Source organism: Caretta caretta, chromosome 4, assembly GCF_965140235.1.
Source record: "Caretta caretta isolate rCarCar2 chromosome 4, rCarCar1.hap1, whole genome shotgun sequence".
Taxonomy (NCBI): Eukaryota; Metazoa; Chordata; order Testudines; family Cheloniidae; genus Caretta; species Caretta caretta.
In genome coordinates, this window is record NC_134209.1 from 126,754,380 (window position 1) to 126,826,468 (window position 72,089).

The window sequence follows — 72,089 nt, forward strand, 5'->3', positions numbered from 1 at the left end:
GCGACTTCCTCCCTAAACAGTGTTTCCATCCATCTCACATTCTTATATGACCCTCATTATAGTATCTTTTAATGAATTTATCCTCACAGCATCCCTGTGTGGTAGGAAGTTCTATTCCCCCCATTTTTTACAGATGGGGAACTGAGGCACAGAGAGACGAGCTAAATTCACAAAGGGATTTAGGTGGTGTGAAGCTGAGCATTGCAATGGCTAACTTTTAGGCTCCTAGAAAGTCACAGAAACAATCCTAGTTCATGAATTGCTCTGGGGCTTAGGTTGAAAATAGGAATCTAAACACCTAGAGTGATGTATGCACAGAGGAAGAAAAATAGGTGCCATGGAAACTTTTACCCTAAAATTAGGTGCACAGTGAATGTAGGCATCAGAGGACCCAACCACATCAGCCACACCATCAGAGGCTCATTCACCTGCATGTCTACTAATGTTATATGTGCCATCATGTGCCAGCAATGCCCCTCTGCCATGTACACTGGCCAAACCGGACAGTAAAAGAATAAATGGACACAAATTGGACATCAGGAACGGTAACATACAAAAGCCAGTGGGAGAACACTTCAATCTTCCTGGACATTCTATAACAGATTTGAAAGTAGTTATACTTGAACAAAAAAATTTCAGAAACACACTTCAAAGAGAAACAGCAGAACTAAAATTCGTTTGCAAATTTAACCCCATTAGTTTGGACTTGAATAGGGACTGGGAGTGGCTGGCTCATTACAGAAGCAGCTTTGCCTCTCCTGGAATTGACACCTCCTCATCTGTTGTTGGGAGTGGACTATATCCACCTTAATCGAATTGGTCCTGTCAACACTCGTTCTCCACTTGTGAGGTAACTCCCTTCTCTCATGTGTCAGTATATTTATGTCTGCATCTGTAACTTTCACTCCATGCATGTGAAAAAGAGAGGTTTTTACCCACAAAAGCTTATGCTGAAATAAATTGGTTAGTCTTTAAGGTGCCACCGGACTCCTTGTTGTTTTAGTATATTTTAACTGTTTCAAGCCATGTATAAATAATAAACATAGCATATATGGTGAAAAATACATTTAAAAATCAATATTTAGTAATCTAAGATGTAATATCACTTTGTAAAAATGGCCAGGACTATGCCAAGAACCCCAGGTTTCAAACTCTGTGCATCCTGCCTGCGATCCTTCTCAGTCAGTGATGACCATCAATGCTGCCTCTACTGCTTGGGAGAAGCTCACACTGCAACTAGGTGCTGTATTTCCCAGCCAAATCCAAGAAGGCTGAGTTCTTCATCTCCGCAAGAATCTCATGGAGAGGGCCATGAGACCACACTCAGATCCAGGTCAGGGAACCTCTCCTGTACATTGGTCTGATTCAGCGAGGAACATGCCTCCCACTACTATGTCTGACTCTGGTGCAACCACTCCACTGACCTCATGGTGGGGCCTAGTTGGGAAGTTTGGAAGCACTCCCAAAAGCATGGGGCTAATTATTCCTCTAAATCCAAGAAAATGGGCCCTTCCTCCATTAGCTCAGCCTAAGGGGACAGAGCACATTCCAAGTACAACAGACAAGAGAAGAAGACCCAGAAACTATGGGATCCAAGTGTCCTGGGCACTGAACCACTGGTACTGCCTTCACTGGCACCCCACAACTGCTCATACCAGGGAAGTTCTCAGTGCAGTGCCGATGGAGGAAAGAATGCCCCTCATAGCAGGAAGATCCAGATCAGTAGCTGAATCTCAAGAGGTCTTTGCCTTACCAGACTCAGAGATCTCACTTCCCTGGTCTCCCCTCACTGTCTTCCTCATGTCAAGCCCTGCCTCGGACCAAAAAGTATTTTTGGCAAGAGCTTGAGAGCCAACAACCATAGAGCCTAAGACCTCGCGACCCCTCCACTCCCTTTAGGGGTTGCTTAGCACCAAATGCAATAACAGACAAATGGGTGCTGAATATCATCCACCACAGCTATACGATCAAGTTTGTCATGCTACCTCCTCCCCCCCACCATCTGCCTTCAGGGACCACTCTCACAACAACTATCCTCACCTACCAAATGAACTCCTTATTGCATCGGGGAGCAATAGAACACATTCTTCTAGAATATCAAGGAACAGGGTTCTACTCAATTTACGTCCTGATCTCCAAGAAAAAAGGTAGTTGGAGACCAATTCTTGACCTCCGCCACCTCAATCACTTCATACATAAACTAAAGTTTTGCATGGTCATGTTGGCAGCGATAATTCCATCCCTAGAAAAAGACATGTTGTTAATGGCTCTCGATATGAAGGATGTTTACTTCCAAGTCAACATTCATCCTGTCCACAGACTTTTTCTCAGATTTACGGTGAATGCTGACCATTTCCAAAACCAGGTACTGTTAAGGAAAAGTTAGCACATGTGACTCCATTTTGGTTTGGGGCCCACCATTGTTTAAATGCCAACACATCATACACCAGGAGGAGTGATCCTTAGATACTGAATCCCTGTGAAAATCCTCCTCCTTGTCTCCAGCCTGCCTTGACTCCCAGTATCTGGTTTTTGTCAGTCTCTAACTCCCTGTCTCTTGGTCTTGATGTGAGGCTTCCCATTCTGATAATAAAAGTTACTGATGCATGGCTTTAGGACCACGCTGTGTAATTAACATACTGGCATAGCACGAGGAATGCACCAAGCAGGGATAGGTGGTAGATAAGACAAGGATTTGTTTATTGGCTAAGGTTTCCAATGCACGAGGGCAACATGCTTTGCTAAAAAGTATATAACCTTTGTATAATCTGTATTCAGGGTCCCCCCCTGGCTAGCAGGGGGGCACCACGCTCGAGCGTAATAAACTTAGTGTCTTTTGGGAACTCTGCAGTTGTGGACTTTGTTTCTGTGCCTCAGCCTAGATTTGAACTGTGCGTGACCTATCAGGTATAATTCGCAGCATTGGTGTGCGTGTCCTATCAGGTGTAATTCGTAGCATTGGTGTGAGTGTCCTATCAGGTGTAATTCGTAGCATTGGTGTGCGTGTCCTATCAGGTGTAATTCGTAGCACTGGTGTGCATGTCCTATCAGGTATAATTTGCAGCATTTGTGTGCGTGTCCTACCAGGTGTAATTCGTAGCATTTGTGTGCGTGTCCTACAAGGTATAATTCGCAGCAGTTGTATGCGTGTCCTACCAGGTGTAATTCGTAACAGTACTTCCTTCAGAATAGCTACCACTCCCAGAGACTTCGAAGTATTTTCTGTAGTAGCAGCTCATATCAAGCATTATGGTCTACTTGTTTTTCTGTACCTTGACAACTGACTCCTGACAGCCAAGCCTGCCAAGAGGCCCTCGCATTGACCTCCACGTTACTCAAGTCCTCGCTCCACTAAGAGACAGCATCAACATCAAGAAATCAATCCTCAACCCCACACAGTTGCTAGACTTCATTGGGGCTATCATAAACTCTATCACATCAGACAGACAGACTTCAGGCAATGAACGCTATCATAGCTCACATAATGAACCATCCACATGTACCAATCATGACTTCCCTGTCTCTTCTGGGCCACATGGCTTTGTGCACCTCTGTGACCACTTTTGCAATACTTAACCTTCACTGCCTTCAGACATGGCTCTGAGCTGTCACTCTATGATCCTCAGGTGGACAGTCCTGACCAAGGTACTGTTGTCTTTTCTAAGGTGGACAGACCCACATCACACATGCATAGGAATTCCCTTTCTTCCCTCCTCTCCAAGCAAATTTATCATCACTGATGTGTCCCTGGTAGGCTGGGAAACCATATGGATGACTATATGGCACAAAGCAGCTGGACACTTTGAGAATTCAAGATGCATATCAATATCCTGGAACTTTGAGCAGATTAAAAGATGTGCGAATCCTTTCTCCCACTCATTTGATCTCATCATGTCCTGATCATGTCAGACAACACCACCACAGTTTTCTATATCAACAAACAAGGAGGATGCTAGATCTGCACAGAAGTGGTCAATCTCTGGAACTGGTGCATCAAACATCAAATCGCCTTACCCACAACCTATATTCCAGGGATGCAGAATGTTCTTGCAGACTCGCTCAGCAGACATTTTGTGACTGACCACGAGTGGGAGCTTCATGATACAATGCTATGCAACATTTTTGAACAATGGGAGACCCCAATCAGAGACCTATTCACTTCTCAGACCAACAGCAAATTGTACTTCTCCAGAGGAGCCCTCGATTATCATTCCCGGGGCAATGCTCTCCCGTTTTCATGGTCAGACCAACTCAACTATGCTTTCCTCCACTGCTGCTCCTATCTCAAGCACTCCACAAAATCTGACATGACAGGGTGATGGTCATCCTCATCACCCCTTTCTGGATCAGACAATTCTGGTTCTCCAGCCTCCTCCACATGTCGTTCCATCCTCTGATTCCCATCCTGAACTTCCCTTATCTCCTAAACCAGCACGGTGGCAGAATCAAACACCCCACTCCATATCTGCTCCATCTCAGGTGATAGTTGGATGGGCATCCATCTAGAATGGGCATGCTCCTCGACTGTACAAGACATTCTCTCTAACAGCAGGAAAGACTCCACTAGACAATGGTACTCGGCTAAATGGAGGTGCCTTTCTTCTTGGTCCCAATGTAAAGGGGTTCTACCTCAAGACTGGGATGAAGGATCTTCCCACTTTCCTGGGTGAGGAGATGAGGAGTGTCCTGGAAATTGATTGGTGAGCAAACAGCCAGCTTTATCAGGTAAAGAAACCATATTTGTTGGGGCCAGGTTGGAACTATTAGAATGATTCTGGCTTTGTCCTTTTTTATTTTGAGTAAACTGTGACTATTACAGGAGTCAGTGAGAACACGTACAGTAGATCTGACAACCAATGAAGGTGAAAGGCATCCCCCAGAGATTAGTGACTCACCCTGCCTCTGGAGCAAAAGTGGGCACGTTTTTTGTTTATTGCTATGGCGAACAAGTCTATCTGGTACTCCTGAGGGAATTCTGCGCCAAAAAATATAAAATTCTGCACCAAAGAATTAAAAATTATGAGCACAATATTTTAAAATTTTGCTAATTTTGTCAATAAATAAATGCGGCTCCTGCATGACAGTGGGGAGCACAGGCCACTGGCTGCATTGATGTGGGAGATCACCCTGAAGCCCCCACCTCCCCTGGTACAGGGACTTGGCAGTGAGGCTGCACCTGACCCAGACACAGTACAAGAGCGGGGCCTGTCCCAGAAACACCCAGTTCCCTGCCCCTCTGCGCCAGGTGCACCAGGTGTCAGTGGGTAGGCTCAGCCCAGCAGAATCCAAGTGTGGAGGGACTTAGTGTGGGGGGATTCAGGTGTGGGGTGAGAGGTTTCTGTGTGGGGCAATCTGGGTGCGGGTGGCTCAGTGGGAGATCTGGATGCACAGGGGCTCATGGGGGGTTCTGGGTGCAGGGGAAATGGGTCTCTGCAGGGGCTCCAGGTGAAGGTGGTTGGGGCTCAGTCTGGGGAGGGGTCTGGGTGTGGGGAGATGGGGCTTGGTGTGGGGAAGTGGGGATTCAGTGGGGGGGGGAGGTGCTGGGGGAGCGGGGCTTGATGTGGTGGTCCAGGTGCAGCTGATTGGGGATCAGTGGGATGGGAGTTTGGGTGTGGGAGGCTCGTCAGAGGGGTCCAGGTGTAGGGTTTGTCAGGGTGAAGGTTCAATGGGCCTGCTTAATGGGCGAGTCCCAGCTGCTGTGGAGGGGATGCTGCAGGCTGAGCTCCCGCTTCCTCTTTTCTTCTCCATCCCCCTACCCTCACTCCCGTATTCCCCTGCCCTATTCCACTCCCCCTTCATTCCCCACTGCCTCTTTCTCCCACCCCCTCACCCTCCTTCCCTCATTTCCCCCACTGTGAGCAGATATTTTGCCTCAGTTGCCTGAAATGCCTTACAATACTTTAAATTGGAAATTTGCAAAAAAACCTGGAGAAAGGGTTTAAAATTAGAAAAAAATATAATTGGCTTAATCAGACATAAAATGAGTGGTGATAGTATTAAGACCCTTTAGAATGCTCAGAACAGTAATTAGTTTTAGGAATAAACGTGTAATTAAATAAAAATTAAGAATAGTTTAAATTAGAAAATCTAGTAATGGCAGCTATAGGGTGATGTAATATAGTGGGAGATCCCATTTCTAGGGTACTTAGGGAGCTATTGTATATGATGTAATAACTTCACTTCCTATGATGCAATGGTATATTCCACTTCCTGTGGGGAATGACTCAGCAAAATCCCATAGCGATACATTGTAGCCCATAGGAATACATGGGACTTTCAAACAGACAGTAGCTAGGGGTCATCCAAAAGTCAGTTGACAAGCTCCATAGGAATACATTAATCCCATAGAAGTCTATGGGAGGAGGCCAAGCTACTAGTACATATGACTAATTAGTATACAATTAGCATATGCTAATATATCGAGGCTGATTGGCTGAGCTTGTGTGTCACATCAGTGCCTGTGACATAAATGAGCATATGCAAATACTGGACAGCTGATTAGCTATCATTTATTATCATAATTCAGCCAATGAGCTGAAAATTGTAGATAAAGGGGACAGCCAGCAGGCTAAAACCTTCGAGAGGACAGGGACCTGAAGGCGAGTGGGAAGCTGCCGGACAGCTGGAAGGAAGAAAACGCTCACAGAGCTGCGGCACTGGAACCCTGCGGGGTAAGGCAGCTATTTCCCGACCGCAGCAGAGTAGTAGCCACTCGCCATCACAACGCGTCGACGGCGCTTGGGAGCCCCAGACAACGCTCACTAGCAGCCATCGCTCACAAAGCAGCTACTGCCGCAGCAGCACCACAAGCCATAGCAACGGCTTCTGTAAGTAGCTAACGGCCTTTCCGTCCCAGCCACAGGGCACAGTAGCCCTGCAACCCCCGCTCACTAGCATCCTTCTCAAGCGGCTCTTGCAGCAGTAACAGCAGTCCACCCAGGGTTCCGAGGTTGCCCCTGGCAACGGCTATTTCCGCCCCCCAGGCAGCAGGAGGCCACCTCAGCAGCAGCCAAGCAGGCTTCCCTATCTGCTCTCTGAGGAGGAGCGTCGCCTTTGCTGCTCCCCGCCAGCACCCACCAGCCACGCTCCCGAGCATCCAGACAGAGCAGAAGGACCAAAGGCCATCTCAGAGGGATTAGAGAGAAGTTTCCTGTAAGCCTAATCTTTCTGTTTACCTGTGTGTGTTCCTGACATGTGTGGGCTTCCAAGCGTCAATAAAGCTGGATGCTTGTGGTCTGAGTGAAATCTCTTCCTACCCATTTAGTAACTGCCAGGCCAGCGCTTACTAGATGCTTAGTTTTAAATATTTAATATTGAATGTTTAATATATTGTTACATGTTTGATTGTTATAAGGTATATGGAGTATTAAGTGAATGATTCCACTGTTAGATTGTCATATGCCACAGAGTTAAACTGAAATTGTTATTGTAGTGCTGTCTTTATTTGCCACCCTCCTTCATTCCCCTTTTAACTGTAACCCGATTCTATCTATCTCTACTCTTTTACTGTAACCACTTACTTGCAATTAAATATTATTTTTGTTTTCAAAGTATTTACTGCTTGCTTCCCTATTTTTGATAAGAGGGCTGTAGCCACGTCCTTTCAAGGGAACGTTAGCTAGCTGCAGCTTTCCCTGGAAACTCCTTTAGGGCAGGCAACAACCTTGATTACCGAATTAGATAAGTTAGTAGAATTGATTCCAAATCTTCCGGTAACACCCCCGCCCCTGCTGCACCTCACTCAGCCCCACCGAGGGCACTCAATTGTACAGAAAACAGGGAAGCTCCCAGCACACACAAGCGGAGCTTGACTGGCACTAGGACCCAGGAGGTGATGCTCAGCTGCAGAGTCAGCAGAGCCCAGCAGCAGTCTCCTTCAGCTGGGCAGCTCTGTGCTTAGAGAAATGAGGGGGAGGGGATGAGTGGCACGTAACCCATGTGCCCCCTCATGTCTCACCTCTGTTTGGAGGAGGACAAAGCCCTCCAAAAAAACTGTGCCCATGGTTCCCCCCTCTCCCTGTGCAGCTTCCTTGCCATTTTCTGCAGGGAAGCATAGGCATTCTGCAGGGAGACAGTTTTCTGCAGACATGCAGAATCCCCCCAAGAGTAGTTGAGGGGGTGCCCCATTGCTGGAATATGTAGTGTAGCTATGTTCACATTTTGAACCCCTCGAAGATAGGCTGCTGTGATGATGACCTGATTGCAATGCACCAATTCCAAAGCTTGACAACCTCAGTGCAGAGGTTGCTCCTCCTAGCTCAGTGATATAATACATGCAGAACATGTTATTCATCCTGATCTTTATGTACTTGCCCCTGATTAGTGGTAGAAACTGGAGACAGATGTATCTGATTGCTATGAGTTCAAAGAGATTGATGTATAGCATGGTCTCTTGCGACATCCATTTGCCCAGAGCTGTAGGAGCATTCTGATGTGCTCCCCACCCTAGTAGGAAGGCATCTATCATTCTGACAACCATGGGGGAAGGATGTGCACATGAGACTCCTGTGCAAAAATTCTGATGGTCTTTCCATCAACTGAAGGATTCCTTTAGGCAGGTGAGTATGGAAAGTAGTATATTTAAACTATTTGATGAATAAATGGTCCTAAGCCACCGCTGAAGGCACCACATTCAGACTCCTGAGTGGTCTGTGACAAAGGTACCAGCTGCCACGTGCCACAACCATTGAAGACAGTTCTTGACTGGGGTTTGGGGGCTGAGTTAGATGGTATTGGCTATGATGAAAAGGGCCACAAACCTATGCAGTGGAAGGTACTTTTTTCATTACTAAACTGAGATGCACTCCCCTGAATTCTGTTTTGCACAGGGGTAAAAGTAAATTTTTGAATGTTTAACTGTAGGCCTAATTTGAGGAACAGATGTAGGCTTCAAAGTTGCCGGTGAAGTTAGTTCTAGGGAGCAATTCTTCAGCAGTCAATCATCTAGCTAAGGAAGACTAAAATACCTTTAGTGTTAGTGCTGCTAACATGATCTTTAAAAAGGCCCTTTGGGAAGATGACAAGCCAAAAGGGAACACCCTGTATTGAAAGTGGTCCTGGCCAACAGTAAAATGTAGGAATTGTTTGAGAGATAGGTAGATCACATGGAAATATGAGCTCTGAAGGTCAAGGGTTGAAAACCAATCCCCTTGAGCTAGCGATAGAATAATCACCACTCGTGTCAACATTTTGAATTTCTGTGCCTTCATATAGTGTTGAGTAGCCTCAAATCTAGGATGGGTTTCCAACCTCCATTCTTTAGTACCAGGAAGTACCTTAAATAAAAGTACCTGCCTCTGTAGTGCATGGGAACTGGTTCTGTAGAATCAAACCATAGGAGAGTCCATTCCTTGATGAAGCAAGCTCTCATGAGAGAGGATGCCTGGGGTTGGTTGGTGGAAGAGTAGTAAAGATAGCATTCCCTATGAAGATGATCTCAAACCCATTTGTCTGGGGTGAGCAACTCCCAATCCCACCTCAAGTGGTAAAGGCAGCCACCAAAGGGAGGAAGGAGAGGGAAGTAGTGCATGGTAGAGCTATATTACTACTTTCTTTAAAATTGGAGGTAGAAAGAGACTGTTGTAAGAGATTTAGTTTAATTTAATGAAGCAAGGGGATATTTTCAACATTACAACAGTGAAAGGAGGAGCATGATTTCTCTCCCCCCCATGAGTAGGGCTATTTCCAAGATTCTTTTAACTAAGGGCAGATCTACACTACAGTGGGGATTGGTGCTCTGAGATCAATCCCCCAGTGGTTGACGTAGGGGGAATCTAGTAAAGACCTGCCAAATCAACTGCAGATCGCTCTCCAGTCGACCCCTATACCTTAACTCTTCTTGTCAGGGGTAGAAGTCGTCAACAGGAGATTTTCTTCTGTTGACCCCCTGTGGTGCAGACCCCATGGTAACTCGACCTAAGGGATGTTATTCACGTCTTAATCTGGCAGTGTAGACATAGCCTAAGACTGACAACTTTTAACAGACAGAAGGGATCTTCACACCCTAAGTGTTCAAAAAGTGTTGTTGTACAAGCCTGAAAATTAAATTTAGATCCCATCTTCAAAATAGTGAGATGAAAATCAGGATTTATAGGTTAGATTTAGCAAACTTCCTCCTTGAGACATGAGGAAAGTTTTCAACCCTAAGTACACAACTATATTTAGGATTACACCTTAACAGACAGGGCATAATGTTCAAGGGTGTTGAGCACTTGCACCACTCATTGATCTCACTGAATTTTTTTAATCCTTTCCAATTATCCATATCAAGGTATAAATTCTATTTTAAAATCAAATTCTTGCCCTCATGATTTGTGAAAATCTATTACAAGCACAGTAAGACTCTCAATGAAATTGAAAGTATGAAGAGTAAAAAGGCCTGATTTTACCTTTCTATTCTAATTCACTATTTTGTATGCCTCTCTCATGACCTCTTTCATTTGTCACTTTCTCTGAACTAAACAATCCAATCTTTTAAATGGCTTCTTGCATGAAAGTTACTCCATGCCTCTAGACCATTTTCATCACCCATCTCTGAAGCACTTCTGTCTTCATTGCAAGATGATTAAGATGCAACTCGGATACAGATCTGAAGATTGTGTAAGTCTATTTAGTCAAAACAAAAGTAAAAAGACATTTGAAGAAATGGAACCCAGTATTCAGACAGTTCAATTTCATAGCTACAGCTTTAAATAAACTGAAATATTTATGTAGGTTTATGTATTTTAATTGGGGCACAAATAAAAAAACTGTACATTTACAGCTTCTCAGAGATCCTAAAACCCTAGGAGATAATCTTGTCAGCTGCCAATCCAATATGCTCCAGGCCAGTTTAAATGACTGCAAACAGTTTTCACCACTTCCCTTGCTATTCCATGGTACTAGTTATTTCTAGATAATGGGGGTATTATGTGACAGCCTGAAACTTGATTCTATTACTTCAAGTAATAGTCCCTAAACAAATTCCATTTTATCACCATCTCTAGATCCCTTACTACTTGGAAGTCACAGAAATATTTAACACCTTCCAGTTGAATAATGCACTAATTAAAATTGCAGGTAGTATTAATTATTCTAAAAGCACAAACAAGGATAGATAAAATTGGGGAAAATTTCCTCAATTTGATAAATTGGCATTATCAGTATTTATTGTCAAATTCCCAATTGAGGCAATAGCCCACACATTTAAAAAACAAAAACCACACGCTTTATTTGGCTTCTAACCAAATATTTATAGTAATGAAATATGAACAGCTTTAACTTTGTTTTTATAAAAAGGTATGTATTTTCATTTAGTGTTCATTAGGAAATTAAACAAAATGGATAATGACTTGACAGACAAATCTCAATTATTCCTTTTATGACAAAACAGGATGCTAAAATATTAGCACGTATGATCTGCAGTATATACCATTAGTTTTGGACCAAAACATTTTGCTTCTTACAACACAAAATATTTTCATTATGTGTTCTATTAATCCATCATCAAGTTTGCAGTTGTACTGCTTCCTGCAAAGGTGCAATACAACCTGGGTCTTAATAAAGAAAAGCACACCTGCATAAATTCAGTAACATGAAAGATTTTAATAGAATGGGCAGCAATTTTCCATTGTCTGTTAAAAGTTCTACCAAAAATATATTTTCTGTAAAAACAAAATTTCTGAAAACATATGCAACCATTCCCAAATTTTCAGTTGTACATATCAGTGTAGGGAAGAAAAGGAGTGGGGAATCCAGGAATAGAATTACAGCTAAATTATGCTGTGATACATACTCAGCATCTACTGAAGTCAGTGAAAGCTGCATTTGTGTACATGATAGGAGAATTTGGACAGTCTGCAATTGTAAAACTTGAGCATTATGAAAACACTCGTTTCCTATTTCATGAGTTTAACTTTTTCCTTTAAAACCTTGAATTTGGGATTATTGTTCACTTTCTTATTAAATATGACTAGAAGATCCTCTTGTGATTTATGATGTTCACCAACTACTGCATGATATTGGGCTAAAACCTACACAAAAAGGAAATAAAATAGTTCAAGTTAATAGGAATGATTTCCACCACTTTTTTTACTGAAACATTCCACACTAAAATGCACACACGTCTCAATTCAACAACATTGAATAATTAAAATCCAGCAAGAAATCTATTAATACCTACAACTCAAAGCTGAAATTGCAAACTTAAGTATGTCCTTAGATGGTGTTTTACTGGATTGGGGGTCTCCAATTTAAAAAAAGAAAAAAAAAAATCAGAGAATAAACTCCTTAAATCACACATTTTTGAATCTTTATATGATTTACTAATTAACCAGTTCATTCAATGGCATAGGACTATATGCTCAAACTCTTTGTTTATGTAGGATAGTTGTATATTTTCACATAGTTTTAAAAGAAAACTACCTATTTCACAAACTAAAAGGGGTTTTAAAAATGAAGACTACTATACCTTTTTTCTTAGTTTTTTTATTGAAATTTCATTGTTTGGGGCTTGCTTCAGAACAGCTTTGATAGTTCCCTTCCAGTTGAATTTACCTATAATATTGTTAAAAACATAATGGTATTACATATCTTCTATATTTCTAAGTCATCTTTTCATCACATGTTCTAGCTAAAACTAATCACAGAACGATTGTCCAGTTCCGTTATCCTTGCCTTATTATTGCACCTGCAGCACCACCACCACCCTGGCACAAGGATCAAGCAAGTTGTTCTTCAGGTTAGCTACTGTAATGGGGTGTACAGACCCCATGCTGGCCTGGCAACCAAGAAGTTAATGTAGCAGTCACCAGCCAGTGCTGATTGGCAGCCTCATAGCAGCTGAGGGAATAAAAGAGCTGAGAAGCAAGCAAGCTGGAGAAGGAAAGTCCTGCCTGAAAGCTGGTGTGAAGCCACACAGAGAAGGGATGATGTAGAAGCCTACAGAACCTAGGGAGGTAGGAAGCTCAGCACAGCAGGAGGAGTTGCCAGGGCCTGATTCCACCGCCTGGTTTAAAGATCCTGAGCTGGAATGCAGTGGAGTGGGTGGGCCTGGGTTCCCTTACCAGACCCTCAGAAACTTAACAGCCAAAAGTAGTTTCCAGATCTGCTGAGGACAGGGACCAGTGAACTCTGCCAAGGATAAAGGAGGAAACCCATAAACCCCAGCAGGACTGAAACTAACACCCTTCACAGCCCAGAATGGGCCTACCATACAGACTCAGGCCTTGTCTACACTTTAAATGCTACAGCAGCACAGATGCAGCACTTCAGCATAGCCATTACCTACGCCAATGGGAGGGGTTCTCCCATCAGCATAGGTATTCCACCTCCCCAAGAGGCAACAGCTAGGTTGACAGAAGAATTTTTGCATTGATCTAGTTCTGTCGACACTGGGGGTTAGGTTGGCTTAACTGTGTCTCTGGGTTGTGGATTTTTCACACCCTGAGCAATGTAGTTAAATCCACTTAATTTTCTAGAGCCAACCAGGCCTTAAGCAAGAGATGCTGACTGACTGCCCCGCCAGACTAAGTGGATTCTGTGCAATGCTTGGTCTGACCAAAGTGAGTGCTGTTGCATTAGCACACCAGCTGAGGAAGGAAGAACAAATGACAAGACGCCACCCTGGGAAAGGGAGAAACTGAGCCCTTAAAATTATTATTATATCGTGCTTTTCATCAGTAGATCTAATTTATCTCAGCTCCTTTGTTGGTTTTTTCCCTTCTTTTTCCAAAAACACAGGTGGCAAATTTAACACAATTACTAAATTTGAAAAAAACTGTATCCCCAAATTACATGGGCTCAATAAAAGATTCATTATACATATCCTGGGTGTCAAATACAACTAGTTAAAAATAGCAATAAAGGCCAATTTGTGACCCAGCTATCATGTCATGTGAAGGACTAAGCAGGTGCAAGACATGCCACCCTCTTACTCCTCTGCGCTGCTATCCATATTGTATGTAGGAACACAAGAGTGAGAGCAGCCTCTGTGTGTGTGTGTGTGGGGGGGGGGGGGGGGCGGCGCAGCGCGGGGCAGCTGTTACTCATTCCTAGAAGGTGGGTGGAAGTGGGTGCTGTGGAGAGCGGCCAGTACAGCTGAACCAACAAATCAGGGGAAATAGTCTGCACCAGATATCATCACCTTCACAGAGATTACTTCCCCTGGAGCAAGGTATGAAACAGACTGAGGGCTTATCCTCAATACTGGGGAGATTGACACCCGCTACATCAATTGCAGCAGTGTCAATTTAGCAGGTCTAGTGAAGACCCATTAAATGGACAGCAGAGTGCTTACGCTGGACTCTGGTGTTCCCCCAGAAGAGCAAGATAAGTCGACCAGAGAGCATCTCCTGTCAATTCAACACAGTGAAGACACTGGGGTAAATCGACATAAGCTGCACCAACTCCAGCTATGTTATTCATGTAGTTGGAATAGCATAACTTAGGTCAACCCACCCCGGTAGTGAAAACAAGCCTTTAGTCACAATCTGGTTCATGGCTTTCTCCTGGGGCAGCCCTTTGCTCAGAGTTTTGGCAAATCAACGTTTTGCCCCAAATGAATAGCAGCACTTAGTTATTGGATTATGAAATCACTCTATCTTACTAAAATATAGGTGTCTAAACTTCCACTTTAAGTTTGAAGATACCTTTATCTGCATCCCCAATTTCTTCAGTTTCCGTGGTTGCAGATGTTTTTATAGATTTCATTCTTTTTGTTGTGGTGTAAAGTTCTTCTAGAGAATGGGGAGATAAGAGATAAATGAGGAAATATTAAAAAATTTAAATTACTAAAAAATGCAATTAAAAAGTTTCTATTCTTGGCATTGGAGTTTGCTGTAATATTTTTCCTGATTTTGAAATAAAAAAATAAACCTTGCATCACATTACAATGTTTTTTTTAAGTTGCATTTAAAAAAAAAAAAAATGTATAAATGATAGGTGTCGTAAAGATTCTACCAAAGCAGGTTACTGAATTTTCAAGATGCCAAGAAGAAAACAGCCTTTCCTAAAAACTGCATGGAATGTGAGCTAGATATATACCTTCTGGATGTTTACGTTTGTGTTTCTTTATATTTGTTTGTTTTTCTTCATTATGATTGCCATTTCCATTTATTTCCAGCTGAGCTGTATTATTTCTCTCATGCTTTTTCTTCTTCCTTTCTGCATTACTACTTTTGGAAGTTTCCTCATTTTCGTTCTCAGTACCTTCCTTTTCTTTCTTAGGCTTTTTGCCTTTTTTATTTTCCGGGTTATCTTGTTGGCTTTCTACTTTCACTTCTTTTTTCTTTGTCTTTTTGTTCTTTTGTCTTTCTTTTAGTTCTCTTTTACTCTTTTTCTTCTCAAGTTTATCAGCTGTCATTTCATTTTTTTCTGTAGACAATGGGTTTACTTCACTTTTTACAGGCTGGCTTCCTACTTTCTGCAATGGTTTCTCTAGTTCTTTTTTGCTTGGCCCCTTTTGTTAAAAGAAAATACTGTAATAAAAATGTCTTCCACATACTACTTTTGGTAATGCCACCCAGATCTACTGCATTATTGGGGAAGGGGCGGGGGGGGGGAGGGGGGAGAAGAGAAGGGGGAGATGTTATGCTCTGAATAAAAAACAAAACACCATACACACCATGATCAATTATTGAGGAATAGCATTACTTGCTGGAGATAATGCATCTCAGTTGAAGACTAAAGGACATGCCTTACTCTAACTGTCCCATCTGAGATGTTAAAATTTACAACACATACATGCTTGTCATTTGTTATTCAACTTAATTTTGTTTTTAGAAGAATGAAGTGGGCATTTGCAATATATATTAGTTTATTCATTATTTTAGAAGTTCCAACATGCTAAACTTAATTTCAGTGCAATAGCAACATTTCTAGGCAGATGGGAGTGCTCTGAAGCGGAGGCAAGCAGTAACAGGGAACTAGGCAAGTCTAGGCAGAGGGTAGTTCCTAAATTAAAATATAATAGTGAACAGGTTAACGTACTTCTCTGAGAGACAGAAGGTGTTGGCAACAGCTAAGCAAAATCAGAATATTAAAACAAACTGGGAGCATCCAGCTCACATAGATAATAGTTTTTAAAAAAAAATTGTTGAAAGTTGCTGGTTACAATTCCATAAGCAAGACAGAGTTCCATTTTGTACTTAAAGCATAGATTCACCATTGTGTTTTGCATGAAAACACAAGCACATACTCTCCAAACTTAACACATTTACACTTCGAGTAACAAACTTACTACTGCCCTGCAGTGAGGCCACAAAGGGGGAAAAACCAAACAAACGGAATAGCTGGGACCACAAACAGTAAAAATGCCTTAATCATACTTCACAATTATTGCATGACATCACTACAGGGCAGAGTTAGAGTTGCTTGGTTGTCTTAACATGTTTGGATATCTAAAGTGTAACCTTAACTCTGAATTTCCTAGGTTTAGAACACTTGACAGGGGGACAGTTGAGACACACCTTTGATGTTTTACCCTTACAGTATTGATATACTTAACCTTAAATTCATCTTAATGAAGCTGTGTGTCTGGGAACAGAATTATTAATCTTAAAATGCATTAGATAACATTTATATTTAATAAAGCTATTTTTCAATAGAAAAATCCAATTTTAAAGTTGCACTTATAAAATGAGTTAATAAAACACTCCAATGGGTGGATAATGAGACAATATACATACTTTTTGGTTACAATGGAAAAAATATTCAAAAATATAATTGGACACAGATGTCGGATTGGGGCAGCAATGACCAGAAAGTGGATTTTCTGTTTCTTACTAGAAAAAGCAATCTGGGATAAGAAGTTTACACAACCTTCCTACCACCACGATGCTGTCACTGCCTATAGATTACCTTCATAGGTTGTTGTGAATACCCCAGCTATGCTGCATCAGCAATACATTCTGCCATAGATTAGCAAGAATTTGGTCTCATGTACTCTCCATTTGTCTTTGGACACCAGCAATGACCCTTCCCTAATATATAGTACTCAGTGACCGCAATAGGAGTCTTGAAAGTTCTCCACCCTGTTGCCCTATTGTTGTATTTGTACTGAAAGATTGTGGCTTTGATTAGACTTACGTTGCTGGTTGCTTCAGAAAAGATCTCCCACACCTGGTCCAGTAGAGCACTATTGTCAACATTCAAGCTGTTCAGCATCCAATTCTGTGCAGAAAAAGAAATGAGAAGTGACAGGCATTCAATTTTAACTTTTTAACCATATGTAGGATAAGTATAAAATTAAAGAATTAAAATTAACTTAAGTTTGGTTAGGAAATGTGTGGGTGTTGTAAAGAAAGGCCATGACTAGCAAGTTAGAAGAAAGGCTTTCAAAATAATGAGTTATAAGGCCAAAAGGAATAAAGTAGGGAGAATGTATGGTTCAAAGAATAACTAATGGGATAAGTGAAAAGAAGGCCCCTGATTGATATGGGTGACTGCAGATTTTTAAAAAAAAAAAAATCTTAAAGTGATCCAACATGGCCCTTCCCCAACCCACACACCAGTGTGAATCCAGGTGCAATGAGAAAAACTGTTGGACAGCTAGGAGCGGAAGAAAGGCCTTGGGAAGAAAGGAAGTTGTAAACCTTGTCTGGATTAAGACTAGAAATATGGGTGAATTGTCTCCAATTGGTTTTTAGCTGAAGTCAGTAAATGGCAATGACATTTGTAAAGGGTATAAAGAAAGTCAACTCTTTAAGGGTTCATTGCTAATACCTACCTGACCATGCTGGAGTTGACCAATATGGGTTTGAGCACCTTGGGGTTTAGCCCATTTGTTAAGTATCTTGATCAAATGCTTATAAATGTTTTGTTACTATTTGGATGTAGCAAATGGTCTGTTATTTAGGCTTTTTAGGCATGTTTGGAGCAACTGCATAAAGTACTATTTTGCCTTTAATAAAAGATTTAATAAAAGAATTTATGGTTAAATTGGTGTCTGGTGATTTCCCATACAGTAACTCCTCACTTAACATCCTTCCGCTTAACCTTGTTTCAAAGTTACGTCGCTGCTCAATTAGGGAACAGGTTCGTTTAAAGTTGTGCAATGCTCCCTTTTAACGTTCTTTGGCTGCCTGCTCTGTCCACTGCTTGTAAGATTTTGTGGAAGAGCAGCAACTTTACAAGGGAGCATTGCACAAGTTACTCTTCTCCGCCTCCCTCCCAGCGCTTCCCCCACCGCCAAACAGCTGTTTGGCGGTGCTTAGGACTTTCTGGGAGGGAGGGGTAGGAAGGAGCGGGGATGCAGTGTGCTCCGGAGCAGAGGTCGGAAGACTTGGGCCTGGAGTGGAGTGGGGACGGGAAGAGGCGGGCCTGGAGCATCCCCCAGCAAAGTTGGAGCCTGTTCTTCTCTGGGTAAGCTGCCACTGCTGCTGCAAAGGTGCTTCCTAGCATCCTTGCCTGCAGTGGGCTGTGCCTGTGTGGGGTAAGCCAGGAGCACTTCCCAACCACTGTACAGTATATCATGCCTTATGTCTGCCCCCCCCCCCCAATGTCCTTGGAACCTAACCCCCCGCATTTACATTAAATCTTATGGGAAAATTGGATTCGTTTAACATCGTTACACTTAAAGTTGCATTTTTTAGGAACATAACCACAACGTTAAGTGAGGAGTTACTGTATTAATAATTTCAAATTTAATAATTCCAACACCATATGACCACAAATTGATGAATTCTAGGAGTCAGCTGTTACAGTGGTCAGCAGGCTAAAAGGTTCATTCTCACCTTTGTGCTACTGCTTTAATTTTGCATATTATTTGCATCTATTATAATATGCCACATGCCAGCCATGCCTCTAACTGAGCACATCAATAGCTGCCCAAAATTCTTTTCCAAGTCATGAATTAGTTCCAGTCTTCTGAGTAGGAACTGCCAATTGTGCTAACATCCCCTTAAACCCTGTAATTGTTTATTAAGTGAGAGATAACATTCAGGCTCACTGAAGCCATTTGAAATATGGGACAAATGAGCACACTCCAAGGTCATTTCCTTAGTTTGCACAGATTATTAAAATGCAAATAAGCTTCACATGTATCTGTTTAGAAAATTGTTGGAGCTGTTTCAGGAGTTCCTGCAGCAGAGGAAAGTGCAGCAGCAAATTTATTTTGATATGAGAAATCAGCAGAAGCAGGGTTTTTTGGTTAAAAAAAAAAAAAAAAAAAAGAGATGGCTTTAATGGTGTGGCCAAAAAGTGGCCTCATTGCAATGTACTATTTCAGTAGTCCTTTCTTGGAACAAATGAAGTGACACTGCATTGTTTAAGTTTTTGATCGCTATAGCTTTGGTATATTACATTGCAGTGTTTCCAGGCAATACTATTCAATTCACCTGAAATCATTAATTCCTCAGAAAGCTACTCAAATGTTCACCTCTTCTGCAATAGTTCAAGAAGTTTCACCACAGCTTCTGTTTCCTGAACATATGTATTGTCCATTATCAGCCACACAAACTGAGACATGGAGTAGGAGAAACATGCTCACTTATCCCAGACATATCTGCTATTCTTTGTGGACGCTATATAAAATGTGTGAAACCTGGCATAGTTATCTAGTGGCAGCTCCATAAGGTGTCATCTGGAGGAATACAAGTTAGAGCCCTGAACAGCAATGAGTTTCTGGCAGGAACAATGTCTAGCAGAAAGTTCACTACAATTTTTTGAGGTGTGTTTGCGGATGTGGAAGTTGGCAGAAACAGCAAATGGAGAAATATTAAAGTGTGTGGTTTGAGGGGACACAGACTTACAGAGGGGGAATTTGCACTTGCAGGCCTCCAAACCCAACAATTTCTCCAACATGTAATTTTTATCTAAATTATTATTAAACAGAAGGCCTTTCATCCAAAGATCAATGCTCTATTAATTTAGTCTCAGACAGACAGTTATTCTTCCCCACCTGCCAATTATACAGATGTACAGACAGGTTAAGCAACTTGTCTCAGGTAACACAAGTTAGTGGCACATATGACCATATAATCCATTTGTCTTCATTTCAAATCTACTACTTGTCCCATTAAAATCATACCTGAAATTTGACCTTTTTTCTTGGAATATTATCATAGGTGTGCATTTGCTCTAAGATGTTTCTCACTTTGGGGCTAATGTTTGGCTTCTTCAATACTTCATGAATCTTCTGCAAGAAAGAAGCCGAATAACATGTCAAAGGAGCACGGAGTTAACTAGCAAAGTCAGATGCAAGGTAAGATCAGAAATACAGAGTACCTTGAATAAATAACATCTGCAAAACATTTAGCGTATAGTCTACTATTTGCCATCTTTATATTAGACAAATTATACAGTCAATTCTGAAAGTGCTATAGTACTACAAAAAGTGCACGAGAAATACCAATTGAGTTTTTTGTTCTAAAAAACACGGTGGGGGTGGGGGGGGGGAAGAGAGGGGAAAAAAAATCACAGAAAGTGATATGAATCATTTACATACTTTACAGCTAAGCTGAAACACAACTGATGCACTAAGTTTGAAAATTGAAATTAAGCTATTCCACTACTTATATACTAAATGGACACACTATATAGCTCATCTTCGCTTTCAGATCATGCACTGATGAGAGAGAGAAATCAGCTCAGCTATCATCTCAAATTTAAAATATCTAAAAGTAGGACAAGTAGCATAACACCAAAGAACTTTGTTACACTAAAGTTTGGTTATACCCTGTGAGTTGTACTAGAAGAGAATGCTAGCTGGTTGTCTCTTCATAAAGAACTCCAGAATTTCACGGCCTCTTAAAAGAAGGGGAGTAATCGTTTTTTAATTTGGAAACCCAGTGTGCAGGTTTGTCAAAGCATAACCAATAGACACTAGACTGCTCATGGGTTCTTCCCCAAAGGTTTTGTGCATCTCTCGGGACCACCAGATAAACAGGGAGGCACTGTAAAGCTATGCTACTTTTTTGTAACTTAAACAGTAAGTACATTGTACAATCTAGTGCCCATCTTCACACTACCATCCACTACTGAATTCAGGCCCTGTTCTAGCTATTCACTCAAATACTAAAATAACTTCAATGATATCTGTAATCCCATTTACTTGAATGGGATTACATAAATACTTAAGTTAGGTACTGGTTTCAGTGCTCTGCAGGATAGTGGTTTTAAGGCTTGTCTACACAAACACTTAGATTGCAACAAGCTAGGGTGTGAATGTACCCTGCCACATACTAAGTACCTGCTCACAGTTTCTTAGTGTGCTTTGATCTACTTCTGTTGCAAAGCAGGGGAGACCAGAACATACTAAGGAACTGTTAGTACATGTCAGCACGGTCCACACAAGTACTTAGCCTATGTGAAGTCTACATTGTAGAAGGCTGTGTGCTTCCTCAGAGTGGAAAAAGAGCAGTGTGGCCACTCTGGGAAGGGCAGCAGCTCAGGCTAGCTGTTTGAGTATATACCTAACAGGTCAGGTGTAATTGTACTTGGGTAGCTAGCCTGAACTGCTGCAGCCATGCTGCTGTTTTTAGCATGCTAGCTCAAGTAGAGTTAGTGCACACATTCATCTGCCCCTGCTGGGAAGTATACTCCCAGGTGCAATGTAGACATACCCTTAGCGCACAGCAGGTTACTGTTGAGTAGATTCACACTTCGCATTGCTGAGAATTAAATGTTCGCATAGACAAGCCCTTAGTTTACAGTTGATAATTTTTGAAGTAATTCAAGTGACTACTGTCAATGATGTTGCTATAGAGGTGGAAGAAACAAGGTTACAAATCCAGTTCAAGACCTGTATTACTGATTACAATACAGTCTCAATTATGAGACAGACAATGGGATTATTTACATAAATACTTACAATTCTCTACTTCATACATTCATTCAAGGCTGAGATAAAGAGATCTCTAAAACCCTCTTAGAAACCTCAAGAATCCTCTCACCAATTTTTGGTTGTCACTTTTTCTCCTTTTCCTCAATGTACAGCAACCACCCCACTAGAGAAATAATCAAATTCAGCTCCCTAAAAAGCAAGCAGGGTCACAATAGATAGACATACTCCCTGCAGGGGAAGAGCATGTTAACATTTACAGTGTCCAGCACAGGAGCAAGGACAGCACCTGAAGTTCTGATGCCTCAGCTGGTGAGATGCATTAACGTTAGAGTGTCAGGCTTGTCTGCTCTTCTCCTCATTTGAGGCCATTTTTTCCAGAACATGCATTGCTATTTAAAATAAAGCATCTGTACATTTATTTTCCCAATATGAATTCATATTTTTTAGTATACAAAGTTTTCTGCAATGAAGTTGAGTTATCAGAAAGAAAACAATACATATTTTTTTAAATTATTACCTGGATCCACTCCTGTTGTTTAACATCTCCTTTGTTAGTTTTGGCTTCATAACCCTTGCCACCGTATTTCTGATCTTCACTTATACATTTCACATGGCTCTTATAATCATCACCCCTTAAATATTAATAAGCCACACTTAAAATCAGTAAACAGTGTTCCATTTCAATTAACAAAACTTAACACGTCACAGTCAGTCTCTCAAACAAGGCAACCTTCATAAGCAGCGAAACTTGAGTTGTAATTGTACAATACAAATTTAGCTTCCAATACTATTAACGCTTACAAATGTGTACACGTCTGCCTGTGTTAGTGGCCCCATTGAAGTCAGTGGAACTATTCACATGAGTGAAGTAAAGTACATGTATATTTGAGGACTGCTTGAATTCCTGCCAGTCTAGAGCTTGATAAATATCACTTGACTTCAATGGATGTTAAGATTTGCAAAGAATGCAGAATTAGGTCTTTAATAAATATAAACGTATATAGTAGTATACATCTCTAATTACATATAGAATTGTTATATTTAACATTTCCCTATGCTCATATTGTGGAAAAGCTATATTTTTCTGCTCTTCGGCAGAGTTTAAAAACCATTTAGAGAGCACCACTCACTGCTCAAATCTAAGGAGCCTATATGGCTCCCATTACCATAGCATCTGAGTGCCTCACAATCTTTAACACTCTTGTGAGGTTGTGATGTATTATTTAATCCTTGTTTTACAGATTGGGAACCGAGACAGGCTAAGTGACTTGGCCAAGTTTACACAGGAAGTCTGTGGAGGAGCAAGGGAGACTTGGCTTCAGTTCACATTCTAGGTTAATGCCCTAACCATTGGACCATTCTTCCCCCTTCAGCAAAGTGGAATGGGGCCTGAATTCTGTAGCAGCTACTAGTGCTAAAATGGAAAAACAGATTAAAAACACTTCTAAAGAAACTGGTTCCTGGACTTCGGAATTGTTTACCAAGTTCTGTCTAAGGACATTTTTCTGATCAAGTTATTGATAACTGAAAAATAGGGCTGATAATGGAAATGCTAATCCTACCACTAGTGAGCCTACTGGTCTGTACCTACAATTTTATTTCCTGTTAATTTAGATAAAATTTCTACTTTTGCATTTGGAAAGGTAGACTGTAGTGGGGATTTTTGAAGAATCTGGGTACTTACAGGGAGAGCTGCTGCAATTTTGGTAAAAAGTATTCCAGTCACACTGATTCTGCAGCAATCAGCAACGTTTTTGCCATAATCAAAAGCTCAAAGTACCATAATTCATAGCTGCAAAGAGTAACCATGGTAACTGATGTTTGTAGCATATAATAGGGATTGAAAAGTTTTAATGCGCACCTACATGCCGTAACACTTAAATTACTAACAAAAGGAAAGCAAACAAAAAAATACCAAAGATGAGGGAGCAACATAATAACTAACCCACTTCAACCTGCAGAGAAGTGCAGAATGCTATTCTCTCCCTTCCAAGCCTTAATTTTTGGGCCCTCTTACCCCACAATTAGAACCAATGACTGCCCCTGTTGTCGTTTATATGTTTTTAGCATAATTTCTTGTCAGTTTCATGGCTGTATTTAAGGCTCTGAATAGAAACTGAAATTAATCTTCTCACTCTGCTACTACTTCGGAGAATCTATGCAGTAGAACCACTGGAATGGTTTACCACAGTGGTTTTCAAACTTTGTTTCTGGCAATCCAGTAGAAGAAAATTGTTGATGCCCGTGACCCAGCGGAGCTGGAGATGAGGGGTTTGAAGTGTGGAGGGGGCTCAGGGCTGGGGCAGAGGGTTGGGGTGCACAGTGGGACCAGGGGTTTGGTGTGCAGGAGAGGGCTCCAGGTTGCAGGGGCTCAGGGCTGGGGCAGTGGGTTGGAGTGCAGGAGGGGGTCAGGGCTCTGGGTGCTGGTTCTGGGGTGGGGCCAGGGATGAGGGGTTTGGAGTGCAGGAGGGGGCTCCTGGTTTGGGGGGCTCAGAGCTGAGCCAGGGGATTGGGGCACAGGCTTACCTTAGGCAGCTACCAGTCAGTGGCACAGTAGGGTTCCTGCCTGTCCTGGCGCCGTGGACTACACTGCACCCCGGAAGCGGCCAGCAGCAGGTCCTGCTCCTAGGTAGAGGTGTGCAAGCGGCTCCGCACAGCTCTCACCTCAGGCACCGCCCTTGGTCAATGGGAGTGCAGAGCCAGTGCGGCAGGGGACAGCGCATGGATCCCCATGCCCCCCACCTAGGAGCTGGACCTGCTGCTGGCCACTTACGGGGCACAGTGCAGTGTCAGAACAGGTATGGACTAGCCTGCCTTAGCTGGACAGCACCGCCGATGGGACTTTTAACCGCCTGGTTAGCAATGCTGACCAGAGCCGCTGCAACCCAGTACTAGGTAGCAACTCGCAGTTTGAAAACCACTAGTCTACCAACTGCCAACTCAGGACAGCACATGTTTTGGTTCACACTTAAAGGGTATTTGCGCAACGTTACAGCTAGAGTTGTTGGTTTGGGGGTTTTTTTTGGTTTTAAATGAAACCCTGAATACCTCACAAAATAATTTAACTCCAACATATCCTAGGAACCTTTTCTATGGTCACTGCTGATTGTGCAAGATCATTAACATACCAAAAATCTTTGCCACAATCCATGCAAGAAAGGCACTGGCAGTTTCTGCAAATGTTTACATGTTTTTCAACTTGTCCTTTCTTCACAGACTCTCCACATGCACTGCAGGTAAAAACCACCATTTTGATGAAGTGATCAAAATAGTTTCTTCTCGAAGGTGCTTATAACTGCTTCTTTTTCAAATTGAAATCTACAAAAAAAATGCAATTCATATCATAACTCTGAAAAAGCATGAGAATTATATTTAAGAAAAACATAAGCAACCCACACAAATTAAGTGCACGTGGATCAATCTACCAACAGCAAATCTATCAAACAGACTTAAATGTGAATAAAATTCACACGTTAATTGCGCTTTTATGTAACATTCATTTTTAATTGCAAAAATATTTCTTTGTATATACAACTCAAATAATTATTCTGATGTTTTTCAGTTGAAAACTGCACGTCACAAACTCAGACTACCTCAGATTCCTGCCTTTCCTTCTCACATTAAAGTGCTTGCCAAATCTTGCTGTTCTCTCTTTGTAAGATTTCTGAAATATGCCCTTCCTCTTTGTCTCTGCTGCTAAAATCCTGGTTCAGACACCATGGTATTGTCTCACATCTGAATTAATTTAACCTCCCCTATTCCGAACAGTGGAAAGTCATGGACTCTAATCTATGCAACTTTGTACTGATAAAAACCATCTTCTCCTGGCATTTTGACTACATCATGACTTTCTGCTGTTATCACCATTTCCCGGTCACATTTTGCATAAAGATCAAAGTCTTTTCACTCAAAATTTAAGGCTTTATCCCTCTGCCTTGACCATCCCTTGCTCTCCACCTCACTTTTCTCATTTTAGTTCTCCTCCCAGTCTTGCCTTCATGCCTTTTTTTAAAATTCGCTCCCATATTTGGCTCTCACAAAGGGGTATCTCATGCCAGGCATCCTTGGTCTTCTTCAGATCCCTTTTGTAGAACCCATTTCTTTCATTTAGGGCATGTCTACGCCACAGCAGCACAGCTACAGTGCTGTGGTGTTGATGCTTCCTACATTGGCACAAAGGGTTTTTCAGTGTAGTTAAGAAGAATTCTGTTTACCTAAATTCTTCTACACTGGAGGTTAGGTTGACCTACTACAGCTTTCAGGGCACAAAAATGATCACACCTTGAGGGCAGGTGGCGTGCACTACAGTCTAAATCAATATAATTTAGATCGATTCAGGGCTGGTCTACATTGGCAATGCTAAAGCACTACCACGCTTTAAAAAAAAGCGCCTCCACAAGGGAGCATAGCTACCAGCGCTGTCTACACTGGCGCTTTGCAGCGCTGAAACTTGATGCGCTCATGGGGGTGTTTTTTCCACACCTCCGAGCAAGAAAGTTGCAGCACTGTAAATTGCAAGTTTAGACGTCCTCTGCAGTGTGAGGAGCCCCCCAGCGGTGCAAGAGTCACACTGTCCACACCCCCGCTAGGCTGGCAGGAGACACTCTCCCATCCACGTACCTTCCGCTTCTTGCGGAGGTGGAGTAGTTACGCTGCGGGAAGAACTCTCTCCCATCGGTATATCGCGTCTTCACCAGATGGGCTGCTGCGCCGACATAGCTCTGTAGGGCAGACTTGCGAGGGAGCTAGGCCACCCTGTTTCAAGCCTACCCCAGGCTTGAGCATTACCGCCGGCGATCTACTCCTGGCCGCAAGCTAGGCTGCGCTCACCTCGCAGCGACAGCGCGACCACGACCGGTCCCGCCTCCATCGTACAGCGCAGGAAGGCGAAGAGTGGATGGGTCACGGCCCACGTGGCCCACCGGCGTGAACGCCGGGCCGATCCCCGCGGGGCCCCCGGCAGAGCGCGCGCCTCCCAGACCCTGCCATTATTTCCCCCTCCCCGAGGGGCTCGTGCCGCCAGCGCGCGGCTCGCCACAGACCCCGCCACACCCCTCACAGCCGGGGCTCGGCCTGCTCCAGCCGGCTTCCATGCGGGGGAGGCCCCAGCCTGACGCGGAGCTCGCAGCTGCTTCCCATGCCCGGCAAGCGCCCCTCAGACCGCGGCCTAGGCGCCTGGGGCGCTCCGAACCGCGCAGGCCGAGGCGAGTCCCCCTCCACTCACTTTAAATGCTGCGCCACCGCCTCCAACGGCCAATCCCGCACCCGGCACGTGCTGCGGCTACCACCTCGCCTCCCCCAACTCGGCCGCCACTGAGCAAGAGGTACAGCCGCGCCCCAACTGCGCCTGCGCTCCGGATGGTGTCACCATGTTTCCCTTCCCCCGCTGCACGTGCGCCTCGGTGTCCCCGCTGCCGTCTTCCCTCCCGGCTCGCATGCCACCCCCAGTCTTCTCCCCGGTTCCTCCGCGGGGAAGCGGAAGTGCTTTCGCCGGAAGTGCCGGGACGGGAGGGTAGTGGCCCGATCGGGATCAAGGTGGCATGGGGCGGCCGCGGTGATGGAGGAGAGAAGCCGCCGGAGCCGGTAGGAAGGTTGGGTGGGAGGAGACCTTAGAGCGGCCCCCTAGGGAAAGGAGCAGATCCCCGACCTCACGTGCTGGGAGCCTTACTCCGGGGCCGGGCCAGGGGCGCCCGGCCACGCTCGTCAGGGTCAGTGTTTCCGCAGTGGACCCCTGGAGTCTGCTGCCCGTACCCGGCAGCGCTGGGGCAGCATCCGTCCTGCCCACGAGAGCTGATGCCCAAATAAATTTGTTAGTCTCTAAGGTGCCACAAGGACTCCTCGTTGTGTTATACCTGTAGCTGGGGGTAATATTGGGGTCAGTATAACCCCCTCCAAGATTGCACCAGCCCCCCATGTTATATCTGTAACTAGGGCTGACCTGGGGATTAGTATATAACTCCTGTATGTTCCCTCCTCCGTCCCCAACATTACACTAGTCCCCTACATTATATCTGTAACTAGGGCTGACTTGGGGGTATATGGCATGTATATATATTGTTCTCTGCCCACCAACATTAGACCAACTCCCTACACGTTATACGTGTAGTGAGGGCTAATGTGGAGCTAACCCCTGCGTGTCCCCCCTCCTCCAACATTAGACCAGCTCTTCTCACCCACCCACATTCACGTTAGCCCTGCAAGTAGGGCTAATCTGGGGGTTAGCACAACCACTGCATATCTCTCTACCCCACTCACTAACATTAGACGAGTGACGTCCTTCCCCCTCATAGTATACTTGTAGCTAGGGGTAATATTGGGGTTAGCATAAACCTTGTATATCCTCCTCCCCACACCCACTAACATTAGACCAGATCCTCCCTCACTTCTACACACTGATGTTAACCCTGTAGCTAGTGCTAAAGTGGGAATTCACATGATGATAGTGTCCCTCTTATATTCCTTATCTGCTAACATTGGAGCAAACCCTTTCCCTGTCTGCCTTCCCCTGTGTTATACCTGAGGCTGTTTCCTTCCACGTTCAGACTTCATGGAGACTTTTAATGAACATTTAAAAGAAAAACAAAGCCTAGTGTGCTGCTGAAATTACTCCCGATAAGGCAGTGGCTTGCAGAGCCTTTGGGTTCCCTTCCCCTGGGGGAGCGAGGCACTTGCACTCACTGTCCTTAAGCACACACACACCAAGGTCACAGATTGCTTTAATAAACTATAAGATCCTTTGGAGCAGGGAGAGGTTTTAGGAACTAGTATAGGCTTAAGGGGTTTTCAGTGAACCATTTGTAAGTTTTAGTGACTTGGTGAATCTCTTATAGGAATTTTAACAAAAGGTGCAATGAAGTAATACCTCTTAATAGCACAGGGGTGGCCAAACCGCAACTCTTTTATACTTAATGTCCTGCTCGGGTAGCTCCTAATGCTGTCCCCCTTCCCTGCCTGCCAGACTGGGGAAGAGGGGGAGCTCAGGGCTTCTGTCCTTTGGTGGGGCTAGGGGCTTTTGCCCAACAGGGAGGGGAGTCTAGGGGCTTCAGCCCCATGGGAGGCGCCTGCTGGCGCTGAAGGCTTCAGCCCCCCGGGGCACACCTGCTGGGGCTGGAGGCTACAGAAGGAATGGGACTGAAACCCCAAGCCCTGGGAGATACCTCCCATGGGGCTGAAGCTCCAACACCCCCCATCCCCACAAGGCAGAAGACCCTAGCCCCCCCACTCTGCTGCAGGGCTGTAGCCCTGAGCCCTTGCAAGCATGCCCGTCTCTCAAACTCTTGAAGATTATCATATGTGGTTTGGAGGGTCAGTAAGTTTGGCCATCCCTGTAATAGCAGATGAGAAGCTGCATATAATTAGGATGCATTAAAAGGAGACATGTCAAAAAAGTCCCAGGATGGTGCCCCCTAGTAGTCCTGAGAACGTGATGGATAACTAATTTAATTGTAGGATGCGGCGTATATGCAAATTTATTTTGGTGGGTGACCCAATTAATTTTCACTGTGAGATCCAGTAGTGAAGAGAAGCCCCTAAAAGATTGGATTCTTTGTCCTCTCCTACTTCTAAAACATGCGAAAGGAGGAGATTCCCTCTCCTTTCCCATGGGCAAAAATTAAGTTAAAGCATAGATTATATACAGTTGTTCATTTGGGAACAAATGTTAGATATTTTCTATTCCAGGTCACTCTTGTGAACAGCTTGAAGAGACTTTAAATATGATGTAAACTTTTTTCCCAGTACAAATGAGAGTCCTGAATTTGTCTAATACTATTATAATTTACCTATCTGAGAACTATAAGTGAAATGATATAAATATAAATATATTTGGTCTTTTCAGGATTTTCTATTCTGTGTTTAGAGAATTAAGAAACTGAGTTTTTCCAATACAAAATGCCTATTTGCTTTTAAGTTTGTGGATGTTCTGTGTTCTGCTTGCTAAAGTCTAATACATATTTAAGTGAATAAAGAAAGTGTATGATTACAAAGTTCAGTTTATTTGCAGCATCTCCATTACTAGATATTTGTGCAAAATCTCATTGTAATAGGAAATATTGACTTTAATAAAACTTTCTGTGTCTGTACTGCTACAGCCATTAATCACCTACAGTTTTTTCATTTGTCTTTAAATGGCCCAAATATTATTAGGTTTCAGAGTAAGAGCCGTGTTAGTCTGTATTCACAAAAAGAAAAGGACTCCTTGTGGCACTTTAGAGACTAACCAATTTATTTGAGCATAAGCTTTCGTGTAGCTCAAATAAATTGGTTAGTCTCTAAGGTGCCACAAGGAGTCCTTTTCTTTTTGCAAATATTATTAGACATCTGCATTAGCTCTGTTTCCCTTGCGAGGTAGGGAAAATAGTAGTAATACATTAATTTTTAATGTCATTTTAAATTTGTTCTGCAAATACAATATTTAATTTAAAACTTAATCCCAAGAGTATTTTTATCTTATTGTATTGTAGGTAATCAACTGGTATTCTAGCATGGACACTGTTGCTAGTCATAGTTGTCATCTTCTCCAGCAGCTACATGAACAGCGCATTCAAGGCCTTCTCTGTGACTGCATGTTGGTAGTAAAAGGCGTCTGCTTCAAAGCACATAAAAATGTATTAGCTGCTTTCAGTCAGTATTTCAGGTATGTAGTTGGGAATATATTTTTATTGAATTAACAGGATACTATATAACTGATGTCTTAATCTCTGAGGAGAGAACTTTTATGCTAGTTACAAAGTAGTAATGCCTAATCACAGGCTGGAATTAAAAATTATGGTGACCTTGGATTACTTGTCCAGAGATAATCTGTATCTCACATTTGGTCTAATTAGAAAATATGGTCTGCCTAATTTATTTTGTAATTGTACATATTTGGCCAGTAAGCTCTTTGAGATCTCTCTTCATTATATACTTACAGTGCCAAGCATAGTGGGGCCCCAGTCTCTGGTTAGAGGCTCTTGCCAATACTGCAGTACAAATAAATAGTACAGTAACTCCTCACTTAACATTGTCCCGTTGTTACGTTGCTGATCAATTAGGGAACATGCTTGTTTAAAGTTGTGCAATGCTCCCTTGTAACCTTGTTTGGCAGCTGCCTGCTTTGTCCACTGTTTGCAGGATTCTCTAGAAGAGCAACCCCTCCTCGTGGGGATTAGAACCGGGGGGGCTCGCAGCCCCCCCATCCCCCCAGCAGCTCCCCTAAATTCCCTGTAAGGTATGTGGCTCAGCAGCTGCCCAGCAGCAGTTCAGGTGGTCGTCCCCCCACTGCCATGCTGCTCCTGACTTGCCCTCTGCCTTGGAGCTGCTCCTGGGAGCTTGTTGAGGGAGGGTGGGAGAGGGGTGCTGATGTCAGGATGTTCCCCTGTTCTGCCCCCTCCCCGCTCCGTACCCCCTCTCCACAAAGTGGAGGAGGGGACAGTCACAGGGCTTGGGGACAGAACTGGGGGAGCTTGCAGGAAGCTGTTGCTTCCGGTCTGAACTGGCTGATCTACTTAAAAGGGCAACATACTCAGCGTATTTAAAGGGGCAATGCATGTCTCTCTCTCTCTCACTCATGCACGCACCCCCAAGCACTTTGGAAAGTCAGCGCCCATGCAGCCGTGCATGTGCTGTCAGGAGGAGGGAGTGGTGCGATCCACCTGGATAGCGTGGGTTCATCATCATGTTCAGTTTTTGCAGGGAAGTGTTTGCAGCTACTGCCCTGCATCTATTGTGTTTCCTCCCTCCTGCCTCAGTCCATGCTGCCTTGTAGAGTGTGAGGCTACATTAATAACAGCATATTGACCCTTGAGGGCTCAGCCAAGTGCTAGTTCATCATTTAGCAGAAAGGCATTCCCTGGGAAATATTCCAACTTCTTACTGTACCACCTCAGCCAAGCTTTACAATCATTCATTGCTATGTACAATATTAAACTGTTTGTTTAAAATTGTTTAAAACTTATACTGTATATGCATATAATATCTTTTGTCTGGGGAAAAAATGTCCCTGAAACCTAACCCCGCCATTTACATTAATTCTTATGGGGAAATTGGATTCGCTTAACACTGTTTCGCATAAAGTCTCATTTTTCAGGAACATAACTACAACGTTAAGTGAGGAGTTACTGTAATAGTAATGCATGCTCCTTCATAAGAACGGCCATACTGGGTCAGACCAAAGGTCCATCTAGCCCAGTATCCTGTCTTCCAACAGTGGCCAATGCCAGGTGCCCCCGAGGGAATGAACAGGTAATCATCAAGTGGTCCATTCCTTGTTGCTCATTCCCAGCTTCTGGCAAACAGAGGCTAGGGACACATCCCTGCCAATCCTGGCTAATAGCTATTGATGGACCTATCCTCCATGAGTTTATCTATTTCTTTTTTGAACACTGTTATAGTCTTGGCCTTCACAGCATCCTCTGGCAAAGATTTCCACAGGTTGATTGTGCGTTGTGTGGAGAAATATTTCCTTTTGTTTGTTTTAAACCTGCTGCCTATTAATTTCATTTGGTGACCCCTAGTTCTTGTGTTATGAGAAGTAGTGAATAATGCTTTCTTATTTACTTTCTCCCCACCGGTCATGATTTTATAGACCTCTATCATATCCCCCCTTCATCATCTCTTTTCCAAGCTGAAAAGTCCCAGTCTTATTAATCTCTCCCCATATGGAAGCTATTCCATACTCCTAATCATTTGTGTTGCTCTTTTCCATTCCATTGTATCTTTTTTGAGATGGGGTGACCACATCTGCAGGCAGTATTCAAGATGTGGGCATACCATGGATTTATATAGAGGCAATATATTTTCTGTCTTATTCTCTATCCCTTTCTTAATGATTCCCAACATTCTGTTCGCTTTTTGACTGCCACTGCACATTGAGTGGATGTTTTCAGAGAACTATCCACAGTGACTCCCAAGATCTCTTTCTTGAATGGTAACAGCTAATTTAGACCTTCAAAAGTGCAGTATATGATTGCAGTATGGTGAGCAGAGCCAGGTGAGAGATTTAGTGTGTCAGACAACCAGATCATCCCCTTTTGCTGCTTGGTGCTTAAAAGGAAACTGAGCTGGAGGACAATTTTCTTTTTTTAGCCTTTCCGAATCTGTATCTGGAACAGAGTCACACACTGAAATTTCTTGATGTGCTAGTCAATGCATCTGAAACTTTTTAAAGTGTGTCAGTAGCCCTTGCAGCAAGCAGCATCTAATATTCACTTGTCTTGGGATGCTGGGCAACAAAATTTTCCTTGCCTGTCAGTGAATCGTCTGGTATGGTTTTGGGGTTGTTTTTACCCTGTTTCTTCTCTCACCATCTCTAAAGCTTGTGATACCAATAATACATATAAAAACAATAACTGGGAGAAGGTAGTTTATAGTGACTTTATGAGGGGAAGGAAAGTTGACGTTCAGATGCTTCTCCACCTGTTATAGTGTCATGAGCACTGTCAATAATAAACTGTAACTTTGTAAAAATAAACTTTGACTCATGCCCAAAGAGTTTTGGCCATCAAGTTTGAATTTAAGGGAGTTAGGTGCCCAACTCCCGTTGAATTTCAATGGGCATTGGGTGCCCAATTAATTTAGGGTCCTTTCAACATCGTAGCACAAATAAAATAAAAACAGAATTACAGTAGGCTTCGGTAGTATGCATATAAAGTGATTTTATTCTATGGATATGGCCACAGCTTGAAAATTTTACCAGCCACTTAAACCTACTTGTTAGGCAGAGCTCTAAGAAGGATGAGCCCCAGTGAGGTTCACTAGCAGATCCTGAAGGAAAGGCTTAGTTGCTGGAAGGGGGAGCACATTGATTTTCCGAACTGTGGGGTTCCATCTTTATTTTCATTTTGATTAGCTAAATGTAGAGCTTCCTTTCTTGCTCCCCATTCTATTTGCCAGGAGGGAAGGGGAAGGCCACTTCTGCACAAACAGTCCACTAACATCTGCACAAACAGTCCACTAACATCAACATTAAGGTTGATATTTAAAGCACATAAGATATTACAAGTGTAGGGTGAGATTTTCAAAAGCACTCAACAGTGGCATAGCTGCTCCTGTTGAAGTCAACAGTAAAATTACCATTTGCTTCAAAGGGAGCAGAGTTAGGCTAATTACAAGCAGTTTCAAAAGTCTTATGAGTAAGTACCAGAGCAACTGTCTCTCAGCCGCATGTTGCATACCGAGTTATTGATTCACATTGTGTTAGGATCGCTGTTCCCTCTAAGCTGTGCGCGTGTGCACATGCACACAGATCCTAAACGCGCACACGGCAAAACACTGCGCACACAAAAATTTGCACAGAAGCACAATTTGCACAGAAGAAATTTTTTGCGCGCACATCCTGTGAAAAATTTGCACAGAAGAAATTTTTTGCGCACACGGCCTGTCAAAAATTAGAGGGAACATTGGTTAGGATATTGTGTTTGATAGATATTTTATAAAAAAGCTCTTCAAACTAGCAGTGTATGTGCTTGTATATTATAAAGGGTTATGCTTTATTTCATCAGGACCATATTTCAGAATTCTCCAGGCCAGAAGAATGATGTCTTTCACTTGGACATTAAAAACGTAGGTGGCATAGGCCAGATCTTGGACTTCATGTACACTTCGCACCTTGATCTTAGCCAGGACAATGTACAAGCTATGTTGGATATTGCACAATGTCTGCAAGTGCAAAATGTGCTGAACATTTGCCACACTTTTTTAAAATCCTCCACAGCTGTAGAGCCTCCTGCCAGCATGCCTTGCAATAGTGTGTTCTCCTTGCAAAGTACTTTGGCTACAGAGACTAACTGTGTGAATGAAAGTTATGGTACTAACTTACTGCATGAATGCTCATCAGATGCACAAGCGAGTAAAATGTTGGATGACCACCATTCCCATGGATCACAATCTATTAATCTTCATACTTCCTCAGGTGATGTACAGAAACAGACACAGGACTCCCTAGATGGTAATTGCACAGAGCTTCCATTTAAACAGCCAAATTACTATTATAAACTGCGCAACTTTTATAGCAAGCAGTTCTACAAGCAGAATGCATGTTCCAACCATGAGAGAATAACAGAACAATCCTTTGCTTTCAATACATCTACTGAACTAAGTACAGTAGAGAGCAATTCTTGTACTGTCAATCAATCTGAATGTATTTTAGAATCCTCTGACCACTTACCCTCCAACTTTCTGGTTCAATCCTTGAATGAATCTGCTCCAGACCAAGATTTGGAAAGCACGTCTTTGCAGCCTACCAAACAGATGCGGTTAAAAAAGGCAATACACCTTAAAAAACTGAATTTTCTAAGGTCACAGAAGTCTGCAGAACAATTGTCTGAACCTAAGAGAGATGACAACAGTATAACAAGGGTAATTGAATGTGTAAATGAAAGTACCATGGATATGACAAATATTAATGCTGTTGAAGAAAAAGAAACTGAAGATCTTGTGAGTTCAGAGAGTTTTGAACAAACTGTTGAAATGGAAAGACCTCAAGGTCCTTCAGAACAAGATGAGCAATCACAGATTCTTCAGTCACAGAGGCAATATACTTGTGAATTATGTGGAAAGGCTTTTAAACATCCAAGCAATTTGGAGCTCCATAAAAGGTCTCATACAGGTACAGTTATTTTACTGCTTGCAGACCAAATATTTAATAACGAGATAAAAAGGAAAATGACATCCAGACCTCCTCCTGGTTCAAAGACAGTTGTTTCATAGGGATTCACTTTCAAAAATGTACTTTCTATGGGAAGCGATATAGGGAAAAAGACAGTTACAGGAATATATTAAGTTAATAGAGAAAAGCATTCTAGATTCAATTTATTCTCCATTCTCTCAACTAAATTTTCTAAGGTTTTCTTCAAATGCACACTTTGTAATATTTAAATGTAAACGTCATATTTTTTCTCACATTTAAAGGAGACACCTTTTGCGCTCTATACCCAGAGTGTATAACTTCCCCAAAGCATAGATGTATGGAGAAAAGTCAGTACAAATGGATGTGGGTGAGGGAAACCTTGTAGTTAAAGAATCTGTAAATTCCAGCAGACGTACCTTTATTTGTAGTATTTCACACTGAATTGAGACCATTGTAAATCATATAGGGTAGGAACTTTTCCTCTCTTTTGCACAGTGCCAAACACACTGTGGTAGATAGTTACAGTGTTTATCGAGATTTTTAGTGGATACTATGGTCCTAGTGGACATATGTACTTTGTAAAGAAAATGAGGGAGTTTGAACAATTTGACTGTACACTTCTAATATCCATTCAGATAATTTCATTTTAAAATCGAGCACAGAGTGATTTCTAAAAACAGAAAACACAGCTTAGTATTTTTTGTCACAGTGAAAAATAAACCCACTCTAACTTTTTAGCTCATCACTCTGAATGTTTAATGTCCCCAACAAATAAATTTATAGAACTACAGTAAATTTATTCAAAAAACCTTTTATAAAACTTTAGCTTAGCTCAGTGGTCTCCAATCTTTTTACTCCAAAGATTGCTTTTTGAATTTAAGGGCAATCCAGGATCTGCCCCCCCCCGTCCCTGAAGCCCCACTCCACTCACTCCATCCCCCTCTCTCCTGTTGCTCGCTCTCCTCCACCCTCACTCACTTTCACTGGGCAGGGGTTTGGGCTCTGGGCTGGGGCCGAGGGGCTCGCAGTGTGGGAGGGGGCTCTGGACTGAGCCTGGGGCAGGGGATGCAAGCTCTGGGAGGGAGTTTGGGTGCAGGAGGAGGCTCTGGGCTGGGGCAGAGTGTTGGGGTGCAGGAGGTGGTATGGGGTGCTGGTTCTGGGAGGGGGCTCAGGGATAGGGTATAGGGTTCTGGCCCCGGAAGGGGGGGCACTTATCTCGGGCGGCTCCCAGTTGGTGGCACAGTGGGGCTAAGGCAGGCTCCCTACCTGCCCCAGTCCCACTCAGGCACATCGGCACCTCCTCCCCATCATGAGCCAAGCCACACCCACACGCACCCCCCCGCCAGCCAGTAGTGCACCACATAGCCATGTTGCTCCCAGAAGGGGCCAACGTGCCTCTGCGGCCCCTGGGAGAGCACGTGGCTCCGCGTGCTGCCCCTCTCTGCAGGCGCCGCCCCTGAAGCTCCCATTGGCCACAGCTCCCCGTTCTTAGCCAATGGGAGCTGCGGGGGCGGTGCTTGCAGGCAGGAGCAGTGTGGAGCCCCCACCACCACCATCCCACCCCCTCACCCCCGCTGCAGGGGCATGGATTGACTAGTCAATCACTATTGATCAGTTGGTGACCACTGGCTTAGCTATTCAAGCAATACCATTAATTTCCATCATTTACCACGGTGTCTTTCGTGGGGACTCAGCTAATGGATGTTTTCTGCCCCTCCTTTTCCTTTATATTCCAATAGCCAATGACATAATTTACAAATGCATAAGGGTTCATCTCGCCAAATAAATATCTGACAAGTGAATGTGCATTTTCTGCGCAAAAGTCAAAGAAAATGTGGCCCTTGTTTTAGCATGCATTCATTTCTTTTATAAATCATAGTCTTTAGTAATGGGAATTTAGATTTCCATAAATTGTTAGATTGCACAGAATTTGAACTTTCTCCATCATAGGGTCTACTCCAAAAGGTCTCATTCAGTTTTTGTGAGGTTTTCCGGTTGTTCATGTTACAACTCTCACTCACGTGAGTATTTTTTTAAAATGATGTTGCCCAAACACTAGATTTTAATTCTTTATAGGTTTCTCTGGGCAGAAAAAATATATGGCATACCAATCTACTAAACCACTTTAAATTGTTTGTGGAAAAGTGTATATTGTAAATTCAGCATTTCATGAAATATACTATTTATTCAGCGAGACCTATGTTCTTTATAGAGCAAACAAAACATGATCTCTGGTTGACATCTTACAATTTCATTTTAGACACAGTGCAGTGAGGAACACTGAACAGGGGGAGGTCCAAGGAGGACAGGGTTGCAATAATAAATTTACATGGTTATTTACATTCATTGTGTGTAATCTTTATGGTGTTACTGTACCACTCCTGTTTGAAATCCATGTATTCACACACAATCCAACTACAGTCAAGCTAGTCTGTACTGTTTTTAACTGCAGTTTCAGCTGCACACATATTCAGCTTAACTATATAAAATGTAACAAGACTGATCCCATTTGGTTTTCTGTTCTGTCCTGTACGCTGCTAATTTACGTGCGGGAGTTGAAGTTGTGTACAGGAATTCCATGTTGTTTTCAGAAACCTTGCTCCTCCAACTCTTGTTTTTCAAAATAACCCGAGAAATGAATAGAACACCAGATAGCAGAATTCTGCTTATGCTTCCATGTGACATTCGTCTAGAGATTGTTGTATTTTCGTAGTCAATTCAAATAGCTACTGCAGGCTACTGGGTGGGATGGCATCGTCTGACTTCTGCAGCATTCTCCTGTTATGTAGTTTTAAAAAGAGGGAGGGGAGGTGGGAAGTACATCATGTAATTCTTCAGTGCTCTGCCCCATTTAACTGTCAATGGGGTGCTGGGAATGGGATATAGCCGCACAGGAATAGGAAATTGAGACAGACAAAGCAAGGACATGTGGGTGGCTAAAGCAGTAGGAGGTATACTAAACAGAAAGGCAAAGGAAGAGGACACACACCAGGGTGTAAAGGGAAGAGAATTTGATACTGTCTGTTTGCTTACCCTATTAAGTATCTTCCTATGTCATGTGTATTCTATGACTCAATCTATTTAATGGTGTGAATTCTGTTGAACATACTACACCTGTGCGCCATGTAATGGGTTGCTTCCTATTTGTTTGTGTGTACAGCTCAGGGCATTAGGTGTTGGTACATTAATCTACAAATCCCTCTATAGTCTGGGTATCTAGGGAGAGAGGTAGTTTCTTAGTGCCCTCTTGACAACCAAGGTCAGATACAACAGCTCTGCTAACAATCAGTGTAGCTTTTTGGGTGTTAGAAGCAGGGTATTCAAAATGATAGCAAGATTTTCTTGTACTTAACTGGACATGAATTCCCTTGACACGACCAGTCTGTGAGCCACGGAAACAATCTCTTCAGGGTTCTCCCAGCCCTTACTTTGCCTTGTAGGTTTACGATAGGTGCATCCCAATCCCCAAATCCCCTTGAAGCATTCCCCTGCAACATCCAGCCCTTAACCATTTGACACTCTCAGAAATTACAAGGTAAGCTACCTCCTAAGGAACAGTGCACATATCAGCTTGTTTGATTCAACTGCAGATCAGCTCAAATATAATATCACAATGCTGAGATATAGTGAAAATAAGTTTATTATCAAAGGGTAAGATTTAAGAGCTAGTGAGTAAGGATAACAAATGGAAACAGAATGGTTACATATAAAACAAAAAGTATAACTTCATGCTTCGCAGAGTCTAAACTTTCAACAGGTTAAAACTCTTGTCTAACATAGTTAATCTCACCCTAAGCAAGCTCACAGCATCTCCAACCAACATGGTTGGGATTTCCCTTTAATAAATGCAAAATGTGCTGCCCTTTTAACTTCCTCTGTGAAGGATGAAAAAGGTCCTTTTGCCTTCTATATCCCCAATATTCATTGTTTTATCCCCGGAGTCAGGATGACCTTTGTGGTTTATTCCCTGATGCACTGGCTCCATGTTGCATTCACATCCATGATGTTGTATGCAGATGGGCTTCCATTGTGTTGACATACAATACTTATTTTACATGTGAACCAAGACAAATGATTGAATGTACATCCTTTGTCTGGTCAAAATCTGCTTGTCAACCCTGCTTTGACTCAGACTTTAAAATATATTTTCTTGTGTATATACACACAGCTCCTTAAATGTCATCCATACATACATCTCTCAATCATTATGAAGATCAGTATGACATAAGCTTTTATTAGATACCTCCCTTGACGCTCTTTGGATAAATACTATGAAATCAATTTGTTGGGTGTAGTGAGTTTGTTAGGCCTGTCCTGGGTTATTGTTACAGAACAGTGAATGAACCCTTTGCCAGTTGCCATTGACGGGTTCTCAAGGTCACAGATGGTATGACTGATGTTCTGCAAAATTAGGGAAGTGATAGACAAGGATAACAGACTATTTTTCCACTTCAGTGATGGTTCAGAAACCAGGTATAGGGTGAAAGTTTCAAAAGTCCCTTAGTCCTTTGACTTTCAATGAGTCTTCGGTTCCCTGGTACCAAAGGGCTAGACCTTTAAAGGTATGTAGGTACTTAGTGGGATTTTCAGAAGTGCCAAGATGACTAACGCCCATTGAAATTCCTGGAAGTCAGGTTCCTGGGCACTTCTGAAAATTCCAGAAAGGGCGAGATTCACAAAGGGACCTGGGTGACTAACGGCCACTTTAGTTGCTTGAATCCCAGAATCAGGCCTCACTGGGACTCACAAACTCCTGCCCAGTTGCCATCTAAACCTGAGGTACCTAAACTCGCTCAGTGCCTAATTTTTTTTTATTAAAAGTTTCATAGGCACCTGTGTTTCTGCTTCTGAGCATGTGCGCTACTGCCTCACTCCAGGCATTTGGATGCCTGAGCCACTGGCTAGTCTCAAACCAGAGGAAAATAGGCATTCTTCTCCTGGATTTGTCTGCAGAGCCCAATCTGGTAAAAGTGCTCAGAACTCACCTACTAGATCGGGACACAATAGGTGAGCTTAAACAAAACAGCCGTGGGTGGAGGGAGGACCTCCCTCATAAATTTTAGGGTATTCACTGGGGTGTCAGAGACCCCTGGTTCAAGTCCCCCCCTCGACCTGAGGGGAGAATGAATTTGAATGGGGATCTGTTACTTCTCAGGGCTATGAAAGATGTGTGGCTCCCTCAATCTCTCCTGCTGAAACTGTTCCATTGTGTAAAAATAAATTTTAAAAAGTCATTGGTGCAGAGGGATTGGATCCTGGGTCTCAGAGATGAATGCTATAACCACTAGGATACACAGTCATATTCTCTCTCCCTCCTATTTTCCCCCTTTTCCATCAGTGATGCTTTCATTATTTATCCACAATGGAACAGCTTCAGCAGTTGAGACTGAAGCCGTACATCAGAATATCCTATAGCCCAGTGGTTAGGGCACTGACCTGAAAGGAGACAGAACTCTGTTCAAATCCCTTCTCCTCCTCAGGTGGAGGAGGGGACTTGAAGCAGGCTCTCCTATATCCCAGATGAGTACTCTATCCACTGGGCTAAAAATAATGAGGGATGTAGTCCTCCCCTCTCTGGGCTTCTTCCTAAAATAGCATAGGTACCTAATCTCAAGAGAGGGTTTGCAGCTGAGAATCCCAAGCAAAGGGAAGAGCTTCCCAGCAGCCCAGTCTTAAGTGCCTGTTTCTGTGAGATTGGCAGGGTTTAGCAAACACTCCTCTTGCCTTCTCCCACTGGCTTGCTTGGGGGAGGAGCTGCCCCACGCTGCCTAGCATGCTGCTTATTGTGAATCCCATTCTGAGGCATCTATCCCCATTCATTGTATAGGGAGCCTAGTCACCTAACCCAGGCTTTGTGGATCACAGTGATTTTCTAGGCACCTAAAAAGCCTAGCCCTAAATGCCTAAGTGCATCTCTAGGCAGCTAAATATCTTTAATAATCTGGCCCTAGTCACTTTGAAAATGGGATTTAGGCTCCTAAATCACAGATGCAGTCGTGAAAACTACCCATTATCTAAAATTAGGAAACCCTTTAAAACGGAGAACTGTGGCAGAACTATTTAGTGACTAAATGTCCTTATAGAAGTTTTTAAGGTCAGGCTTTTCAAAGCCCTGGCTGGGATGATTTAGTTGGGGATTGGTCCTGCTTTGAGCAGGGGACTGGATTAGATGACCTCCTGAGGTCCCTTCCAACCCTGATATTCTATGAGTCTATTCTGTGATTCTATGGAATAGGTGGAAAAGAGAATACATTGATTCAAACTGATAACTAGGTTTCTGGACTAGAAAACTGAAGAATGTGGCTAAATATCAGTGTAATGGGATTACATTTCAAAAAGTACAGTGTATTGGACTGATTTTCCTATTTGTCAAGCTTCTTACACAAAATAATTTTGAGAGAGACTGAAATATCAGTTTATACCTGGTTGAGAAACATCAAAGCTCTTTATTGACCAAAATGCTCAAGTCAGTTGTCGGATCCTATTATAAAGGACAACTAAGTGTGAAGGGTTAGAGGGCAAAAGTAAAGGCAGTTAAATACAGTTTATTTTTAGTGAGAAGTCACTGGCTGTAGATTGCTTCCAGGGTCTCTGACCAATTGGAGCTGATTTGTCAAGTGTACAGAATCTTGCAAAGGGAGAGTACAAGACCTCACACACACTTGATTTCTCTGTGAATGATTAGCTTTAGTCTGTAGGTCAGGGTTGTGTGTGTGTGTGTAAAACTGATGTGATCCTTTTAATTTTGTCTTAATTTGACAGTTACCACATTTCCTTTAAGCATTTATAATTCTCATTCTCACCCCTATGCTGCAAGGAAGAAAGTATAAATGTTAAGAACGTTTCTAATCGTGTCCATTTTTTACTAGTTATTTGTTTGTGAAATATAAATTATATTTCAAAGAGATTCTCCTTTAAGAGGTAAATGACAGAAACACAATACCTATTTAATTTTCTCTTTAAATTACTTCGGTAAGTGTCCTTTTGGCTTTAAGTTGTATCTAAATTATATCTTTTAGAGGGAAGTATACCAATTTAAAGCATTTGTATTCTGTTGAAACTATTAGATATGCTATGTTCTGTCTTTTCTCCTTTTAGGTGAGAAACCTTTTGAATGTAACATTTGTGGGAAACACTTCTCACAGGTGGGAATATTTTATTTTATGATACTTACAGTTAAACTAAATGCATCCATGTTTTGATTCTAAAAGTAAACTTAGTTCTGTTTGCAGTGATATAAATGACATGGCTTTGTCCAATGTTACAATCCTAAATTTAGGATTTAGCCACCTTTGGTGGCTTTTGAAAATACAAATTACAGTTTTCTAGGTTTCTTTAAGATGTTTTCTGCCTTTTTACTTTTATGTAGCAGTTCTATCACCTCTCCCTCAATCTGTCTTTAATTTTCATGCTTTTTTCTCAGCGGTTGGGTGCTTAGTTATGTAGATTTTTAAAAAAAAGTCCTCTGCATATTTAAAATCTAGAGTACATTCACTGCCAAATTATAACAATGTGGGGCCTAAAATATATATGTACCTCATCTAGAAATACAATTTGAGTGGTGTTTATAGGAACTGTGCAGTCAGTCTTGCATACTATTATTTTTACATACTCTAAAGCAATGGTTCTCAACCTGTTTACCATCATGGGTCGCATATGTGGCCCATAATCTGTTATGTGGGCCGCATCCAATACTACCTGTTTGGGCCTGAGATTGTCAAATGGGCTGCAGCTCTGTGCTGACTGGGCCACACGTTGAGAACCACTGCTCTAAAGCAAATACCTCTTAGTCAGATATATAATTTGTTGCAAACCCTATAGTCTTCCTATACACCAAATGTAGCAATACAGACTTCTCCAGAGGTCCAAATACGAAACATTGAGTAGATGATAATTGCATAAATACAATCAGACTAATTTCTTTTTAACTGAAATTCAAATGGTTCCAAAGCCTGACACAATAATCCAGTTTAAGTTTACTTAGGAAATAAAAGTCAGATTTTTTCCCTCCTGGTATTCTGGCCTTGAATTTTATCTGCGCCTCAACTTGACTTCCAATATTTAAATTGCAAAGTTGCAGGTACTGTTAAATTCACTTGTATTTGCACATATCAGGCACCTAACTACTTGACTTACAGGTACAATCAGGGAGGCTGTTAAAAAGGATACAGTTTGTTTTGTCCCTAAAACTGCATCAGCAATACTGGAGACCACTTCTGAAAATTTAGGACTCCACCTTTTCATTGTAATTTATTATCTGTACTCACTGTCTTACTCTATTCCATATTTTATTTGGTCATAAGATACCCTGTATTTATATCAGAATACTTACACTTTACAAGAGGGGGATGAGCAGGAGGTGGGAGAGAGAAACAGTCAAGTGCATGTTTTATACTGGGATAGATTTAATAACTGAAGTGTGAGGTCCGGCCCTACATTCAGTGTTCAGTTGTGCTTGTCCAGTCATTTTGGACAGCTTTGAGTGCATATTAGCCATAGAAAAAACATTTTTTTTTTTTGGTTGAAGACTGAAATTCTAAGTATCAGAAGGGGTATAACCATTAAAAGCAGCTTTTCAAAATTGTTGTGAAGATATACCAGCCTAGCTGCAAGAACGTATTGCTGCCCTTCATGTTGATGAGGATAAGAAAAAATGGTTGGTTTATTTGACCATAAAACATTTCTTGCTTCAGGCAAGTGGAGTAGCATTTTGCAAGGCTAGTTTAAGTTATTGAAGGGGGATTTGTGGGAGGGGAGAGGAAACAGTAAATAAAGTACGTATCACAGCTATGACAAACTTAAAACATTTTTCATGGAACAGACTTTGTTTTTAATGAATTCTTTTAATTTTCCATCTATTGACAAAAGGTACTGCAAACTGTGATTTCTCATTTTAACTACTCTTAAACAGTTTTTCTCTCCTATCTTAATCTCCTGAAGGTGCTGATAGACTAATTATAATACAGGGTATGCATGTTTGCAAAATATAATGTCCACAATGCAATCCAAGTGCTTACAACTAGTTTCCTGTTCATAAAGTGGAATTTACCTCCCTCCCTATTCTTTCCTTATGTTAACATCTCAAAAACGTGTTGTGACTTACAAAAGCAGTGGTTAAAATTCTGTTGTTCTTGGCTTAATGTACTGATGAATATTAGCAAATGAAGGGTGAAATAGTGAAATTCCAGGTATCAGTCTTCTTATCATATCTCTCTCCTCTCTCCATTCTGCAAATACAATACCATAACCACATGTTGTAAGACTCCACCTACCAAGAAGTAAGGTGCAAAGAAAATTTACTTCTGCCTTTATAATGACTAGTTCCTCCCACTTTCCTCTGTTTTCTTTGTTGTCACAGCCTATACGTATGAAGTATGAGAACAGCACTGTTCTCTCTAGCCTTCATCTGCTGTGCTTTTGGGCCCAGTCTTACATCGGTCCAGTTCATGGACTCCTATTGACGTCTATGGCAGTTCCAAGTGCATAGCAGATGCTGGATCAGTATTGTTTTTTGTACTTAGAAATAAATGGAAGATTAAAATAGTAAAAATTGAGATTGGATATAGGAAGAAGATGAGCAAAAGGAACCTACTTTACACTAACCTTGACTTTTGGAGAGAAGAAAGGGCCCTTTGCCTCCCAGCATATGTCTTCCCCTCACTATCAGTATACCAGCTGCTTTTCTGCATGATTTTTTGCCAAACCTCTTCTCTGCAATCAAGGATAACATTGCAGGTCTCTTCTGTACCTTTCTCGGCAGAGTCTCTTTCAGGACATTTTGTGTGAGTGTCTGCTCCCTAAGACATGCCACCTGAGCCTGAGATTGTTTTGGTCACAAAGATTTGTAAAAAGAAAAGGAGTACTTGTGGCACCTTAGAGACTGACCAATTTATTTGAGCATGAGCTTTCGTGAGCTACAGCTCACTTCATTCTGAAAGATTTGTAAAAGGATCATATCAACTGTCCTTTTCTTCTTCTGAGTTAATGTGTGGAATGCAACCAGGATCAGTCAGGCTCAGAAATCCCATCCCATTATCTTTAATATCTCTTCCTTTCACTGAAATGCCCAGTCTCCGCCTATCCCTCATCTTCCTAGCCAGTCAGTCTTATTCCTTTGCAGAGTTAAAGCCCAGGGATCAGGCCAAAGGTGATAGGACAGTGATATACAGTAGAACCTCAGAGTTATGAACACCTCAGAAATGGAGGTTGTTCGAAACTCTGAAGTGTTCATAACTCTGAACAAAACAATATGGTTCTTTCAAAAGTTTACAACTGAACATTCACTTAATACAGTTTTGAAACTTTGCTATGCAGAAGAAAAATGCTGCTTTTAACCATCTTAATTTAAATGAAACAAGCACAGAAACAGTTTCCTTACCTTGTCAAATCTTCTTTTTTTTTTAAAACTTTCCCATTATTTTTTTAGTAGTTTACATTTAACACAGTACTGTACTGTATTTGCTCTTCTTTTTTTCTTTTTTGTTTTGGTCTCTGCTGCTGCCTGATTGGGTACTTCTGGTTCCAAATGAAGTGTGTAGTTGACCGCTCTGTTCATAACTCTGGTGTTCTACTGTACTTCTGTCCTCCTCCTCCAGTCTTCATGTTACCCCTGTAACAAAGGTATCAGAATTTGTAATAATAAGTTCATTGACCTGGCATCCTTAGGGATTGGGTCAAGGATTATGGATTTATTTGCATAGGGAAATTAACCAGAATAGCTATTCCGCAATAGCTCCCCGTGGATACTTTTATTCTAAAATAAGAATGTCCAAATGGGAAACTATTCCAGAATAGCTATTGCGCTTTAAATTCACACTCTACCTTAATCTGAAATGACTTTCAAGTGCAGACAATCCCTATGTTCCTGTTTGTTCTGTGGTACAACGGAAACAGAGGTTCTGCCGTTTCTGTGATGTGTGTACTTCAAGTTGTGCCTCTGCATGGAGAATCTCCCTTCTCCCAAACCCCAGTTCTACATGGTCAGGTTATACAAAGGAGAGGTTATCTTAGTCGAGATGCCCATTGTTCTCAGAGCTCCAGAGATCTGCTCATAGACTCTGTGAGTCTCCAGAACATCTGTCCTAGTTCCCTTTCCTGTTATAGATTTCAGCCTTCTGACTCTTTGACTGAGAGCATAAGGGTCAATCTGATTTCTTTCTGAAAGACTTTGAAATGGTTAAAAGCAAGCTGTTTCAGGGTGCAATCCATGGTCATTTTTCATTTGTATGGGTTCTTTGCAATCAGTTTCATCTTTTCTTTGTTGTTTAATCCCCTGATAGTTCCTTTCACCACCTTACGTTATATCCATAAACTTTGGTTGTCAAGAGTTAATATCATTGCCTATGAGGATTTCAAGGAGAGAGAGAGTCAGGAGTGTGTGCCTTGAGGTCAGTTTCTCTGATCTTTCCTTATCTAGGGAGGTTATTGAATAAAGGTCATTATCCAGAATCTCTGTACACTTAATAAGAGAGATGTATCTTACATTTCCTACTCGAGCTGTATTTAAATAAAGCCAAATCAGTTGCTTTCCTTAACAGTTCTAGAATTGCAAAAAGGCTGCCAAGTGTTAACAAGGGAGCTTGGGCTCAAGTAAAACATTCCTGGACAATGTTTGGGGTTCCTCCCTCCAACATGTCTATGTCTTGCATATACAGTTGGAGTCTCAGTTGATTACCTATTCAGAGCCATCACTGATCTTCACTACTAAGGCTGTGTCTACACTATAGCTACAGTGACACAGCTATGGCCCTGCAGGTTTGGTGCTGTAGCATTGCAGTATAGACACTTGCTCCAGCACATAAGGGGTTTTTCTGTTGCTGTAGTTAATCCATCCCTCCAAAAAGTCTTCCCTCGACCTAATGGTTCTACACCAGGACTTAGGTCAGCTTAACTATGCTGTGAATTTTTCCCACCCTGGGCGATGTAGTTAGGTTGACCTAAGTTTTAGGTTTAGCCTAGGCCAAAGAGTTATTAGGAAGAAGTGTGCTTCATGCTTCTGGGTTTCTTATCTGCCTTGCTTGATATGCCAACATGACTTTTGCAGGACAGGGAAGATGGAAGATGTACAAGGAAAAATTACTTACCAGTAATTTGTTTTGTTCATAGTCTTCTCTTCTTCCTTATCCTACTTTCTTCTTTTGTTGGGGGTAAATATGTGTGGCTTTTCATAGAATCATAGAATACCAGGGTTGGAAGGGACCTCAGGAGGTCATCTAGTACAACCCCCTGCTCAGAGCAGGACCAATCCCCAATTTTTGCCCTGATCTCAAATGGCCCCCTCAAGGATTGAACTCACAACCCCGGATTTAGCAGGCCAGTGCTCAAACCACTGAGCTATCCCTCCCCCCAGACTTGAGTACATTATATATAGATAATAACTGACCATTTTTCTTTGCCTCCTGGTAGGTGAAGTCATACATCATGATGTAGTGGTGTTTTATTTGTAGGATAGGGAAGAGAAGGAGACTAAGACAAATCTAATTACTGGTAAGTAATCATCTCCCCATGACTGTAATCCTGGTGGTTGTTCTAGGTTTTCACACTTAACAGGATCAGTCTTTCAGATGTAGCTTGTTTCCAAATTGTTTGAATCTGGGCTTCAGTTTTCTTTTTTTTAATTTGCTCTTTTTTCTGTTTCCCAATTTGCTGTTGTCAATTTATAGCTGCATAGATAGATAGCTGGCTATTAGTGTAGACAACAGTATTTCTTGATCAAACAGCATAATTCTTCATTCTCCAAATGGTGCATAAGCTTGACCGTTTTAAAATTAGGAACTGAAAGCCAGCTTCTGGATTCTGTTCTTTACACCTCTTCATCTACAGACACCAACTAGCTAGTTCTGGCCTCTTTAAACCGTTTATTCCCATCTTTTCAGGCAGGTAACCTTCAGACTCATTTACGTCGGCACTCTGGTGAAAAACCATATATTTGTGAAATCTGTGGGAAAAGGTTAGTACAGTTGTTAATCTCCTATACAGTTAGTATGTCAGTGTTTTAAGATTGTATTAATAAAACATTTTCTTAACCCTTATAACAACTCAGAGGCCAAGGTTTAGGTAACAGGAGTAGACTGTGTTGATTTATACCACCATAGGCTTCTATTGTCTATTTGCCCATCACTCTTTGTGCACTTCTGCCTTTATTGGATACTGGTAAATGACAAGAGATTAACATTAGGAATTGCTTCTTAAAAGCAAGTACAGAATGATGGGTTAAATTACTTTACGCAAATATATTTTTAGTGCCGTATCCCATAAATCAGCACATCTGGTGAGTCTATATGGTCTTATTTGGATTTCTGTTCATTGGCAACTTTTTAATTAACTAAAAATATCCAATGTCTAATTAAACTATTTAACTTAACAGAACTTTTGGAAATGTTGAATCAAAGTACGCACAGTTCTGTGCTTTTCCTTTAAAGCTATACATTGTCGTGATTTAGACTCAGAATGATTAGGGTTTTGTTAAATTTTACAAAAGCTATGGTCAATAGATAGGTCTTCATTATTTTTATTTGAGTTTTTTAAATATTTCCTTGAAGTCTTTATAACACAAATATTGCTGCATTCAGCACATGACAGAAAATACACAAACTTGTAACTGGCTTGTCTATTTTTGTTCAAACTGGGCAAAATACAAAAATTAAAGAAATAGTATTAATGGCAAAAAATAAATTTGATTGTTAAAATAGATGTTTGAAATTTAAGGCATTATGTTTGTTTAAAAAATATTTTGAACCTGACAATGTCCCCTTACTAGCATCTAGTGTTAGGAGTTTTTAATATTTCAGACTACAGTCCTCTAAGCATTCTAGAATTTGCTAGGCTGATGAAGCATTCATAACAGCTGCTCCCCATATGATACACAGCTATGGAAGGTAGTAGGTATGTAGAAACACTTTAACTGAGTTTCCAAATTCTGTTCCAGGTTTGCTGCTTCTGGTGATGTACAGCGTCACATTATTATTCATTCTGGAGAAAAACCTCATCTGTGTGATATCTGTGGCAGAGGTATGCTAGAATTAATTTTTTCTGTCTTTAGGGTTTATGATTGAAATGTGAGTAGTCGTCTTAATCTTAGTGTCTGTTACATTCTTCCAGGGTTTAGTAACTTTAGTAACTTAAAGGAACACAAAAAGACCCATACAGCAGATAAAGTATTCACCTGCGATGAGTGTGGAAAGTCATTTAACATGCAACGGAAGTTAGTAAAGCACAGAATTAGGCACACAGGAGAAAGACCATACAGCTGTTCAGCATGTGGTAAGTAAGGTTTACAATACATACATATTTATTTTTAAAAGCTAGTGGAAATTCACCTTATTCACTGATGACTTGGAAATAGACAAAGTAAAACTGGATTGAAATACCCTTTCCTGGATCTCTTCTATTTGGCATAGCAGATGGTTAAAATCGTTTTCAGCTTGGTTTTATTACTTGTTTACACCATCTCATACATAGGACTTTAACATTATTGATGGTACAAATGTTACTTTTTCAACAAAGTGCCCTGTTGTTATCACCTATGCGGTAGTTATTTTTTCTTTAAGCCTAAAACAGTGCTAGGCTGAGCACAAATGAGATCACAAGTGAATTTTGAATGGAGAATACAGAAAGGAAACTGGAAGAGTGAATGTTGTTTAAAGTGGTGAATCTTCTTTCTGGACCCTATAGTCTGGTTTTCAACAGCAATACTGATCATAGCTGTTTCAGAGCTTTGATTTACTTTCTGCTTATCACCAGGACATGCTTAGCCTCCCTCCAAAAGAAGTATGTTGAAATAGCAGCCTTAGTGCTTTTGTCCTAAACATTTGGTTGCAACATTCAAATGAGATCTCACTGAATCCTAGTGAAAGCTGGAAGCAACCTTTAGTCCTTCACTTTAATTTGTAAAGGGAAGGCTCTTTTGAATTATAAAGCATAACTGGGTCATAGCTGAGAATATTAGTTCTCAAATTGTATCAGATGGATCCCACTTCCTGGTGGTCTGCAAAGCTGCTGTCTTTGATAGCGATTCATCTTTGCTTGTGAGTTTACAGAGGTTTTATTGATCATCTAATATCTCACACCCTAAGCACCTTTCAGCATCCTGCAATGGTATTTAATTATCTGCCTGTGACTATTGTTGCTTTTGGTGTAAGTTCAGTCATGTTCAAAGAACACCAACATTGGAGAGGGATAGCAAATACACAGGATAAAAACACCTAACTAGAGTATGTCTTGGCATGGGGGTCTTGAGGCAACAAGGTGAGTCTTAACTAATGTAAAGCCTTTCACCCAGTCAGAGGAAACAAACAGCAGATACAAATTAGAGTAAGCGTAAGCAAGCATTTTCTCCCATCACATTAAAATAGGCTTACTTTAAACTTTAATATTGTTCTGATTAGTTTTTCTTATAGCGAGTTCATCTGGTTTCCACAGAGAAGGTGTGAAATCTAGACTGAGCGCAAAAATGACCCACAAGAGGATCCATCTCTTAAGAAATAGTCCACCATATGCAAAAATTCAACACCTACTGACCCAGTGATAGTGCAGCATAATTGGCTATGCAGAAAAGCCTGGGCTTTGCAAAATTAGAGATTAATATAAACAGGTGTATGCAAAAGTTTAATGGCAAAAAAATAAGAATATATTTAAATGAATGGCTAGTAGATCAATTGCAATTTCCTAAGCTTTCAAATAACACATTTTATTTTCATGGTACCTGTCCACATAAAGTACAGCATTAAAACAATCATTAATATGGACAAAACTATATAAAGTCAAATTATACTATTTTGAAGAATGTAAAATCTCAGAATCACTGTGTATAATTAAGGTAGCAGTTTTAGAAATTAGAAACATCCTTTTCTCCTGGTGCACTATGACATTGGTATCTTTGTCCAATTTCAGTCACTTACTATATTGCTGTCTATAATTTTATAAGAGTTATTTTACCTCTGGCTTCTGTTTATTTTGAAAATATGTGAATACTGCATGTTAAGAAGTTGATAGTTTTTCATGGTACCTGAATGCTCCTAGCAATAATAAAATTGCAACACTGAAAATTATTCTATAGCCAAAATGGGTTTTATGTTTACATTATCAATGCAGCTAAGTTTTTATAACAGTACCCATCCCTGTAGTATCTGACAATAGTACCTCTGTACTGAGGGAATTATTGTAAGGTGTATTTGAGGTAGTGCAGTTCTTTTATGAAAAATGTATTTTGAAATGTCATCAACATGCCATGTTCCTCAGACTGCTACTGTAGGGATCAAAGGGATTCAGTTCAGCAAAGACAGAGACAAACTGAGAAAAGCGGTTGCTACTAATGCTTGTCACAGCATTCCAGTGCTAGAGGGGATTTCTGAGACTATAGACTGTAAACGGAAGGATATGGAAATACAGGAGAGCAAGTCGGGTCAAGAAGAAGAAAAGTACAAATAATTGAGTTTTAAAAATAGAAGGAACAAGTCTGAGACTGTTGTAGACAGAGAACATGACACAATAGGAATTGATCTGTAGTTTTAACTCAAACGCTTGATATTCCCTCTAATCAAACATGTTCATGGCACTCACATTGAGAGGAACAAAATCTAAAAGTATTACTTCTGTCTCTCAGGAAAGTGTTTTGCAGGGTCTGGTGACCTACGCAGACATGTGCGGACTCATACAGGAGAAAAGCCCTATACCTGCGAGACCTGTAACAAATGCTTCACTCGTTCTGCTGTTCTGCGGCGGCACAAGAAAATGCACTGCAAGTCCAGTGATGAGGGATCAAATACTCTAGAGGAATTTACTCAGGCAATTGAAACTTCTGATCTTGAGAAATCTCAGGGTTCCGACTCATTTGCCCAAGAAATGTCTGTTACTTTGTTACCAGTATCTGTTAAATTTCCTGTTCGTCCAGCTGGAAATTCAGCTAATGAATTTGATAGTTCTGCAGGATCTTATTGCAAGTTGCGGTCAATGATTCAACACCAGGAGTCTACAATCCAGCAGAAATTGAGTCTGGATCCTGCTGAACTCCCAAAACCTCAGACACAACAAACTCCTCAGCCACCTTTCACTTACACAGAGGTAGATGTATCATCTGCAGAAGAACCCCTACAGTCCGATAATATTTCTATGATTCGTTCATCAATGACAACCCTGGATGGTCATTGTGGTGACCCACTGGGCAATCGTGCATCTTCTGCTGCATATAGGAGTAATGAGGGACCATTCTTTTCCAGTATGACCCTGTGGGGCTTAGCTATGAAGACCTTGCAGAATGAAAGCGAGTTGGATCAATGAGGGTTCATGTTACCGATTCACAACCTTTTAGGGGAATTGTTTTAATTTACCAGACTAAGACCACATATTCCAGCTAGTGTTCACTTCCTCCCATTTGATTGTGCATGCTCTATCCTTCAATGGAACTTGAGTTGTTCCAAGGCCCAGTTTCATTATTAAAGTGCACAAAGGTGAATAGAGAGTGTGTAAGCGAAATCAGTACTTAGGGTAAGGTGTGGGAAAAGAATAGTGTTCCAGTCACAAAAAGCTGAAGTACCAGTAATGGAATGCTTATCAGTAAGATCATTGGTTTACATGACTTCATATATTTAAGTAATGTGACATATTAAAACTGATTGTCAAATACTGTACAATATTTGTCAATAGTGCAAAGTAATTGTATATCTAGAAACTTTATTTTTACAATAAAAGCCTTTTGTCGTACTTTATAAACTATTTTGCACAGAAGTTTTATCTGTAGAATGTAGAACACAGTAAAGAAATGATAATTTAATTTGAATAAAGGGAAGTTATTTTACGTAACATCTTAATTGTTCAGTGTGTTGCACTTTTCTGAATTAGTAAAGATGCAATGAAAATTGTTGGTAGCTATTTCAACAGTATAATTCCATTTATTCCAGGTGGCTCTCTCACTGTTGCTATTAAGACAAGCAGAGCTGCACTACAGTTCATGGTCAGTGCACCAACAAACTGTCATATTTGTTGGTAAATTAATGGAAAATGTTGGCAAATTATTTGGATTAATGGACTCAAAGGAGGTTGTCCAGAGGCCTTAGTGTTCGGCTGATGGTTTTCATTTTCAGTATCTCTTTGGTCCTGCCTCACAGACTGGGTTGCTGCCGTCAAACAAGTGTTACAGGCCAAGCAAGTTTACAAACCATTTAAGTGTGTTTTCAGGCTTTGTGCCAAAACGTCTTTACAGATATTAAAGTCTTTGAAATTTAAATGACTCCCACTAATCTTGTTTCTTTTGAAGTTTTTTTGGTGTCTGGAGACTCTTATAAACTAGAGGGCATACTGTTGGCTTCTTTATAAGGAGCTTCTGGATTTGTGCACGGGAAGATAACTCTCTGCACTGATGTCCCCTAGCCAATGTGATAACCTTGCTTCTTGTTAGGCTTTGGTACCTCACTTGTGTTGAAAATATTTAGATATTTCCATTTAAGGCTGCATCATTTTGACACAGTGTCATGTGTCAAACCAGAAAAAAACTCCTGAAACAACAACTGATTGCATGAAAGTTAAGACCAAAAGACCTAGTTAGTAGTCCAAGGAGTTGCTGACAGTGTTCTATGGCAGTGAATGAGATCTGTATGTTCTCATCAGGAAATGATGACATTGCCATTCCTATTTGAAAAAAGCATGGCTTTATATGCAGCTAGGAAACCCACCTGTGGTCTAGGTACCAGTTTATACAATGTCTTTATTTTATACCAGAAAAAAACATAATTAGAAGGTTTCAGCTTCCCTGTTTTATTTTCAGCTTCATCTTTGATAATGTGGGCCTGTGGGAAGTAGAAAAATGCTATCACCATACAAGAATAGGATGTGTCCATTAGCTATTGTTTCAGACTCTCTGGAAACTCAGGCAGAATCTCTGCATCTGTTTCACTCCATGTTATGACAACTTTTTTTCACAACTATAACATCATTTGTTTTACACAAAAGCTAAGACACTTGAAAACAGTTTAGAGATTTGATATAATCCCTTAGACGGGAGTCCACACATGCTTAGGGAAACACTGTGACCTCTTGCCAGCAGGTGCAGACTGGAAGAAAAAACAGAAGCTTCTAACTGGTAGGCCACAGTGGTTTCTGTTTGGAGAAGATTGGAAAGAATTTCTGCTGTCTGTTTTGAACCTTTTCTTGTAGCTTTTTCCTCTCTCTCTCTCTCTCTCTCCGTGTTTTCTTTTCCCCCTACTATTATTTTTGGATTGCTTTTTGGTCAACACCAAAGGCCTTTGTGAAAACAGCTCATCTATTCAACAGACCTTATTTTGTCCCCTGTTTGTTTCTCTTTCACTCTCACACTTCCACCACCATCCTTGGGCCCAGTACCAGAGGCAAAGTGTGAGTAGGCATCAGTCAAGAGCAAGGAAGACCCATCTGTGCCTTTTGGCCCTTACTTGTCAGGTCCCACAAGCAGGTTTGTCCCATCCAAGATGAAAGGTAAATCTAGCAGCCTTTGTCACTGAGAAAGGGAGAAACCAGTGACCCTGTGGATCTCTCACCCTCCCTTCTGCTTCTGGAGATGCCCTGGGACAGTCTGTCCCTCTCCCCCCAGATAGAGGAACATTTGGGGGACATTGTAGGTGTTGCAAACTCCTTCCTCCATCTCTTTCATGCTGGGTAGATCTGTTCACATTGTAGGGGGCTCTTGTTGCAGGATTTCTCTTTGAAAAGGGGGTTCTCAACCTTTTTCTTCTTGAGGCCCCCAACATGCAATAAAAATTCCTTGGCCCACCTGTGCCACAACTGTTTTTCTGCATATCCAGTAGCTTAAAAGCCAGGACTGGCATTAGGGGATATCAAGCAGGGCACAGGCGTCCCCCCCGAAGCTGCTTTGTTCAGCCTGTGGCTTCAGCCCCGCATGGCAGGGCTTGGGCTTTCTGCCCTGCGCCCCAGCAAGTCCAGCACTGACCCTGCTCTCTGGTTTATTTTGGCAGACCCCCTGAAACCTGCTTGCGGCCCCATAAGGGGCCCCGGACTCCTGGTTGAGAACCACTGTCTTAGATGAAACAACAGCCTTCAGTCCCACTGCATGCACGTCCACTTGGCAGCTGGAGAGGGGACATACCAAATGAGTGCAGCCACATTGCACAAAGGGCAAGTTGAAGACACTCTCTTCCCCCTTTTCTGCAGTCCCCTCTGCGACCCTGTTCCTGCCCAAATGCACAAAGATTCAATTCTGACTTGCTGCCAGGCTATGAATTACGGAGTGCTGTTTGAGGCTTCTCATAATCCAATGCATTTTCAGTAAGGAAGTAGAGAAAAACAGCACGCATTCAACACAGACGCAGTTGGGTCCCGCAGTAACGGATGATGGAGGAAGAGTCATGGTGGCAGCAGGAATTACTGTAGCAGCACTGAGGCCCAATAGCTATACTTGCTGGTTTCAAGGACCTTTGAGGAAGGGGTTGAGCAATGCAGAGGGACAAACTGGTGGAGGAAGGGGATGATCTTGCATGCTTGGTGAGGGAATCTCGGAAGCTAAGGGGTGAAATAGGCACCTTCCTTTTCCTCATTGCTGTGTGTATGCTTCTTTCCCCCCCACCAAAATACATTCTGGTTTTGCATTTAGAAAATCTAGTCACCCTAAATGTGCCATAACAAGTGCAATTCAGTGTCTTTTACAGCAGGGTCTCTCACTGGAAGAATGCTTTGAAAGGGATAGTGTTTCCTTGAAATATGGAAAGAATCCTATGACAAATTATTCAATCAACCTGAAAGCAGCATTTCTGAGTGTGAATGGGAACGGTGGCGCAACTAAAATGATCCTGCCTCTGGGGAGAAAAGGCCAAATCAGAGACCAGCAGCTGCATCTTCACTTTGAGGTGAAAACCACAAAATGATTATTCAGCTAGCTTTGTGGGGACAGTGTTTCTACAAGCAGAAAATTCATATAGCTGCTGCTCACATGCCTAGCCATGCGCATAAGCATCAGGCACTGCTGCTATGCCATTATGATCAGTGTAAGTACCTTGGGTAGGTTTTTTAAATCAATATTTCTTGGAATGATATGACCTAATGTGGTGTAAATAAAGTACCTACTAATTAGTTATTTATTATAAAAGGTATCCTGCAGTTTAGCATTCCCATTCAGTTTATGTTGTGTACTTGAATCACTTGTTGCTTCTGATACATGTTACTAATTGCCCATTGTTTAGTTACCCTTTTTTCTTTAATTTCTGCACCATAATTAAGAGAACTTTAGACCGTGTTAGCGCTTAGACTTCTAATGATATTAGTGTGTCTTTTGGATAATATCTGGATTTAATTACATAAGAACCAAGGGTAAAGTTCTGTGATTACAACCCTTCGCGTGTGCATACAGGGGAACTGTATGCACTGTTATTACTAATAGGTCTGCATGGCCCTTGAAAGCACAGCTCCCTGTCCTGAGAAGTTTACAATATAATTTCCTGAAAACTAAAGTTGGTTGGGCATTTTTGTCAAAACCAGAACTTTTCATGGAAACATTTTTGTTTTGACACAAATTTCACTGGGAAGATTTCTCAGGTCCAAGGTAGAGTTTCTGGTCAACGTAAGAGACCACTCCCAGAATGGGCCAGAGAGAGACTGATGGTTAGGGCACTAACCTGCCTATTCATTTTGTGGTTTCCACCTCAAATCAGGTTGGGCAGGGACTTAAAGCTAGGTCTTCCACATCCTAGGCAAGTGTCTTAACCACAGTGGGTGGGTGTGGGTGAGACAGAGAGATATTGTTTGGAGGTGGGGGTTGGTGCATGAGAGAGAAAAAGTTAAAAAAGTCTTGGTGTCCTTCTGATGCAGAATGAAAGGAAATGTCAAAACCTTGATTTCTTGCTAAATGGAATTCTGGTTTTCTGGCCAGCCCCAGTCAAAACAGAGTGAAAACAGACGGGGTGGGGGGTGGGGTGGGGAATTCAACAGGGAAGAGTAATGATAATTTGTATTTTTTGTATCTTCTTGTTGATTTGTTTGGGGAGTTGTGCTTAGAGTTCAAAAGGTCAAGTACAAGAATACGTGTAGATGATGTTAGCTGAAGAGAAAGTTAGTGGTGGAAAGCCAGCCAAACCAAGTGAGTTTTACAGGATGATTTGAAATATGAGAATGGAGTCACTTGGAAAATAAATTGCCAACAGAATACAAGAGCCTTAAGCATAGCTGTCTTTTAATGTAATTCACTAATGATTTTAGAATGACCTGTGTTCCACTCTACTGCAAATAGATTTTTTTTTTGTGTTAATACACGTTGACTTGTGTTTTCTGACCCATAGCCTGACTCCTTAATCCTTACTGCCACCTAATATTGAATTTGGTGTCTCTAAATAGTCAATCTCCATCTCTCCTTATTAAATCTCTATCCTAGTGAATGGAGATAAAAATTATTTTACCTGTTGCATAAAAATACTATCTTTAAATGGTATGACATCTCAGTATTTAATTTTTTAAAAAGACATCCATAATGTTGTTTAAATACAGGGGGAAGGGTTTTGTATTTGATATTCACAGCGGTTTTGTGATTTGCCAATAGTTTTGTTCTCTTGGGATGAGGGAATTTTTCCTTGAAGGTTACAAAGCCCCTGTTAATGCAACCACACAATGCTGTTCTGAGGAGCTGCATTCATGAGTTACACATCTGCCTGCTTTTTGTTAAGCTCTGCAGGGGTCAGTATAGTGATATAAATTATTTCAGGCTCTTTTAATGTAGAGCTGACCTTCTACTCTATATTAAACAGATGACTGGAACCAGAGAGATAGGTCAGCATGATTGCAGTTAATATTTGTAAGTAGCTCTATGCCTTTGAGATAGAAGGGAATGATCTTAAATGTGAAAATGTATCCTGCAATTATAGAGAGGATCAAAGGGAGGCCAGCTTGTGCTCAGACATCCTTTCATAACCTTTCAATCACAAAACTAGAATAAATCAACCTCAGTGGACATCTATTCAGTTCATGTATTTCAAGTAGACAATAAGTATTCCACTGAAACAAAGCAGTGGAAAACTCACCCTCATTGTAACTAAGGGATAGACTACACACAAATTTGCACCCATGTAACCAAATTGATTATCTAAATCAATTTAGTGATTTTGGTATGTTGGGGTGGGAGATACTTACTTTGGAATAGAAGTGGCTAAAGTCAATTTTGCTATAACTAAAATGTAGTAACAAATAAACTTTAGTTACTTCAATTCCAAAATAAGTGTTCTCCACATCAAGATTTGCACTGGAATAACAAGAGGGGGGAGTTAAAACCACTTTCTTTGGTGATTATTTTAACTCCCCCTTCTTGTTATTTCTGGGTGTGGAGCTGCCCTAAGTGTTAATTAGCAAGGAAATACTGTAAACAGAGTCAGGGAAAGGTCAAGTTAAAAAGAGTGAATTATAGTAAAAAATGCAGGGTGAATACTCTAGCTTTTGAGCTATCAGAGCACAGCTATCTAGAGCCTTTTAGAAGATGTTTCCATACCATTGCATGTAAAGTTTGCAGCACCAAATTGGGGAAGCTACAAGGATTCTTCTCCTAGTATTGGGCTGCTACAGTAAACCTCTGTTTATGCAATCTAAACTATGTTACCAGTACCTGAGGTAACCTTTTTTCTAAAGGGAGCTTAGTTGCTTAGTAGTATGAGAGACTTTTTCCATTGGACCATATGAACTGGAACCATAAACTCACTGAACATTAAATTTCACCAAATGAGGGTAAATCCAGCCTCATCCTCGTATCCACTCATTATACTCCACACCTGAACATAGTCATTATATGAACAACATACCTTCATATTTCAATGTCTGTACTTTGATCCGTTAACCTTTTACCCCCAATTGGGGATATTGCAGATTATGTATTCCTTACGCCATCCGATCCTAAACCAAACTTTGCATCCCTTGATACTCTGTACCTTATTCCCTGATGACCAGAAATGTCTACTCTTAAACGCTGTACCGTTTTGTTTTTATTTTAACATCATCTTAATAAAATTTTTAGGCCATGTCAACCCTGGCAGGCTAAATAGAGTTTTTAAACTATGTTTAAAACTGGTTCAGATAACACTGTACTAGCTCTATTGTAGATGAGGGACCGTAGTCTGAAGGCTAGTAACTCAGTCATTTGGGCCTTGTTTACATGAATATATCATGAAGCAATAGTGGGAATACTGGTATAGACTAGGTGCCAGTCTTCTTACCACCGTATTCTATCAACAGGGAATACCAGTGGCAGAGATACACATCTGGGACCGTAGAAAGTTCAAACTGACATGAAAAGATTCTGATAATTGTTTTAAGGTTTGGATGCCAGTCACCATTAGAACTGATTTTAATAATCTAGGGTACTAGTTTATCCCCTTCTCTTGTTAAACAGATCTTAACTTCCACTCAGACAGGAAGGACCTCAGTTAAATGTCTGATATGAAGGACAGTACTCACTTGTGCTCATACATAATGAAACACTTAAATCCTGATATGGAGTTCAGCTCACAACTTCCTAAGATAACAAAACAGCAAATGGACAGATGAACACTAGCTCTCAGTTAGAATCACCTCTTCCTACCCAGGGAGTAGGAGTAGAGACAGTGGTCGCATCAGGCAAGTTGTTAAGGAGAGAGCCTGTGAAACAAGTCTGGGGGTTGAAATTCTGACAGCTTCATGGGACATAACTGAATTTCATTTCACGAGTCATTAAAATAATTCCTAAATTCTGAGCTCCAGGAAGAAAGGCATTTAGGTTTTTTTCTCTGAGTAATTTACATTTCAGATTTCTCTCCCGTCACTGATGTGCCTGAGCAGCTTCTAGTCATGAATCACTCCTGTCATCTTAAGCATATTTTAACACTTCTAATGTGCTTTAAAAGACAATGCTGTAAAGCAAACAGTCTACACTGTTTGCAACACCACTCTTTCCCTTCCTCCTTCCCCTCCCCCTCAAACCCAGAACCTTTTTAAATTTTGATTTTAGAAGCTAGGGCACAGGGGAATCACATACAGGAAAATATGCCAAGATACAAAAAGTTGTATCATAACGTTACATCAGGTTCACATGTAAAACACAGAACAACTGTTCGAGTGGCAGAAGAGTTAGTAGCTCTTCAAGTGCTGGTTCCCTCAATATGTTCCGCACGTGAGTGCGTATGTGCTCCACGTGCCTGAGTCTAGACACGTGGAGCAAGTAGTGTCGGTTGGTCTGCACCTGCACAGTTGCTCCCTTCATGCTGTGGACCAAGGGAATAATGGGTGGCATGCACTGACACCTCTCCAGTTCCTGCTTTTTGTCACATAGCCCAAATCGGAATCCTCTGTGCGTGTTAGAATTTTTCTCTCTTTTCAGAAGCTGTAAGTATATATTGTAAATAGTTTTAGTCATCTTAGACTTAGTGTTTTAATGGATAGTATAGTTTCTTTAATGACAGGTTTCAGAGTAGCAGCCGTGTTAGTCTGTATCCGCAAAAAGAAAAGGAGTACTTGTGGCACCTTAGAGACTAACCAATTTATTTGAGCATGAGCTTTCGTGAGCTACAGCTCACTTCATCGGATGCATTCAGTGGAAAATAAAGTGGGGAGATTTATATACACAGAGAACATGAAACAATGGATGTTACCATACACACTGTAACGAGAGTGATCAGGTAAGGTGAGCTATTACCAGCAGGAAAGAGAAAAACAGTACTTTTTGTAGTGATAATCAAGGTGGGCCATTTCCAGCAGTTGACAAGAACGTCTGAGGAACTGTGTGTGTGTGTGTGTGGGGGGGAAATAAACGTGGGGAAATAGTTTTACTTTGTGTAATGACACATCCACTCCCAGTCTTTATTCAAGCCACTAGCCATCACCTTCAGCCCCCACCTAAAACCTCTCCAACGCATCATCAAGGATCTACAACCTATCCTGAAGGACGATCCATCACTCTCACAGATCTTGGGAGACAGGCCAGGCCTTGCTTACAGACAGCCCCCCCAACCTGAAGCAAATTCTCACCAGCAACCACACAACAGAACCACTAACCTAGGAACCTATCCTTGCAATAAAGCCCGTTGCCAACTGTGCCCACATATCTATTCAGGGGACACCATCATAGGGCCTAATCACATCAGCCATGCTATCAGAGGCTCGTTCACCTGCACATCTACCAATGTGATACATGCCATCATGTGCCAGCAATGCCCCTCTGTCATGTACATTGGCCAAACCTGACAGTCTCTACGTAAAAGAATCAATGGATACAAATCAGACGTCAAGAATTATAACATTCAAAAACCAGTTGGAGAACACTTCAATCTCTTTGGTCACTCGATTACAGACCTAAAAGTGGCAATTCTTCACAAAAAAACTACAAAAACAGACTCCAACGAGAGACTGCTGAATTGGAATTAATTTGCAAACTGGATACAATTAATTTAGGCTTGAATAAAGACTGGGAGTGGATGTGTCATTACACAAAGTAGAACTACTTCCCCATTTTTAATCCCCCCCCGACACACACACACACAGTTCCTCAGACGTTCTTGTCAACTGCTGGAAATGGCCCACCTTGATTATCACTACAAAAAGTACTGTTTTTCTCTTTCCTGCTGGTAATAGCTCACCTTACCTGATCACTCTCGTTACAGTGTGTATGGTAACACCCATTGTTTCATGTTCTCTGTGTATATAAATCTGCCCACTGTATTTTCAACTGAATGCATCCGATGTAGTGAGCTGTAGCTCACAAAAGCTTATGCTCAAATAAATTTGTTAGTCTATAAGGTGCCACAAGTACTCCTTTTCTTTTTATAGTTTCTTTAGTTCCTCCCACCCTGGTGGAACTTCTCCTTGTGAAGAAGGAATATGCAGAGTCCCAGGATTTAAGAACAGTATCTCTTGCTCCGTTCCTTCTCAATCAGCAACAAACTTTACTGCCTTTACTGCCTTGGGGAGGCTCATGGCTGCTAAGTGCAACATCTGCTGCTCCTTCCCTCCCTGAACCTGTGAGGAATGAGAGCTGTGTCTGTGAAAACATCTCACAGAGAAGGCCATGAGACCACAGTTGGATCCAAGCTGAGGAGATTCTCCTGTACATCAGCCTCAGACTGTGAGCAGTGCCCTGCTGAGCACAAGCTCCAGAACAGAGGCCAGATTAGTTATGTGTAAGAAACCCGTCTCATGAGAGTAGGGGATGTGATCACAGGCATAAGAAAGGATCCCTGTCCAGATGTGCTCTAAGAAAAATGATCCCTCCCCATGTTGGTCCAAGTCAGGTGAGTCCTTGTGCATGATCCTAAGGAATTAAGTCCACATAAATCTTCCCCTCCAGGAAGGGAAGGCGCAAAGGAAAGGGGATCTGCTGGTACTGGCTTCATCTTGATCTCACAGGCTGAAAGATCAGCACCAGCTGGTTCTGACTGGGAGTTCTATGATGGACCCATTCAATGGTTCTGGTACATTCCGGATAAGATTCTCAGAGTACCATGTCACTGGACACACCTAATCAGCTGATCCTGACAGAGAACATTTTTGCCTTACCTTATCAGTCTCCTCGCCTGTTGGGACAGTCCTCCTCAAAGATGTTTCAACACCAGAATAAACCACCATGAGGAGGAGAGGATACTTTCCCACCATGACCACAAGCTGGAGCATTCTTTCATTGGGGCTGACAGCACCGCTGGTAGAACAGGAATCTACCTTCTCTTTGGCTGAATCTGTTGTTCCAGACAAACCTTTCCCCCTAAGGGAAACAAGTCCAGACAGAACAAACTGGAGGTCTTGGAGCTGCCCTCCTCCTGGTTACAACTACCCAGGGGACCGTTGGTACCCAAAGCCTTGGCTGCACATCCTCACCCTTGTCCGATCCTTCCTATTGGCCCTAGTGGGCTCCATGGAATCCATATACTAGATACTCTCGGATGCATGGAGGAATCACACTGCCGCTGTCAGAGTCTGCAGAGGAGGAAGTCAAGCCCGATCTGCCAGTCTCAATGGGTGTGTCATCCTCCTCACCAGATGAGGCAATTGCTCCATCATCCCCTTTTCCACCTGATGACCACAGGCAGTACCAGGAGCTTTTGCAGAGGGTGGCAGCTGAGCTCCAGATCCCTCATGAGGAGTCCCATGATACTCAACACAGCCTCTTGGACATCCTGCAACCCTCTGGCCTTAATAGGGTGGCCCTCCCAGTTAACTAGGACATTTTGGAACCCACCAGGATGGTGGGGCATACCCCTTCCTCCTGTGCTCCTACCCTGAAAAAATGCTTTTTCATTCCAACCAAAGGGGTAAAGTTTTTATTTACACACCCAGCCCCCAACTCCTTAGTGGTGCAGGAGGCTATAGAGAGGTCTAGGACAGCATCCCAAGTCGACTCCAACTGACCAGGGCTTTAAATGCCTTGATCTTCTGGGAGGAAAGTATTTTCATCAACCAGCCTCCAGTTGCAGTCTTATGAGGAAATCCTTCATCAGGAGGTAGAGGCTCTCCTTCAATGAGGGCCCATAGAACAAGTGACATCCCAACATCCAGGAAATGAATTATACCCCCCATTTTTCATAGTTTCCAAGAAAAATGGAGGTTGGAGACCTATTCTGGATCTACGTCAACTAAATGTCTTTATTCACAAAGCAAAATTTTGCAGGGTGATACCAGCATCAATAATTCCCTCCATAGAAGAGAACACATAGTTTGTGGCTCTCAACATGAAAGAGGTTTACTTTTCATGTGGATTGTCACCAGTCCCACATAAAGTTTCTCAGATTTGTGGTAGTACTGGAGCACTACCAGTTCAGAGTCTCCCATTTGGGCTGGCAACAGCACCTATGTTTTCTTAGAGGTAGTGGTCCAGATGAGATGCAGTGGCTATACCATTTTCCCATATCTGGATGACTGACTACTAACAGGCAGATTGAGCCAGTAGACCCAGTTGGCGACTCTATTCTTACTCCACCTTCTGATATCATTGGAGATCTGTGTAAACAAAGTAAAGTCCATTCCGACTCCCACAAAAACTATAGATTTTATAGGAGCAACCCTAGACTCATTCTCTTACTTTCCTATAGAAAGTTTCAGGCCATGAATAGCCTGATAACTCAGTTCACCCTCAGACTTTGTGATTGTGTATCACAATCACAATTTGTATCTCTTTTCCTACTAGTCCACATAGCTTCACATACATACATAATGTCATTCACCTCCATTGTCTGCAAACCTGGTTTCGGTCTGTTTACTCACCAGACAGAGACAACATAGATACCAAGGTAACCATTCCCCAAAAGGTCAGAACCTCTCTAGTGGGCAAAACTGAAACAGGTGCGATCAGGAGTCCCTTTCCTTCCACCCACCTCTGAAGCAACTCTATTTATGCATCCCCCATAGGATGGGGAGCCCACATGAACAATCACATGGTCCCCCGGGAAGCCAAAATGCATACCAGTCTCTAGGAGGTAAGGACAGGTCATCTAGTCTGCAACACATTCCTGCTCCTTATTTGTTCCATCACATCCAGATAATATCAGACATGATGACAATCTTTTATATAAAACAGAGCGGAGCAAAATCTCTTCCTCTGTCCATAGAGGCAGTGAGTTTATGAAACTAGTACACCAGAAACCACATCACACTCTTGTCAACATGCCTACCAGTGTTCAGAACTCTGGTAGACAATCTCAGCAGGCACTTATCCACAGATCACAAATGGGAAATACACAATTCTGTCTTCAACAAAATTTTCACTCGGTGGGAAACACCATGTTGGGACCTGTTCACTTCCGAAACAAACAAACAAATTCAATCTCTCCTGCTCCAGAGCAGCATTAGACAGAGACTCTAGGTGTTATGCCCTTCTTTTATCCTGGACAGACCATCTGAGGTACACTTTACCTCCCACCTCCCTTCTACCTCAGGTTCTGTGGAAAATTCACTATGTCAGGGTCAATCTCATTACACCAAATTGGCCCAGACAGTTTTGGTTTCTGGATCTCTTACAAATGTTATCCCATTCTCCTGTCAATATCTGTCCCTTTCCAGATCTGTTAACTCAGCAGAACAGCAGGATCAAACATCCCAACCCAGATCCTTTTCATCTCAGCCGGTATTTGGATGGGCATTAGACCTAGAACATTCATGTTCAGAGGCCATCCAAGCTGTCCTCAATGCTAATGCTTTCTGGTGGAAACTCTTCTGCTATCTAAATGGAGGCATTTCTCTACCTGTACACAACATAATCAGTTATCACCAGAATCAGCAGGTAGTCCTGCTATTGTAGGCTATCTCCTGTCCCTCAAGATTTCAGGACTTTCTATTAGTTTGTTGCGAGTCCACCTGGCAGCAATCAGTGCCTTAATCCCCTGATGGAAGCCTATTCTATCTTTACTCACCTGACCATGATTCAGTTCCTGAGAGGTTTCATTAGCGCCTTTCCACTCATAGTCCACTTTGCAATGATACCTCAACCTGGTACTCTCAGTTCTTACCACACCACTCTTCGGAGTGATGACCACGTTGTTTCTTGTCACACCTTTCCATGAAGGTTGCCTTCTTTGTTGCCATCACATCAGACAGATGGGTGAGCAAGCTGGGAGCACTCATGACTGACCTGCTGTACACCATATTTCATAGGGAAAAAGTCTCCCTTCATTTGCACCCAAACATTCATCCCAAGATAATTTCTGAGTTTCACATGAACCAACCTATTCACATACTGGTATTCTTCCCAAAACCTCATGCTTCCAGCAAAGAAAAGAGACTGCGTTCCCTCAACATCAGACAGGCCTAAGCTTTTTATCTGCGAAGACCGAAACTGATTAGGAAAACATTGAGGCTATTTGTTGCTATAGCAGAGCAATTGCAAGGACAAACATCTTTCCAGAGACTCTCTAAGTGGATCTCTGGATGTATCATTCTTTGTAATCAGTTGGCATGTATTTGTCCACCAGACAAGGTGGGGGCCCACTCTTTGAGAGCACAAGCAACCTCAACAGCATCTTTTTGAGAGGTACCTATGCAGGTCATTTGTAAGGCAGCTACCTGGAGTTCCAGCCATACCATTATGAAGAGTTGCACCTGAGTTTAGGCCTCTTCTGCAGATGCAGCTATGGGGACAGCAGTACTACAGTCATCTATACTAGCTGCATCCTTGCACCCTTCTCTTGTTTAAATACTGTTTACAAATCACCCACCACATAGGGACCAGCACTCGAAGAAATGGAGGTTTCCTGGGGTTCTTCAAGATGTGTGGTCCATATCTGTATTTGACTACTCTGCCCTCCTTCCCCTCTGCTTTGGATCTTCTCTGATTCCAGGTAAGAGAAGGAACTGGAGAGGCGTAGGTCCTTGCCAACCTTTATGCTCTCAGTCCAAAGCACAAGAAGGGCACCTGCCCAGGTGCAGTCCAACAGACACTACTTGCTACAAATCTCCAGTCTCAGGACCATGGAGCGCATGCATACCAAGTTTGGAATACAGATAGAGACAACATATCTTGAAGAACTTCCTGTTACAGTAAGTAGTCTCCATTTATATGAAACTTGTAAATTTAACTTAAAAGTAATTCACTGTAAGATGAAAAGGAGTACTTGTGGCACCTTAGAGACTAACCAATTTATTTGAGCATGAGCTTTCGTGAGCTACAGCTCACTTCATCGGATGCATACCGTGGAAACTGCAGCAGACTTTATATTCCTTTATGAAAAAACTTGTACAGATACAGACAGACATCATCTTCCTTTGATCTCTGTGTGTATATAAAGTCTGCTGCAGTTTCCACGGTATGCATCCGATGAAGTGAGCTGTAGCTCACGAAAGCTCATGCTCAAATAAATTGGTTAGTCTCTAAGGTGCCACAAGTACTCTTTTTCTTTTTGCGAATACAGACTAACACGGCTGTTACTCTGAAACCTGTCACTGTAAGACAGCACCCTCCACATCCTAATAATTCACTTTGCATTTATAATCTGAATGAAACCAAAAATCCACAAAGCAAAGCTCATTCTTACTGTTATCTGAAAACGATATGGATTGACACAAACCCATGAGTTTGTCCAGGTTTCTTCCAAAGTTGTTCTATAGCTTGGAAATGGTGAAGTGATCATGGTGATTAACAGTTTTCTATTTCTGTAATATTCAGGATTTTTTGTTTTGTTTTTTTAAGTAGATGGCAAAAATTCTCATGCTGTTAGAGATATAGGGTATGTCTACATAACACACTAGACCCGATCTCTGACTCCATTTTAAGCCCAAGCCCCACTTCTATCCACACAGGAACCCTTCTGGACTCAGGCCGGTGGACCCTGCTAGAGGGAGGGTCAGAGCCTGAGTTCTGTGATGTGGGTATTTTGCAGTATGGATGCAGCTGAAACCTGAGTCACCAGACTTGGGTCTGGAGAGTCTGCCAATGCTAACCTCCAATCTTCTGGGGCTGAGTTTGCCAGCTCTTTCATCCCCAAACTTCCCACTCACTTTCCAGGAACTGGAAGCAACTTCTTGGTTCAAATGCAGCTACTTGGCATTTAACCCTTCATTACCATGTGGACTGCTCAACTGGAAACAGCTAAACCTCTTGTGTACTAGCGTGGCCATCACTAAGAGGAAGTCCTGTATCAAGTGCACTGCTAGGTGACCAGAGGAACACAGCTGGATTCTTGTTAACCTCTAATATAAGGCAAGCAAGATGTTTGTCTTCAGTAAGAATATAAGAAATTATCATGTCTACAAAGCTATATCCAAGTGGCTGGAGGCACTGAGGATTGACTGGACAACAGAACAATGCAAAGTATGGATTAAGAAGCTGAAGACAGGATACAGCACAGCCAGGAAATCTAATGACCCCTCTGAACTCCTCATCTTCCTCCCTCTGTTATGAGAAGATACTATGTCTGGAAGCTGAAGCTAGACAAATTCAGACTAGAAATAAGGTTCACATTTTGAAACAGCAATGGTAATTAACCCATCAGAACAAGTGATCTAGGGATGTGGTGAATTCCCTATCACTCAAAGTCTTTAAATCAAGACTTGATATCTTTCTGAAAGTTATGGCCTAGCTCAAACAGAAACGATGGGCTTGATTCAGAAATTAGGTGAGGGGAAGTTCTTTGGCCTGTGTTATGCAGGAGGTCAGACTAGATGATCATAATGGTCCCTTCTGGCTTTATAATCTATTAATATGACTGAGTGAATAAATACCAGCATAAATTTAGCAGAATTAGGCCCCTAATTTGTAAATTTAACTCTTCTTCCTGTCTGCAACTGTGCCTGATCTTAAACATGATCTGAGAAGTCAAATTTCTTGTGCATGCACTCACTCTTTCTCACCCCCCCCCCCGCACTTTGACGGTTGGATCACAGAACCCCCTTAGGGCTGCCAACTGATGTGCCGAGACTGCTTCTGCCCCTGCTTTCCTGCCCTCCCAGCTTGGGATGCCAGTGCCCTCCTAGTTTGAGCCAGACCCGCTAGCCTGCTGCAAATCCAGACCCAGGTCTGAACCAGGTCCCCTAACAGCTGTAGGCTTAAACTGAAAGCAGCTTGAGAAGTGTTCTTGTTTTTAACACTCAGATGCCCAGCTCCCAATGGGGTCCAAACCCCAAATAAATCTGTTTTGCCCTGTATAAAGCTTATACAGGATAAACTCATAAATTGTTCGCCCTCTGTACCACTGATAAAGAGATATGCACAGCTGTTTGTCCCCCTTTCCCCCGGTATTAATGCATACTCTGGGTTAAATAATAAGTGATGATAAAATAATAAAAAGTGATTTTATTAAATACAGAAAGTAGGATTTAAGTGGTTCCAAGTAGTAACAGACAGAACAAAGTGAATTATCAAGCAAAATAAAATAGAACACGCAAGTCTATGTCTAATACAATAATAAAACTGAATACAGATAAAATCTCACCCTTATTATACCAATAAAATAAAAACCAGCAGGATCTTATTAAAGGGAATAAAGCAAAATGCCACATTTATTGTGAATCCAGAAAGAATCATAGTAAGCAGTTAGTTATAGCTATAACATTCCATTCATTTTCATATTTATTCACACATTCATTCATTCATATACACACACACACACACACACAAGTTCAGCATTAGAGTTGCTCGTGCCAAGGTGGCCTGGACATGAGGAGGGAGCAAGGCCTTGTCAGATGCTCATCTGATGCTCCTGGAAGTTGGTTTGCAGCATCAGACCCCAAAGTTCTCAGTTTCTAGAGTCCATTTTTATAGGAATTTATTCCTATGCCAATCTATAGGAATTGTTTCATCATGCTGTTGCTGAATCAATCAGCAGATGGCACATTCCTGACGGCTCCGTGCTGCCAGATGTTATCTTGTTCTTCAGTTCTCCCATCCTTGAGGCTGTTGGGTGGATCCCAGTCTGCCTTCTGGCGGTCCTCTGGTTGTTTCCACTTGATGCCTTCTTCGGCCGATGGACACTGGATTCTTAGGCTGGCACCTCCCTGATCATTCATTTATTATCCACACCAAGCACCCATCCTCTATCTCTATTTTAATCACAATTGTTAACAAAGTGAGATGAATACAACAAAAGGGTGGGGAATCTCTGTGTGGTGTTTCTGTTGTTACAAAGTATCGCTTTGAGTCTCTCTCTGTGTGAGTAGTTGTTACGAAGTATTGCTTTGAGAACAGACTCTGTCTTAGCATGTACTTACACAATTAGCAGCTTGCAAATTTCACACAGAGAGGGAGAGAAACAGTAAAAACAAGAGACCAAAACCCGAGAGACCTCTTAATTAGCAATACCCTGGAATTCAAACTATGGGGAATTAAACTCATTTGTGATTTTAATACAGAACTTCTTTAATATGATCCAACATAACACCCTTAGAGATGTTTCAATAAGTTTCTTTCATAGACTGAACACCTTCCTAGTCTGGGCACAATCCTTTCCCCTGGTATAGCCCTTGTTCCAGCTCAGGTGCTAGCTAGGGGATTTCTCATGATGACCACCTCTTCGTTCTGTTCCACCCATTTATATATCTTTTGCATAAGACAGGAATCCTTTGTCCCTCTCTGGGTTCCCACCCCTCCTTCTAAATGAAAAAGCACCAGGTTAAAGATGGATTCCAGTTCAGGTGACATGATCACATCACTGTAAGACTTCATTACCCACTTGCCAGCACACACGTATACAAGAAGACTTACAAGTAAAACAGAGCCATCTACAGACAATTCTCCTGGTTAATAGGAGCCATCAAGATTCCAAACCACTATTAATGGCCTACACTTTGCATAACTACAATAGGACCTCAGAGTTATATTTCATATTTCTAGTTTCAGATACAGGAGTGATAAGTTTATACAAATTGGATGACCACACTCAGTAGATTATAAACTTTGTAACGATACCTTACAAGAGACCATTTGCCTGAAGGTCCAGTTACATTATATTCACTCTTGTTAGCATAATTTTATAAAATCGAGTGCAACGTCACACGCACCCCTTTAGCCTAAGAATCCTCACAGAATGGAATGAACTTGGCCCTGTGTTTACAAGTCCATCTCTCTTTACTCGTTTTCATGTGTTTTTTCAAATCAGTTACTAGCAATTGTCCACCAGGTGGCAATAAAAGCCTTATTTAACAGAGGTGATTATATTTTTCTGTCTTGCTTCAGATGACTGCATGACAGATACCATGGCTCCAATTCAGTAATTAAGCCTGGTTTATTTATTTATACATACTCTGTATGCAGTCAGAAAACTCTTGCTCTGTACACTATCAGCAATTATAAAACCCGTTCATTTCTATTAGTGTGTGGTTATGCAGTTAATAAACTGGATTGAAATCTGGAACTCTAAACTGTAACACTGTAGTAAACTGTAACAGTGATTTCTTAACAATGCTTGCTATTAGAGTAAAAGCTGGAGAAGTCAACATTTTCACCAATAGCAAGGATGTGCGCAGGCTTCAATCTGTGACTATTATGAATGGATAGTGTATCAAGTTTCATGGTTTCAGAGTAACAGCCGTGTTAGTCTGTATTCGCAAAAAGAAAAGGAGTACTTGTGGCACCTTAGAGACTAACCAATTTATTTGAGCATGAGCTTTTATCACTATGTGTCTTGGCAATTTATGTTCTTGTTTAGTCTGAAAAATCAGAGCTATATTTTATGAGCCACTGATTTATCTAAATACATTCAATATATTCTTCCGGTTTTTATATCTTGCAATTATCCAGGGATAACTAAGTTCACCAGAAGCAGTGATGTAAGACTGTGCAAAAGAATATCAATGCTCAGTTTTATTTAGTTGCATTAGCTATATTTCACCAAATATTTCATTAAAAAACAATATAGGGTTCTCATCTACCCCATAGATATTGTTGTCTAGTTGGCCTGGGTGATCAGCCAATATTCTGGGCCTTGCAGGCTTGTTTCTGTGAGGAGGAAAAATTGATTATATGAGTCAGATATATTCTTTGGTACAATCCTGTTTATTTACAAAGCAGTATGGGTTAAAAATATTTTTAAAATTTGGTTTATTTATTTAGATTTTTAAAATTTAAATACATTTCTTTTAAAAATATATATAAATTTGAAATTATGAAACCTATATTAAGGCCTCAATTTAGTATAATCTATTAAAATAATTTAAAGTTTAAATAAAAAATATTCAAGCCAATATTTGCTGCCAAAGCTTTAAAGAAAGTCAAACCGCTGAATTGGTGGAAATCACTGGCTAAGCATATGGAACCAGAATTTGTTGAAATGCTAAACCAGCTTTTGACAGCAGTAGCCTCTTTTGCAGGTACAGAGAGAATAC

The 72,089-nt window shown here is 41.7% G+C and overlaps 2 protein-coding genes across 5 annotated transcripts; one reads left to right on the forward strand and one right to left on the reverse strand.

Moving 5' to 3' along the window:
• Positions 1–11,563: 11,563 nt before the first annotated feature.
• LYAR (Ly1 antibody reactive) lies at positions 11,564–27,137 on the reverse strand. Of its 2 annotated transcripts, none has more exons than XM_048848879.2 (9): positions 26,985–27,137; positions 24,889–25,078; positions 22,278–22,392; positions 20,006–20,113; positions 17,065–17,148; positions 15,022–15,436; positions 14,628–14,714; positions 12,449–12,534; positions 11,564–12,011 (listed from the first exon to the last, which is right to left on the reverse strand). In XM_048848879.2, the coding sequence occupies exons 2-9, from the start codon at positions 25,008–25,010 to the stop codon at positions 11,877–11,879; spliced, it is 1,152 nt and encodes a 383-aa protein (XP_048704836.1). In that variant the 5' UTR covers positions 25,011–25,078; positions 26,985–27,137; the 3' UTR covers positions 11,564–11,876. The 2 variants fall into 2 exon arrangements, with proteins under 2 accessions (XP_048704836.1, XP_048704837.1); XM_048848880.2 differs by lacking the exon at positions 26,985–27,137 and adding an exon at positions 26,381–26,598.
• Positions 27,138–27,179: 42 nt separating this feature from the next.
• Positions 27,180–53,589, forward strand: ZBTB49 (zinc finger and BTB domain containing 49). 3 transcript variants are annotated; one of them, XM_048848866.2, is made up of 8 exons: positions 27,180–27,343; positions 30,223–30,395; positions 34,240–35,345; positions 42,465–42,511; positions 48,242–48,315; positions 49,294–49,376; positions 49,467–49,628; positions 51,970–53,589. In XM_048848866.2, exons 2-8 carry the CDS (start codon positions 30,244–30,246, stop codon positions 52,641–52,643), a joined length of 2,298 nt encoding a protein of 765 aa, XP_048704823.2. In that variant the 5' UTR covers positions 27,180–27,343; positions 30,223–30,243; the 3' UTR covers positions 52,644–53,589. The 3 variants fall into 3 exon arrangements, with proteins under 3 accessions (XP_048704823.2, XP_048704826.2, XP_048704827.1); XM_048848870.2 differs by lacking the exon at positions 27,180–27,343 and adding an exon at positions 27,396–27,468; XM_048848869.2 differs by lacking the exon at positions 49,467–49,628 and having other exon boundaries at positions 27,264–27,343.
• Positions 53,590–72,089: the final 18,500 nt, after the last annotated feature.

Coding starts and splice junctions, on each gene's coding strand:
- LYAR (XM_048848879.2), bottom strand. CDS start 25,010: ATGGTGGTTTTTACCTGCAGTGCATGTGGAGAGTCTGTGAAGAAAGGA. Junction 15,437..17,064: donor TTTCTGAAGCAACCAGCAAC/GTAAGTCTAATC, acceptor TTTTAACAAAAG/GGGCCAAGCAAAAAAGAACT. Junction 12,535..14,627: donor AATTGGGGATGCAGATAAAG/GTATCTTCAAAC, acceptor ACAATATTATAG/GTAAATTCAACTGGAAGGGA.
- ZBTB49 (XM_048848866.2), top strand. CDS start 30,244: ATGGACACTGTTGCTAGTCATAGTTGTCATCTTCTCCAGCAGCTACAT. Junction 42,512..48,241: donor GTGGGAAACACTTCTCACAG/GTGGGAATATTT, acceptor CCATCTTTTCAG/GCAGGTAACCTTCAGACTCA. Junction 49,377..49,466: donor GTGTGATATCTGTGGCAGAG/GTATGCTAGAAT, acceptor ACATTCTTCCAG/GGTTTAGTAACTTTAGTAAC.